This window comes from Macaca fascicularis, chromosome X (assembly GCF_037993035.2).
Source record: "Macaca fascicularis isolate 582-1 chromosome X, T2T-MFA8v1.1".
In the NCBI taxonomy this organism is placed as follows: Eukaryota; Metazoa; Chordata; class Mammalia; order Primates; family Cercopithecidae; genus Macaca; species Macaca fascicularis.
The window spans coordinates 39738386-39810474 of NC_088395.1; the positions used below are offsets into that span (position 1 = coordinate 39738386).

Here is a 72089-nt window from a genome sequence, read left to right on the forward strand (position 1 = left end):
ACGTTCACCAGTTCAGAAGTTCCTTGAGGGCAGGGAGCATATTTTAATCACGGGTAATCATATCATGTCAGGGCTGAAATGGGCCTTAGAGAGCTTCCAGCCCTGGAATGGCAAATCGGTTTCATTTTTGTGCCAGCTACAATCGTTTAGTGGTGGCTGCCTGAAGCACTGGGCTGAGGAGTGTTCTGTGGGTCTCTGGGCTCCTTGAGGAGCAGGCCATGATCAATTAGCGATGTTTACCATGGCCAGGGGGGTGGCAAGGAGGCCGCACTTTGCTCAGATTAGCTAACCCAGATCTAGTCCAACCTGTCCCGCTGACAGATGAGGAAAGAACTGCTAAGGAGCTCTGTGTCCCCACCCACACCCCAGCACATTCTTGTCCCCTAGCAGCCATCCCCTTCCAGGGGTTTGTGCATAGTATTCAAGGGTCTATGAACTTGGATGGAAGAAAACATTTATTTGCATCTTTGTTTCACTAACCTCTGAGATCAAGCACTTCCTTCCATGATGAATGTAGGCAGCAAACTGGGGTAGCAACAGCAGCACCTGTGACTGTCACCAATAGAAACCACAACTATCTTCCTAGCACATCAGAGCTGCTGCTGCTGTCTCTAAAGATCACTTACACTCCTCGCTAGTCATTGTGGTCTTTGTATGAAAGGATCGTAGTTATTAGATCCACCACTAAATCTTGTTACCTAATGCATTAATAAAAGAAAAACACACACATATTACTGCATCCCAAAGTTGCTTCTTAATATTTGCATAACTGCATTTCAGTAGAGAATTGGTTTCCTCTGTCATACTATTTTATGCAATTAAATTCATCATCCTGAGAAGGGGTCCATAGGCTTCACCAGATGCCAGAGGGGTACACAGCCCAGAAATGGTTAAAAACCACTGCCAAGGTTTGCTGATAGCAGTGCAGTGTGCCAGGGCCCCTCTTGGCCTTGGCTTCAGTCAGAGAAGTGGGAGTGGGAAATATGGGTGTTATTTGGTACCTTGTATTCTTTGCTGTGATTTGGCTGCAGCTGGCAGCTGAGGCAGTAAGAATTGGCTGCTCTCCACTCTGGGGAGACAGCTGACCTCGGGGGCTCCCTGGGCTCAGATGCCCAGACGGTGACAGCTCTGGCCCTGCACCAGGCCTCTCCGGTTTGGCCTTCCGCAGCGATGGTCAGTCTAGGTCACAGACACAGCAGCTCCATGTTTGGCTCTCGCCTTCTTCCCTCTCCTATGGCAACCTTTCCCTTCCAGTGTGCTGGGCGTCCCCCAGGAACCTGCAAGACAGACTTAACGGATACTTACTGCTGTGTCTGGGTGGCTGCTTTCAGCTCTGGGGCGGGGGTGGGGGCGGGATGGGGAGGAGAAGAGAGACAACCCAGAGATTTCAGTCTAGGAGCACAGGCCACATGAGCTCTGTTTCCACTTCATTTTAAAAATGCATCTACCCTCCTTCTTTCAGGCATGCAGATACTGAATTATAGGCTATTACCCTGAAAGGCACCTTAAAAATTATCTGTTCCACACATTTCCCCTTGCCCCCCTGCACACACACACACCCACCGCACCACAGTGTTCACTTTATAAACCAAGGAACAGGCTGAGAGAGAGAACAGGACCTGCCCATGTGGCACAGACCTGGAACTAGCATTCAGGGCTCCAAACCACCAAGCCAGTCCTTTCTCCAACATTGCACAGCCTCATAAATAATGTAAGATTTTGGCATCATAACCATCTGTCTCAGGGTAAGGACCAGTGAAAAATAAAATTGCAAATTCTTTTCTATTCCAAACCTGATTAAGTGAAGGGATTGAGGCCACCGCAGCTGCCCACTTCCAGGGGGCTTGGTTCACACTGGATTCCCTGGAACTGGCACAACCCAATGATCTGTGGCAGAATTCTTGTTTGTTTTTGTTTTCAAAGACTCCTTGAGAAATCCTAGAAGTAGTGTGGGGTAAAGAGTGGAAGCCTCCCATTTTCCATCAGCATCACAGACAATGCCTCAAAGATGCTTCCTGGATGGAGGCTGCTGCTTTGCCCAAGGAATCTCTCCCACTGCTTTTCACGTCAACAAACTGTGCTTGAGATCAAGGTCCTTCAGTTACTTGGGACAGGCAAGCAGCTGGAACAAACATCCCCTACATCTCCATGGCTTAATGGAATGTGCAAAAGGCTTATTTCTTGCTCATTTCACATCCCAATCGGGCATTCCAGCAACAACCTTCCATAGGGTGATTCAGGGACCCAGGCTTCAGGCTTCTTCCATCCCGTGGCAAAGAGCGCTACCAACTTCAATATGTGGTTTCCAAAGTCAAAGTAGAACAGAAACGGAAAATGGAGGATCCTGAATGGAAGATTTTTGGTTCAGGCACATCACTTCTACCGACTTTCCATAAGCTCGACCATGCCTGTAATCCCAGCTACTCAGGAGGCTGAGGCAGGAGAATTGCTTGAACCCAGGAGGCAGAGGTTACAGTGAGCCAAGATCACGCCACTGCACTCCAGCCTGGGCGACAGAGCAAGACTCCGTCTCAAAAAAAGTAAATAAATAAAAATAAGTTATTTTGGTTGCATGGGACAAACTAGCTTATTTGGGGCAGGAGAATATTGGATGGAGATGACCAAAAAGATGCTGGATACCTCACAGAATCCAAAGGAAAGCTGACCAAGCAGATTCAGGAGGGCCGGATGAGGTAGTGGAGACCATCAATCGCTTCTCATTCTATGGGATCCCACGGTTTTTGACTGTTTTCCTTTGCTTTCTTCATTCATTCAGCAAATATTATTGAGCACCTACCATATGCCAGGCCTGGCTTCACAGCAGTGAACCAAACAGACCAACTCCCAGTGCTCCTGGAGCTGACATTACGCTCAATTCTCTCTCTGCAAACTGTTTTATTTCTTCTTTGTGCCTGTGGTCACGAGGATCGCTTTGTCCTTGTGCTGGATATAATGGTGCTGGCACTGCCAGTCCTCCTCTTGCAGGGCTGCGGAGGGGCCATGTTGTCCTGTGGCTTCTCCAGTTGCTATTTCTGACCCTCTTCCCAGCAAGTGATCCCATCTTCTATCTACAAGATGCCTGGACAACTGGTTTACGCAGTCACTTGTGAGAGAGGGGATTCCTGTCCATCATTCAAACCAAGTGCCTTACTAAAAGCAGACCCAGAGACAGGATTTGGGTGTCAGTAGTTTATTTGGAAGTGAGCCCAGGAAGCACCAGTAAGGAAATGAGAAAGTGAGATGGGGAGAGGAGAAAGGCCAATAAAGGGTGAGTGTTTGAGCTGGTTACTACTGTGGGCAACTGGAGCACAGTGCTACCGCACACTTCTGAGAGACAGCATGGAACATATTTCTGAACTGGCCCACCAAGGGCAAAGAAGCTCACTATTTCTCCATCAACTCTTTGATGGTCATTGCTTGAGGGAGGTTAACTCCCCTACAGCTCCAGGCCTGCCCCACAGGCAGCCAATCACAGAATGCCCTCGAGCAGAAAGACTTAGGAAGCTAAGAGCGGGGAAACTAACAGTCACTGATACCCAGAGACCAAAGCTCAGTTCTTCCAAGTGTGGTCCAGGACCCTCCACTCAGGAATCACTAGTGCATAATACATGCATAAAGTGCATAATGCAACTCATTATGTACTTCCCCAGCTCCACAGACCTTTGGGTTCAGAGTATCTGAGGAGGGACTGTAACAGACACTTATTACACACTCTCTATGTGAGTGATGCCCATCAAAGATTGTGACTCAAGAAAAACATCCAGGCTGGGTGCGGTGGCTCATGCCTTTAATCACAGCACTTTAGGAAGCTGAGGGGGGTGAATCGCTTGAGCCTAGGAGTTCGAGACCAACCTGGGCAACATGGTGAAACCCAACCTCTACAAAAAATACAAAACTTAGCGGGGCGCAGTGGTGTGTGCCTGTAGTCCCAGCTACTTGGGAGTCAGAGGCAAAAGAATCACTTGAGTCCGGGAAGCGGAGGTTGCAGTGAGCCGAGATCACACCATTGCACTCCAGTCTGGGGGACAGGAGTGAAACCCTGTTTCAAACAAAAACAAAAACATCCAAATTCCCCACCAAGGCCCACAAGACCTTCCTGACCTGGCCCTGCCTATCAATTAGACCCTATATCCACCTCTTCCTCTCTCCATACTTGGCACCCTCTGATCCAGCCACATTGGCCTTTTTGCTGAGCCCTCCAAGCATGGTCCAGCCTCAGGACCCTGGCATTGGCTTTTCCCACCATCCTATGCACCTCTCTCTTCTTCATCTGCCTCACCTTGTCTGGTTCTCTACTCAAAAGCCCTTCCCTGACTACCTTGTCTTAAATGGCCTCCCACACACTCTCCTTATGCAATTTGACATTTCTCTCTGCAAGTTATAGGAGACATTCGTTCACTTATTTGTTTGTTGCCTGGTTTCCCCACTAGAGTGGAAGCATCCTAAGGCCAGGGACCTTTGCTGCTTTGTTTACCACTCAATTCTCTTGCCCAGAACTGAGCTTGGTACATTGTAAGATGCCCAGGAAATATTGGGGGAACAAACAGATTTCTATTAATTCTATGTGGGTGGAATACCTGGGTACCTCCACCAGCTTCACGACTTAACTTTAGGAGTAGTCACCTCCTCGTACATGAGAAGGAAATTGGACACAAGGGGCAGGGGTGGCTTTTCCAAGGCAGCAGTCTCAGACTCTAAAAAGGAAAGTCTTTAAAAGTACTTCCAACTCCACCTCACACACCCCACCAGCCCCCCAAGAAACCACACCTAACTAGCCACTGACCTCTGGGACTCTCCAGTCAGGCCCACGAAGAGAGGCAATGTGAAAACCAGGAACCTAGGATCTTGAGCTGGGAAATTGGGCATGGCGGGGGAGAAGGGGTGGAAGAAGCACACTGATTTAACTCTGTATCCCCAGTCCAAAGCACCCGCAATCAGGAGTCCATAAATTAGAATGAACCCATTCTAACCCCAGCTCGGCCTCTGTTTCCTCATCTGTAAAATGGGTACAGTACTTACCTGTGAACATTGTTGCAAGAAGTAAGGGAGTTCGTTAAATTCACATGGAAATACTTAGCATAGTATTTGGTGCATGGTAAGTGCTCAATAAACGCTATCTTAGGATTCTTTTTCCTCTTGCTAGAGTGTACATGGCACAGAGCCTGGCACAGAGGAGACCCCAGCAATGGAAAGGTGGTTTTGACCTGGTCCCTGGGGTCTCTCAGGTTTGGAAGAACCCAACAGTGAAGAGGTAGTTACCACCTAAGATGAGCACAGCGAGAGAGGTGGGGAGACCCTGCCCCAGAAGCCCAAGGAAAGAATCCTTGGGCTAAGTTTACTGCTCGGGTCTTTGGGAGGATGAATGCGAGTTGGCCGAGCCGCTATTCTGGCATGCTCGCACTGCAGTTCCCAAGGAGAAGGCTTGGAAAGGTTCTTACACAATTACCATCACCCAGCAGGGCGATTTCTTACATGTACTTCACCAAGGCCCCACTTAGAAACTCTATGAAAAAGGAAGACAATTCTTACAGCCTCCATCATTTCCATCTGCAACCTTAGAACCTTATACTCACTCATTTTTATAAACATTGCTCTTTGACCCAGACCCCTCGACGGGAAATTTGGGGCCAACTTTGTCTTTTATTTGCCCCTTTTCTGGGACCTGCCACTTTGTCGTGGTGGTCAAGCTAAAAGTGGGATTTGGCAAGATCTCACAGGGGAAAGATTATGAGATTTCAGTTGCTTCTTGTGTTTCAACGTCCTTTCTGATCTGGGATGGGGAGAAAAAGACAGCCCACGTGGGCGACTCAGAAAACAAGCCGAGATAAGAGCTTATTGACAGGCCAGGCTAGCAGGCCCTTCATTCACACCGCTTCAAAGACAAACACTTTCCGTTTGTCGATTTGTTTTAGGCCTTGCAGAATCTGCAACTCTGTGGCCTTGACTCTAAAAATAAATCTCCTGCAATAATGACGAGGCTGTTGCAAAGAGGAAGGCATGCAGAGAAGGGAAGATGGAGGGAGGCAAAGCTGAGAGCAGGCAGGAGAGAAACCAAATACCCAAACAGGAAGAAGGGACATAGGGAAATGGCCCTGGCTCCTTCCTCCCGACCAACAGGCGGCCCCGTTGCAAAAGCCAGCAGCACCAGGAATATGCAGCCGCCAGGGCCTGGGGTTTATTAGAACCCAGTCCTGCAGGAGGACTGCAGGCCTATCTAGCCATTTTGCCCTCTGTGACCCTGCTACTAACTGTGGTCTATAGACTGGGCTGATCAGCTGCCTCAGTGTCACCTGGGGGCTTGTTAGAAATGCAAATTTTCCAGCCCCACCCTCGACCTGCGGAACCCGAATCTGCATCTTAACAAGATCCCTGGGTGATTCGTATGTGCATTAGTTCGAGAAGCCGAGGCCAGGTCCCTGGTGTTTCACCCGAATGCAGCATAGATGAGTCAAACAGCCTCTTAATACTTCTCTCTGCAAACAAACAAGAAGTGAGCTCCTCCCCCACTGAGGGCCTTACTTGGAGAACTTTGAATAGAGGAAGCTAGAGGCAGGCATCAGGTCTCTTGTGGAGCGCAGTTCATTTTGTGAGAATATTGCATTTCCCACCCACCCCAGGATCATTAGGAATTTCTGACCCATCTTATGATCATCCAACATTCACACGGATGCAGGGTGCAAACTCATTCAAGGACTCGTTACTCCAAGGGGTCTCTCTGGGAATTGTCCTTTGGGTTCTTCCCTCCCACCCTCACTGATTTGTTTCTCCTTTTCGGTCTGGAATGTTTCCCATCTCCTCATCTTTATGAAACTCCATTTCATGGCCCTGAGGCTGAGATTTTGATACATGCTGACACCCCCTCCCTCTTCATTCTCCCCTCCCCTTATGTCTTGCTGACATATTTCAACTCCCTCCTACTGTTCTCATCAGTTCTCTGAAGAGACCATCCTTTCCTCCTCTCTGCCTTGGTGGTCAGAAACTCAGTTATTTCGTGTGGATTCTGGTTCCCCTCGCTCCTGCCGAGGCCAGGCAGGTGAACAATCAGGCCATTGTTTAGATGCTGAGCAGGTGACAAATAGTTATGGTTGCTCTTTGCTGGAATTCTAAATAGTGGCTGTCACTCTTCATTGACTATAAAATGTACAAATGTGAATGATAAGAAAGAACATAACTGTGCCCCATCTTATCAAATTTATTTTAGCTGTGCTTTAAAATCAATTTAATTTGTAAATTATTCATGGCATGTAGCAACTATTACAGACTTGCACTACCAAAACCTGTGCTTTAAAGATTGTCCTAACTTTTTCAAGACATTCTGTAAATGCTTTTTATTATTTTTTATTAAGGAAGTAATATGTATCTATTTTAGAAAATGTGGATACTACAGATAAGCAAAAATAATTATTTTATTATTGTCACCTTTAATCCTATGACTAAGAAAATCGCTGTTAACATTTTAGTATATATCATTTCAGTCTTCTTTCATTCTATACATATACACACTTACATGGACAGCTCTCTCTCTCTTTTAGTGTCGTTGTATGTGCCAGGTTGTCACCCAAAGTGGCCACCATCAATTCCTTCCCCTCTTGTACTGGAGGCCTTCCCACCCACCGCGTTCTGGAGCAGCGTCGGGTCTGCCCTCCAGAGCCAACTGTATGCATTCTTTCCAACTCTGCATTCGGGGACATCCTGTTGATAGCTTGAGATCAACCATGCTAGAAAATGCTACCAATCAGGGTTTTGTTTTTGCTTCATTTTTTTTTTTTTTCCAAGTCATGCTGTTGTTAAACATTTACCAGCATACTGCTTTGTCGATAGATGCCCAAGGCCACCTTCGTGGGCACACAACCCGAGCAGTCACACAGGACCCTGTGATCAGAATGGCCTCGCTTGGGTTTAATGCTCTGCTGTCTTCATCTTAAAATTCTTAATAATATAAAAACGTTTGAGCCCGTGCTTTGTAAGTGAAGTCTGATGGAACAATGGAGCATGCGCGTGAGTAGAGGCGATACAGACGATACGTGTGTCTGAGTTTTTGTGGCTCCATTAGCATATGGTGTTGATGATGCCACCTGAGCACAGAATTCTGGTGAACCCACAATGCATGGGAGTTCAGCGAGATTCAATGTCAGTACAAGGTAAGCATTTTATATCTACGACAGAGGAAGTGGGGAGCTGACAGCCCTGAGAGGCCACACTTTCCATTTGAAACAGTACTTGATTCAGATGCAAAAAAAAAAAAAAAACAGAAGGCGATGATGGCATTTGAAAAAAACACAAATGACCAAGGCACCCTCTCATATTTTTTCTTGTGTTACTTCCATGTCTTAGCCAACCACTTACACTAAAAACAGTGACATGGAAGGAAAGGGAAAGATAAGGCAGCCCATAGTCTCTTTTCCTTCCAGTCCTTTCTGACTCATCGGTAAGCTGAAGGCAGAGTCTTGGTAGAATGCAAGCATAGCAAGAAGTCAAATAAAACAGTTTCCACTGTTCGGGTAAGAACAAAATACATATGCATGTATGAGCTCCGAAACACAAATTGTGTAATTTCAGTGATTCTGCATACTAGTTAAATGCTCTTATATTTGCATTTAAAACTGACATTGCACAATATATAGATAAATGGTACATTCATGTTAATAATTTACAATTTTAATTTTTCTTTACTTAGAAGCACATTAAATAGCAAATAAACACCATAAGTCAAGAGAGAGCACATGGGAGAAAGGAAAAAGCTTTATATTCCAGTGCCTGCTGTGGTTTGAATGTTTTTGTCCCCTCCAAAATTCATGTTGAAACTTAACCCCCAATGCAACAGTATTGGTGGGTGGGGCCTTTGGGAGGTGATTGAGTCATGAGGGCTCTGCCCTCATGAATGGGATCAAGTGCCCTTATAAAAGGGCTTGCGGATCACCTGAGGCCAGGAGTTTGAGACCAGCCTGGCCAACCTGGTGAAACCCTGTCTCTACTAAAAATACAAAAAATAGCCAGGTGTGGTGGTGTGCGCCTGTAATCCCAGCTACTTGGGAGGCTGAGGCATGAGAATCCCCCTGTACCCAGGAGGCAGAGGTTGCAGTGAGCAGAGATCCCGCCGTTGCACTCCAGCCTGGGTGACAGAGCAAGACTCCATCTCAACAAAAAGCGGAGAGGAGGGGCTTGATGGAGAGAGTTTGTCCCTTTTCACCCCTTCTGTCCCTTCTACCATATGAGGACACAGCGTGAGGATGCAGCAATAAAGCATCATCATGGAAGAAGAGACAGGGCTGTCACCAGACATCAGACTTGCTGACACCTTGATCTTTAACTTCTCAGCTTCCAGAACTGTGAGAAATAAATTTCTGTTCTTTTTTTTTGAAGCAGAGTCTTGCCCTGTCACCCAGGCTAGAGGGCAGTGGCGTTATCTTGGCTCGGATCTTGGCTCACTGCAACCTCCATCTCCCAGGTTCAAGTGAGTCTCATGCTTCAGCCTCCTGAGTAGCTGGGACTACAGGCGTGCACCACCATGTCTGGCTAATTTTTGTATTTTTAATAAAGATGGGGTTTCTCCATGTTGGCCAGGCTGGTCTAGAACTCCAGACTTAAGGCGATCCACCCACCTCGGCCTCCTAAAGTACTGGGATTACAGGCATGAGCCACAGCGCCTGGCCAAATTTCTGTTCTTTAAAAATGACCCAGTCTCAGACACTTTGTTATAGCAGGAAAAACCAAGATGGTGCCTTGAATGGCATTTTTCCTATTTGGTTTTGGTTTTGTTTTTATCGTGGGACCATTCATTTTTATTTTGCAGTGGGCCTCTCAAATTGTGAAGCCAGCTATGACCATGCCACTTCCCCCACTGAGAGACAGCATCTATTCCTCTACCTCTTGAATCTAGTCTGGCCTATGACTACTTTGACCAGTAGAATTCCATAGAAAAGGGCTATGTCAGTTGCACACTTCACCTTGAAGAGGACTGAAGGTTTTCACTTCCTGCCTCTTGGAGCCCTGAGCCAGCATGAATAAAGTCTAGGCTACTCTGCTGGAGAGAGGGACATAAGGGTGTCAGACGTGTGAGGGAAGAAGCCACCTCACACAACTCAGCCCTAGCTGCCTTCTAACTGCAACCACCTGAGAGACCCCAGGCAAAAACCACCCAGCCAAGCTCTGTTGACCAACAGAATCATGAGAGATAATAATAAATAGCAATTATGTAATGCCACTAAGCTTTGAGATGACTTGTTCAGCAGTAAGAGATAACTAGAACAGTGTCCCTCCCCTTTTATAACCTGTGTTTTCAGATTTCAAAAAGAAAATTCTAGATTGATTTCTTCCAGGAAATCATAATGCTAGGTAGCAAATATGACATTAAGAGTAGATCTCAAAGTGTAGTGTGCCTGGGATTTATTGGGCAGAGGTAGGGGGATAGGGGGATGCACTAAAAGTGCAGCTCCAGCCGGGCTAAGTGGTCCATGCCTATAATCCCAGCACTTTGGGAGGCCAAGGCAGGCAGATCATTTGAGGTTAGGAGTTCAAGACCAGCCTGGCCAACATGGTGAAACCCCATCTCTACTCATAACACAAAAATTAGCCGGGCGTGGTGGTAGGCACCTGTAGTCCCAGCTACTCAGGAGGCTGAGGTAGGAGAATTGCTTGAACCCAGGAGGCAGAGGTTGCAGTAAGCCAAGATTGCACCACTGCACTCCAGCCTGGATGACAGAGAGAGACCCTGTCTCAAAAAAAAAAAAAAAAAAAAAAAAAAATGCACCTCCTCTGACTTCAGACCCCCAGATTCAGAGTCAGTAAATCTGGGGGTATGGCCAAGGAATCTGTATGTTTACAAGCCCCCACATGATCCTAAGGCAGGCCTTTGGTGAACCACAGTTTTCAGAACTGTTTCAGGGAGTACTAACTAGTCCATGGTGGCAATGGGATATTGTTTTCAGTGTCAGAAGACTCCTATAGCTGCCCCACATCAAATTTTAGAAGTTGATGATGGCCCGGGTAGGTTAACTGGAATAAAGATGGCCTGCCCATCACAGAACTTTCCTCATCAGACATTTGAAAAACAACAGAGAAAGCAAAATACGGATGTTGAAGAGAATCTTATTCAGTCAGAGTAAGTGTACTACTCATAGAAGCACGCATGGGAGTTGAGAGAAAGAGAGACTACCGGTCTTCCGTCTGAGCCAGTCTCTTCCTTTCTGTCATCATTGTCAAAAGAGACATGGGTGGGCCCAAAATATTACTGGGTTTCAGTTCTTCAGAGGGAAATGCTTCTCCTGGCAATGACAGAAGTGCAAAAGGGCAAACCCAACCACATTTCAAACTAGAAGGACAAAAGGAGGAGATGGTAGAAATACAGCCCAGAAACTGAGGCCACCTGGCAAAAGCTGGCACCACAGAGGAGCCCCAGCTGCTGCACGGATGCCACTCGGTGCAGAGAATGGGGAAGAGGTACCCTGGCGTCCTCCTGCATCTGGCCCCTGACTTCCATCAGTGTCTCCCATTGGCCAGGCATACCAGGAAAGCAGAGGACATGGGTGCTGGGGAAATGGAGTTCTCTGTTGAGACAAAGCAGGGTACGAAAGGGCAGGCATGGATCTGGGAGCAAACAGGTGACTGCAGCAGCATTCACTCGCCCACATCTGTCTGCATATCCAGGCAAGGCAGTGCCCAAGCACTTTAGTGGTCACTGTCAGTGCTCCACCCCTATCCCCTTGGCACTGACTGAGCCCAGGAAGAAGCATGTTACTGGAGAGGCTTGTAGCTCTGCCTGAGGGCGTTTTCTCACCACAGGAGCCTGCTCAGTCTACCCGCTGGGTAGGCTGAAGGTCTAGGGAGTTGGCGTTCTGGGAGTAACCCTTCATCAACAGTGAACAGGAGTTGGTGGCTACTTACAGTAGCTTTCTCACCCCTCCAGGTCCTCAGTGGGACTGGGTCCCAGCTGCTCACAGTGCTATCTGCTCATTAGTCAACATTCTGCATTGACTTCCTCTCCTTCCTTTTCACACGCACCCCCATTCCAAATAAACTCCTTGCATGGGTCCGTCCAGGGCCTAACCCTAGGAGAAGCCAGTCTAAGACAAACACCCCAATTCAACTCACAGCCAGCATTCGTGCCTTGTTGCCAGCATGCCCCGCAGCAGCCTAGAACCAGAGTGGCGGCAGTGAATCAGCCCCCAAGGCCAGAGGAGTCAGGCCAGGACTGGGCCTCCCTGTATCCCTCCCTGGGATTCACAACCCTCCGGCCCTATTTGGCTCCTCCCACCCACCACAGAACATCTTTCCTTTCTTCCCTTTCAAGAGAGGAAGAACAGAATGAGAGAGGCTCAGGGACACCCAACAGTAGAAGTCAAGGGCAGACTTGGGCATGGAACATTCTCCCACAATCTCTATCTCATTCCCACTGCCACGCCCCGTGATCTGCCCCCAGCACCCCACGAGAGGCTGCTCCTCCTCAGAGGGGAGTGAGTTAAGTGTCGCGTTACCAAGGAACTGCCACAGTAGCCACCAAAGTGACTGCTCATTATTTGAACACTTACTTCTATTTGACTGAATACAGGAAAAATGTCACAAATAGAATATTCATCATCCCCCTCGCGTGCCTTTTCTTCTCTGCTTATCTCCCTGCTGTCATGTACGAATCCCGGCTTCAGGTTCATTTGGTATGTTGAGTGCGTGCCCAGAGAGAGGATGCGCTCAAAGGCTTGCCCACATGCTCCGTGCCGCACGACAGCCCTCCCTCCCCACTGGTGACACCCCACCAGACAAACGCCACTCACAGTGACCCTCAAGGGTAGGACACCGTCTGCCTAAGCGGAGGGGCCTTCTGCTCCATGCAGAGGGAACATAAAGGACCTGAGGAGCCTTCACAGCCATTTAGTGATTCTCGGCATGTCACTTTTACAGACACCTCAGCTTCCAGAGCTTTTATCCTCAGGTGCTTCTTAGAAGACGCAGGATGGCATCCCCACCTCACTTCAAACACCGTCTGTTTTGAGATCCTCAGAGGGGCTAACGCCGCCTGCCAATTTCTCAGCTAGAGTCATCAGCGCGCAGCCTTTCTCTCTGCCTCCTTTCCATCAGTGCCAGAGACTCCCCCAGCCTGCTCCTCCTCCAGCCAGGCCCCAATCTGCAGATTGCCATGTCAGGCTGCAGGGAACACGTTTCTAGGACTGGAAAATCAAAGTACTTATTGCCCTGACAATTAGATATTATGTTCAACTGCAGTAACACAAACCTGAAAACCAATGGCTTAAACAAGGGAGGGTTTTCTTCTTCTTCTTCTTCTTCTTCTTCTTCTTCTTCTTCTTCTTCTTCTTCTTCTTCTTCTTCTTCTTTTTCTCCAGTAATATCATTCCAGAAGTGGGCCAGCCAGGGCTGGTATGGCCAATCTATGAGGCCACCAAAGACTCAGCCTTTTTCTCCTTCATTCTTAGGATATGACCATCGTCCCATGCTCTTATCAATAAGATGGCCACTGAAACTCCAGCCATCACATCCGAATTCCCCACAGGATAAAAAAGAAGGGCAGAAGGGAGGTCCCAAGCTGAACGAGCATCTCTAATAAAGAGCTTTCCCAGAAATCCCACCCAAGAACTCCAGCCATACCTTGTTGGCAAGTCTGTGTCACATGACCATCCCTAGCTGCAAGGGAGGCTGGGAAATCTAAGCTTTTAACTAGGCACACTGCCATCAGGCATGCAATTTCAGTTCTGTTAGTGTTATGGGCTAAGTTGCATTCCCTCCAAATCCATACGTTAAACTCCTAATCACCCACACCTCAAAATGTGACTGTATGTGGAGATAGGGCCTTTATAGAGGTGATTAAGGTAAAAAGAGGTCATTAGGTTGGGCACAAATTCACTATGAGTGGTGTCGTTATGAAAAGAGGAAATTAGGACACAGACACATGCATACAGGAAAGACCACGTGAAGACACAGCGAGAAGACGGCCATGTGCAAGCCAAGGAGAGAGGCCTCAGAAGGAATCAACCCTGCAGAGACCTTGATCTCAGATTTCCAGCCTCCAGACTGTGAGAAAATCCATCTCTGTTGTTTAAGCCCCCCGGTGTGTGGTCCTTTGTTATGGCAGCCAGAGCAGACTAATCCAGATAGTAAGGAAGGAGAGAAGACCGGCTGTGGGTGGGCAATTAGCAAGACCTGGCGCATTTGGGGAGGCCAGGTCTTTATTACCTGGCCTTTTAAAGATATCTTTAAAGTACCTCAGCATACTTTTTAAGATATTGTTTATCAGGTGGTGTCCCGAGGGCCTGCACCATTCCCACTCTTCCCGGCTCCCCAGCCTGCATTTCTTTCCTCCGTAGAAATGCTTGTGTAAAAATTACGGCCTCTCTGGAATGATTTGAGAAGTACTGAAATAGCCCTCCCTCCCTTCCACTGGCCATAAATAGCCTGAAAGTCTAAAGTTGGTGCTTCGTTCCTTTGGTTAATCCATTATCCCTATGAAAGTGCAAATTAACTGGCAAATGATCTAGGTCTTATGAGCCCAGAGCAGGTTTGGATGGAGGGAGAGAGCACAGGACAGGGTCAGGGGTGGGAAGGAAGAATCAAAAAACCAGATGTCAGAGGGCACAGAAGGCCCAGGTGAGGCTGCTACCAGCAAAGGGGTCTCTCAAACACTGTGGGCCTGTCCTGCTTTGCTAAAAGGGAACATGGGAAGGTGCTGGGGTCAGGATCCAAAAAGAGGTACAGAAGACCCTGTACCTCTGCCTCATCCCAACCTCTAATGAAACTACATTCAGACACCACCTTTCTACACATTCACTCCTTTGTGTTCCCTCACTTGCCCTCCAAGCTTCTCCACAGGAAACCCTTAGAGAGTTGAATTGGGATGTCCTGCCTCCCCTTGGGTGCCCATGACAGTGTTTCCCTCATGTGGGATGTCACAGACTTGAGCCTCTGTCTTTGCTGAGTCTGACAGAATATCTCGAAGAATTCTTTCAGAAAATGTTATACTTCCCAAGTCTTTTTTTTTTTTAATATAGAGACGGGATCTCACTGTGTTGCCCAGGCTGGTGTCTAACTCCTGGGTTAAGCGATCCTCTGGGATTGCAGGCATGAGCCACCACACCCGGCCTCAAGTCTTTTATTTACTCATTTATTTATTTTCTTTTTTGAAACAGGGTTTCACACTCTGTCACCCAGGCTGGAGTGCAGTGGCACTATCACTTCTTACTTGCAGCATCAACCTCCCGTGCCCAGGTGATCCTCCCACCTCAGCTCCCACCTCACCTCCCACCTCCCACGTGAGTAGCTAGGACTACAAACACACACCACCATGCCCGGCTCATTTTTGTGTTTTTCTGTAGAGACAGGGTCTCTCTATGTTGCCCAGGCTGCTCTTGAACTCCTGGCCTCAAGGGATCTGTCTGCCTCGGCCTCCCAAAGATCTGGGATTACAGGAGTGAGCCACTGTGCCTGGTCCCAAGTCTTGTCTTGTCTTTTTTTTTTTTTTTTTTTTTTTTTTTTTGAGACAGAGTCTCACTCTGTCACCCAGGCTGGAGTGCAATGGCATGATCTTGGCTAACCACAACCCCCGCGTCCTGGGTTCAAGCAATTATCCTGCCTCAGCCTCCCATGTAGCTGGGATTACAGGTACGCACCACCAAACCCGGCTAATTTTTTTTTTTTTTTTTTTTGTATTTTTAGTAGAGACGGGGTTTTGCCTTGTTGTTCAGGCTGGTCTCATATTCCCGACATTTTCGGCCCCCCAAAGTGCTGGGATTACAGGCATGTGCCACCATGCCTGGTCCCAAGTCTTTTCATGTCCAAAAATATATTTAATTTGCCCTCCCACTTGAATATTAATTGGCTAGTGTGCTGGTATTTACTCGTTATCACTCCACACTATACCTGCTCTTTTAAACTCAGCTCCATAGCTCTGGGGCTAGGAGCCTGCAAACTACATTTCCCAGCTGCCTTCCTGTTAGGGTCGGCCAAGAGGAGGCACTGGGAGGAGATGGAAAAGCAGGAGGAATGGAAAAGCTTCCAGCTTCTGGTTCCAACAGGGTGTCGTTGCTCAAATCTCAAGATGATTGTACTCAGAAGTTTGAAGACCTCGCTCCATTGTCTTCTAGCATTTCCGCTGAGGTCTTTAACACCCGGTTACTACATTTCATCTTTCTGGAGGATTTAGACTTTTTTTTGTTTCATTACCCTTGGAGTTCAGAAATCTTGATGCCTTTAGGGACAGGCCTTTTATAATTCTTCCTGTTTGGCATTTGGTCTGTTCTTTAAATCTAAAGATGGAAGTTTTTCCCCAGCTCAGGGAAATTGTTTATTCTGTCACTACTTTGATTATCGCCTCTCCTACAGACTCTCTGTTCTTGCCTTCTGAGAATTCCTATTAGATAGAGAGTTAAATTTCAGGTCCTGCCCCATGTCTCTTAATTTTTTCTTACACTTAAAAAAAGTCTTCTTATCTGTTGTGCATTCTTTGAGAGAATCTCTCAGCCCTGTCATCTATTCAGTCTTCAGTCATGGTCACTTGGCTACTCAGTCTTTCCAATGAGCTTATTATGTTAGCAATTGCACTTTTTGTAATTTCAAGAACTCTGACATATTCTTTTGACAGCAGTCAGCTCTCTATTTATGGATAGTACTTTTATTTCATTTAAATATCTCTCTAGATCCTGGGAGAATTCTGTGGGGATTAGTTCTTTTGTTTGTTTAGTTTGGTGCCTCTCTTTCACGATGTTAGTTTTCCTCAAATATGTTTGATAACTCTTTACTCTCTGTTCCTGTTATAGATGAAGGTCCAGGCTTATCTAAGAGTGGAGGCTGCTGTGTATTTTCTATACTCCAGTGAAAAATGCCTGTTCTCATGACAGCAAAAGCAAGAGATGGTTATGAAAGCCCAAACTCATTGCTGTTTTGGTGAAGAAGGGCTTAGATCAAGCCACTTTTCCTTTTAAATGTTTAGGTACTGTCTTAGTTCGAGCTGCTATGACAAAATACTGTAGACTAGGTGGCTTATTAAACAATAACAACTTTCTTAAATAACTGATTAAATAATAAAAAATCAATTATAAATGAAAAATAAGGCCAGGCATGGTGGCTCATGCCTGTAATCCCAGTGCTTTAGGAGGTTAAGAGGGGAGGATCACTTGAGATTAAGAGTTCCAGACCAGCCTGGACAACATAGCGAGACCCTGTCTCTACAAAAAATTTAAAAATTAGCTGGGTATGGGGGTAGACACCTATGGTCTCAGCTACTCAGGAGGCTGAGGTGGGAGGATCGCCTGAGCCCAGGAGGTCGAGGCTGTAGTGAGCCGTGACTATGCCACTGTACTCCAGCCTGGGCAAAAGAGCAAGATCCTGTCTCTAAAAAGAAAAGAAAAGAAAATGGATAAACTGTGGTACATTCACACAACAGAATACTACTCAGCAAATAAAATAAATGAACTACTGGCTATACACACAACCTAAATGGATCTCACCAATACAGTGTTGCACATGAGAAGCCAGACTTGAGAGTCCGTACTGTGTGATTCCATTTAGAGAAAGGTCAAAAACAGGCAAAATTCATCTGTGATGTTAGAAGTCTTTGTAGTGGTCACCCTCGGGGGAGGGGGAAAATAGTAACTGGGAAGGGGCATGAGGTGGGATTCTGGGGACCTGATTATATTCAATTTCTTGTCCTGAGTGCTGGTTACACAGGTGTGCCCAATGTGTAAAAATATACTCAGTGTCTACTTATATGTACACATTTACGTATATATATTTTGCTTTGATTTAAAAATTAAGCTGGGGGCAGTGGCTCACACCTGTAATCCCAGCACTTTGGGAGCCTGGGAGTTTGAGACCAATCTGGGCAATATAGTGAGACCTCGTCTCTACAATTTTCTTTTTTTTAAAGTTAGCCGGGTGTGGTGGTGCGTGCCTGTAGTCACAGCTACTCGAGAGAGTGAAGTGGGACAATCACTTGAGCCCAGAAGGCAGAGGTTGCAGTGAGCCATGATCATGCCACTGCACTCCAGCCTGGGCGACAGAGCGAGACACTGTCATAAAAAAACAAACAAACAAACAAAAAGAACTGAAAATCACAATATATAGAAGGGATATATGAATAGAACAAGTTTGGCTGTGGGTTCATGGTTACTAGGGTTGGATGAAGGGTACATGGGGGCTTATTACAGTGTTTAGTCTACTTTCAGGTGTTTTGAAATTCTCCATAATAAAAGAAATTTTCTTAGGTGAACTTATTTCAAAAATACATATTTTCCCCATGGGGGTGGGGGAGGATTGCGATTATTGTTTTTAGTTGGAAGATGGGGAGATAATATCCAAATGCAATGCCCAGTACTTTTTTCTATACTAGCAAGGGTAGATTCCCCAGCTAAGCTCACTTCTCCATTTAAAGACCCTTCAATCTTTCTGTCACCTCTCTCCTCAGTTGCCCTCCACATCCCCAGGAAACTGGCCTATACATTCAGGAACAATTGTTTTCACAAGAAGAAAGCTGTCCAGAGCTTCCATTAGCTACTATGTGTTTTTATTGATTTATGTCTGCCTTGTTCCAAAGATGTATTTAAGGTTTACAAAGATGCATACAATAAAACAGTATAAAATAAATCAGCAGTAAATAAGAACAAATGACGTAAAGGGAAAACAAGGAGAGGAAAATAAGATAGAGCCAAGAGTGAGGTGATTACACAAAACACCTGCCAGGAAACCTACTGCACTCACTGGAGACAGAACACAAGTTTGAGGCTGAGTTCCCCAGCAGCCCAGGGGAAAAAGGAAGCTGGGTTGCACTGTGACTTATATCACTGAGTCAGTGACATAAAACCAAAGCACAGTTGGGAGAAGCACAGTTATTCCTAACATGGAGATCAGGGAGGCAAGTTTTTGTCATAGATTATCATAAATATAGTATCACAAACAACATCCTCACATTACACAGGGCAAGAGAACACACAAGACTGTCTTAACCTCACACCACCATATTAGTATACTGCAACAAAAGCAATGATGCTGTTCAGGGAAAACTATCCTGCGGGGACTAACAGGGGTCTTACACTAAGGTGGCTTCACAAGGGACAGACTCTGGAATATCTCGTGCAAAATTTCTTAGCCTGGAAACCATGCACCAGGATTCAGGGGTCCAGGAATCCTTGGCACAGTAAGCATCTGTGCACTTTTTCCAGGACTGGGTCCATAGGTTTCATTACATTCTCAAAGGTGTCAGCGAGTCCAAGAAAAGTGAAGAATTACCCACATGGAGGAAAAGCAGCAGCACACGCTTCCAAACTTCTCCATAAACTGCTTCTCCCTGACTTCTGGCACACGACTTCTCGGAGTTACCAGTGAGGCGTGAAAACCAAGGTTTGACATTCAGTGAAGCTGGGGTAGGATTCTCCTCCTGTGAGGATGAGCTGATTCAGAGCCAGGCTCCAACTAGAAGGCTCCCTACTCCTGCTCAGAGAGTTGCTGGGGAGCCCCCAGGGGCTGGGTAACTTTGCAGCAACGGAGTGATGGAGGTGCCCCCGTGGTTCCAGGCCATCAAGCAGGGTTGCAATAATCTCTACTGGGAGAATTTTTCTTCTAATTTGAGACAATGATAACTAAACACCCACCTAAATCATTTTTTAAAAGTCATTAATCTTTGATCGTGTGACTTCCTAATGAATTCTCCAAGCTCGACTAGTATAAAATGTGTTCCAAGGTGACCCAGGAGATTAGCTGCTGGGGTTATAAGCCAAGAACCAGGTACAAACTGGGAAATCTCTACCACCAACAATGGCTTCTGATCCAAAACAACTAAGCTGTAGTTCTCCTTTCTGCCAATAATTAGATGGAAGTTGTTTATTAAAGCCATTGCTGGATGTCATTACTGATAATAACAACAGCTAGTATTTATTAAGCATGTATTACATGCCAGGCACTATATTTTCTTATGTGATCCTCAGAACAGTGCTGTGACTGGGTGGCTGACTAGCCCATCATTCTCATTTTTTTAAAGTCTTTTTTTTCTTTTTAAGAGATGGGGGTCTCACTGTGTTGCCCAGGCTAGAGCACAGTGACTATTCACAGGCGAGATCCCACTACCGATCAGCACGGGAGTTTTGACCTGCTCCATTTCTGATCTGGGCCAGTTCACTCTTTCTTAGGCAACCTCGTGGTACCCCACCCCTGGAAGGTCACCATATTGATGCTGAACTTAGTGTGGACACTTGGTCAGCATAGCGTGCTACAGCCCAGAAGTCCTTGGCTCAAGTGATCCCCCCACCTCAGCCTCTGAAGTAGCTGGGACCACAGGCATGCACCACTGTGTCTGACCCATCATTGCCATTTTACAGATGGGCAATTCCAGGTTTAGAGAGGTAAAGTAATTTGCACAAAGTCAAAATGTAAGCCAAGATTTTTCTGACTTACCTGTCTTTGCCCTTAACCACCACACTGTGACATTTATGAATATGATACTTTCAGCTCACCAGCAGTGCTATCAAAAGGTTAAGAAATGAGTTTAAAAGGTGGGGAGAGGTGGTGGTAGGGGAGAAGAAAGTCTTGCTTTCTGCCCCTGAAAATACTTGTCATATCCATTAGAAGGCCGTTCTCCCTGTTTCAATGGTCGATTGCTGTATAGCAAACCACCCTAAAACGTGGAGGCATATGTAGGGGAGAAAAGATTTCTTTTCTCATTCATCACTGGGTTCATGGATGAGGCATCTAAAACCAGATAGATTAACAAAAGAAAAGCATACAAGTGTATTTCATATACGTTTCACGTGACATGAGAGTACTCAGAAATGAAAACCCAAAGAAATGGGTAAACTTGCTTATTTTTATGCTTAGGTTTGATGACAAAGTGGCTGGTCGTGGAGAAGTATGATTGCACAAAGGATGTGTGATGCAATGGTAGTAAACTGGGGTCGGGAGAGGAACTGTTTATTCAGGTTCCTCTCTGTGTCCCTGTGTCTTCAGAGATAAAGAAGTTCCTTTCTACCGGCTATTGAAAGGGCACCTCTCACATGAGGGTTTTATGACCTGCTTCAGGGAAAAGTCAAAAAATTCTTTTCCAGGTTTTATGGCCTGCTTCAGGGGGAAAGGGTGGGAGAAGATCAGAAAGTCCTACCTGCTTCTGTGGTTTTCTCAAATGTCAAGGTGCCATATTTTGGAGTAGTGGGTCCTGAACCCCATCCCATAAAACAACAATTTATGATAGCCTCTCATAGTTCTGTGGATTGACTGGGCTCAGGTGGGTGGCTCTTGCTTGGGGTCTCTAGTGCAGTTACAGTCGGGAACTGGCCAGGGTTGGATTCCTCTGGAGATTCAACTGGGCTGGACATCCAAGATGGTGCCTGCACAGCACTGGCAGTTGACAACAGCTGTCATCTGGGAGGTCAGCTGTCTACCAGAGTGCCAACACCTGGACTTTCCGTGTGACTTGGGCTGTGAAATTTGAATTTCAGATAAACAATTAATAATTTTTTTAGTATAAGTTTGTCCTGGCCATGCACGGTGGCTCACACCTGCAATCACAGCACTTTAGGAAGCCAAGGTAGGCGGATTACTTGAGCTCAGGAGTTCGAGACCAGCCTGGGCAACCTGAGGAAACCTCATTTCTACAAAAAATACAAAAATGAGCTGAGTGTGGTGACACATGCCTGGAGTCCCAGCCACTGGGGAAGCTGCGGTGGGGGGATTGCTTGAGCCCAGAAGGTCGAAGCTACAGTGAGCCGAGGCCGCATCACTGCACTCCATCCTGGGTGACAAAATGAGACCCTCTCTCAAAAAAAAGAAAAAAGAAAAAGAAAAAGAAGTTTGTCCCAAATATTGCACAGGACATACCCATACTTAAAAAACAAAGAAATCATGGTTTATCTGCAATTCAAACTGGGGAACTGGGTACATATTTATACTTTAAAAATCTATAATTTATCTGAAATTCAAATTTAACTAAGAGTCTTTGTATTTTTCTTTATCTGGTAACCCTACCTAGGAGACCATTTTTCTACCATTCTCAACTATTCGTAGTTTGCATGGAGTCGGCCTTAACCTCTGTATTCGTTTTCTCTTGCTATGTAACGAATTAACAGAAACAGTGGCCAGCTCACAGTTTTATGGGTCAGAAGTGGCTCAGCCGGATTCTCTACTTAGAGCACACTAGGCTAAAATCCAGGTGTCAACAGGGCTGTGTTCCTTTCTGGAAAATCTGGGAAAGAATGCACTTCCAAACTCACTCAGGTTGTTGAGAGAATACGGTTTCTCCTCACATTTTCCACGTGGTCCCCTCCATCTTAAAGTCAACAAGGGCACTTGGGAGTCCTTCTTGTGCTTTTATTTTTGATGATTTCTTCTTCTCTTTTCTCCTCTGCCACCAGCCAGAGAAAGTTCTCTGCTTTTAAGGATTCATGTGATTAGATTAGGCCCACTCAGATAATCTCCCTTTTTTAAGATCAGCTGTGCTATATAGCATAACACAACCATAGGAGTGAGATCTCATCACATTTACAGCTTCCAAGGAGTAAGGAGCATCTTAGTTCTTTTGCATTGCCGTAAAGGGATTCCTGAAGCTGGGTAGTTTATAAAGAAAAGAGGTTTGTTTGGCTCGCAGTTCTGCAGGCTGTACAAGAAGCATGGCTCCAGCAGCTGCCTCTGGTGAGGCCTCAGGCTGCTTCCACTCATGGCTGAAGATGAAGGGGAGCCAAGGTATGCCAAGACCATGTGACAAAAGAGGAAGCAAGGGGGGCGGGGTAGAGGTGCCAGGCTTTATTTAACAACCAGCTCTCATGGTAACTCAGAAAGCAAGAACTCACTCATTACAGTGAGGACAACACCAACACAACCATTCATGAGAGATCCAGCCCCATGACCCAGACACCCCCAACCAGGCCCCACCTCCAACACTTGGGGTCACATTTCCACATGAGATTTAGAGGGGCCAATTAAACTATATCTATATCCAAAATATATCCATATCCAAACTATAACATGGGATCTTGGGGGCCATTCTTAGAAATTCTGCCTGCCATACCCCCAGACCTAGGGGGAGGCCCTGAGAGTCTTAAGCCAGTGGATGCTTCTGATGTCCACCTGAAGCCAGTGGTGACTAGTGTAGGGATTGGCATGTAATCCAATCAGAGTCAATGAGATGGAAGAACATGTTTGCCCAGGATTGAGGGAAAGAACGTTTTCTCTTCCACAGGATTGGGCACTACCTGGATATAGGTCTGGAGGCACCACCATCTGAAGACCATGATGGGTGGGCTGGAAGCTAGCAGGGACAGCCACAGAGAGCTTGACAGGGAGCCTGCCCAAGGGAGCAAAGCCGAAAACTGGGTTGGTAATGTCATCACAGGGCTAACTCAGGCCACTCCAGGACCCTACTCTACTTGTTTACTTGTAATTCACTGGGGACAGGATGAGGGTGGAAAGGGTGTTGTACAATCCCCTCCATGCCTAAGAAGCTTTGGTAGGTTTTTCCCATCATCTGCACATCTGCAACTGAAACATTCATATATATATTTGTTTTATTGTAAGTGTGCAAAGATCTTTATGCATTGGGCAAAATAGCCATTTCTTTATGAGAATAGTTCCTCAAACTCACTCTTGCAACAAAATAAACCACTATCCATCAAGACACAGGAAAAAGGAATGCAGGGATTTAGGAATGCTATACTTGCTTCTCTTCAACTTTAGCAGCAAAAGTAGGAACGTTCTCAAGATGCTCCTGACAATAATTATGTTATCCTAAGCAATAGGATGTTGGAGAGTATGGGGTCCTGATGCACAGGCCTTCAAGTTCTCAAGGTGTTTCATCTTCTCAGTTCAGGCACAATGTTCTCGGTGAAACCATGCCAGGCACAGGAGCATCCTCTTCACCCGATTCTATACACAGGGCCAACCAAAAACGGTGATTTCTGCTAGGTTCCCAGAGTCCACTATGCCTACTGTCAGCAGGGCCTGGATCATCCACTCCATTTCTGGAATTATGGCTCGATCCGGGCCAAAGATCTCATCTGCCAGCCATGCCTCCAGGTAGAACACCAAAGGGTCTCTCAGTTCCTGCGCCGGAAACCACCTGAAACATTCTTAACTGATACAAGAGGTGATATCACTAACCTGTGGGCAGCACATCTGGCTCTTGGTAGATGATGTCAAACTTGGTAGACAATGTCAAACAAGTACCAGATGAGTCTCTCATTTACAAAAATGCAGGTGTGAACCTGTGCTAGGTTACTGGTAATCCAACAGCAGGAAAATTTCTCCCAAATAACTCCCAGAGAGCATCAGGTCTCCAATAGCTTTGTGAAGCCTGACCCCCTAATTTTTCTAACCTCTTCAGGTGAGTAGCCAGGCTGACCCAAAGGTTAACAAGAGAAAAAGCAATGTGCTTAGCCTAACTCATTGTCACCTGCCCTTTCTGGAACTTTCTCATGTCTTTCAATTACCTGCCCATTCACTTTTCCAGGACTTTGTCAGGAAAAAAGTCCTTGTGGAACTTTAGCCTGGTGCTACAGCTCTGCCAGTACCTATGGGCATTGACAGCTCTGCGGGAGAGGGATGTCTTGAAACAACATAAAACAACAGGGACTCTTGGGGTCCTGAAACCTCATCTCTAAATAACTAGGTTCTCTATCTCCCCAAGATAGGAAAGACTTTGGTCAATGGAATTCACTTCCATTGAGCAGCTAGTAGGTGTCAGAGACTACATGATAGTGATGACACAAACACACAAAATACTATATATACATAAGGCCAGGTGTGGTGGCTCTCACCTATAATCCTAGCACTTTGGGAGGCCAAGGCAGGAGGATCACTTGAGTCCAGGAGATCGAGATCAGCCTGGGCAACACAGCAAGACTCCCTCTTTACCAAGAGTAAAAATTTAAAAATACTATATACACATGAACATTTTGAATCCTACAGCATCTGAGTGAGGAAGGGATATGTTTTCACTCCTTTTAAAGATGAGGAAATTGACATTCAGATAGGTAACTTAACTTGCCCCAGGACCCAAAGCAAGTGGGAAAAAGAGGCAGGATTCACACAGGTGGCCACCTAACTTCAGGCAGTACACTCCAGTACCTGGCCCTGAGCTGGGCAAATGAAAAGTGGCTGGGGCAAGAACCTCAAATTGTGTTTTGTTTTGTTTTGTTTTGTGGAGTGGCGGGGGGCAGGGGGAGTCTCGCTCTGTCGTCCTGGCTGGAGTGCAGTGACATAATATTGACTCACTGCAACCTCCGTCTCCTGGGTTCAAGAGATTCTCCTGCCTCAACCTCCTGAGTAGCTGGGATTACAGACATGTGCCACCACACCCAGCTAATTTTTGTACTTTTAGTAGAGACAGGGTTTTACCATGTTGGCCAGGCTAGTCTCGAACCCCTGACCTCAGGTGATCCTCCTGCCTCAGCCTCCCAAAGTGGTGGGATCACAGGTGTGAGCCACCATGCCTGGCCAATTGTGTGGTTTTAATCCTTCCAATAATCCTGAAAAACTAGGTATCATTAACACTGGCCCCATTTTACAGATGAGGAAACTGCTTACAGAGTAGCTTTTTCAATGTCACAAAATGTGTACAGAGTTAGAGTTTGAGCCTAGGGCTGGTAGATGCGAGGAGAGGGGCTCAGAGCAGAACTGGACAGAAACTTGGAGTCAGAGATCTGATAATACTCTGGTATCATTCATGCATCCATTTATCAATTCACTCATTTGTGCATCCAGTTATTTATTGAGCATCCCTTGTGTGTTACACTGAGAAAGGTTCGTACCACTGATCTTTGCCCTCAATAGATTTATAATCTATCAAGAGAGATGATTTTTTTTGTGTGCGTACCCAAAAAGAACCTTCTATCAGAGGGTGTGGCAGGAGCTGAATCCAGAAAGAGAGTAATGGCAGAGTTCATTGCAGGGAACTGAACTGGCCCCACTTTGGGTATTTCAACAGAAAGCAATTTAATACAGAGAATTAAATGTTAACCACATCAATGAAAGAGCTGTGGAGAAGACACTTAGGCTGGCCCTCCAGAAATGACCCCCAGGACTGACCCTCCAGGGGAGCCACTCCCTCAGCCACAGTCAGAAAACTGGGAATCAGAAGTTGCCAATGGGACTAAGGAGTTCAAGAACATAGCCAGAGCCATAATCTAAGGATCGAAAAGCTGCTGGTACCCAGTTTAGGAAACTGGAGTGCAGAGCCTGGCTGCTGCCACCGCATCTCACCACCTACAAAGCTGGACATTGGACTACTACCACAGAAAATTCCACATCTCTACAACGTTGCTTGCATTCAGAAGGCCAGCCAAAGGTACAGAAATATGACCTCCACCTCACTTCCATCTCCCAAATCTCTATCAGTCACAGCACACACCTCTACTTGGTAGAAACTATTCTGCATCCTGAACCCTAGTTGCGAGGGAGTCTGGGGAAAGTGGTGTTTTAGCTTCTGCTCTTCAGGAAGGCACACAGATGGAGGTGGTAGCCAAGCACTGACAGTCGATAGTGAGCTAGTGAACCGCCCCCACCCCTCAAAAAGAAGAAAAACCCTGATGTGTAGCAGTTGCCAATTTCAGTGGTGTAAATACTCTCATGGTGGCTAATTTTAAGCTACCAATGTGATGTCACTGAACTGAGAGTTGGAAAGAGCTATGTAAAATTGGCTTTCATAATTCGGTACAAACCAGCTCCAGCACACCACCACTAACAGATCATATCCAGTTTATGTCCGAGGCAATGGGGAGAGGAGATGGAAGTGAGAGAAGGACTTAGGATGCCTTGTTTGTTCCAATTTAAGTAAAGCAGAATTTCCCACTCTTGTTTCACATTGCCCCGTTGACAGCTGCCTTACCACTTTACTCTGTGGGTTATGCCGGCTTCTTTCTCAGTGCTAAGAAACTGATCTGTGTGAGACCTGGCGCAGTGGCTCATGCCTGTAATCCCAGCACTTTGGGAGGCCCAGGCAGGTGGATCACAAGGTCGGGAGATTGAGACCATCCTGGCTAACACGGTGAAATCCTGTCTTTACTAAAAATATAAAAAATTAGCCTGGGCCTGGTGGCACGCGCCTGTAGTCCCAGCTTCGCAGGAGGCTGAGCCAGGAGAATCACTTGAACCCGGGAGGCAGAGGCTGCAGTGAACCAAGATCGCGCCACTTCACTCCAGCCTGGGCGACAGAGCGAGACTCCGTCTCAAAAAAAAAAAAAAAAAAAAAAAAAAGAGAGAGAGAAACTGATCTGTGTGGGTTGCAGCCCTGACTGATGGAAGGAACACAGCCAGTGAAATTAGAGCTTCCCCACAGATGGGAAACCGACTCCAATGCTGCACTCCCGAGGTGCTGGCAGATTAAGTTTCATCATTCTCCATTTTCCCCCAAATGTTTGCAAGATGGCAACACCAGGGAAATGGAGGACACCAAGTGACAAGGGCCAATAGGAGGCCACTTGCTGATCAGTGTGAAGGAGAGAATCTTTCGAGTCCTTCCTTTTTTTGCAGGGGAGGGGAGCTTTTGTTTATACTTAGTTAGGGAAAAATCCTCAAGCTCAACCACTGTGAATTATTGAACCAAAGATAAACTTCAAAAGGAGCCAGCCCCCTTCAAAAAAGAGCGTGAAAGACACTGGAAAAGAGAAAAAAATTGATAACAAAAAAAAACAAGGATCTCAATTTAAATTGGTTCTGTGCATACAGGGAAAGAAGGAGGTGGTTTTATTTTTTAACTAAAGAAAACAAACACTTGATGGCTGGATCAAGAATTAACTCAGGACCAGATGGGACATGGCTGGGGCCTCCCAGCGGAGCTCGAGCTAAGAGCTATGGCCTGGCCTCCTTAGGAAGTTCTAATTGGCTTAGGCCAACAGTAGTGTGGGAACATGAAGGGGTGGGGGACTGGGGTGCCATATATAAAAAGTTACAGGACAGTTCATCTACCTCAAGTGTCTTACAAGAGCGCACCTCTTGAATTTTAACGACTGGAGTTACGACTGGGCAATTAACCCCATGCACAGCCGCCCTCCACCCAAGACAGCCAGAGACAAAAGGCAGAGATGCTAACAGGCTCTCTGAGGTCAATAGAGTCAGGCTTTCACCCTCCTCCTGGGCAGAAGGAAACAGCTTTTCTTTTCATACCAGGGTCTCCAAAAAAGAAAGCACACACTCAAAAGAACTGCTGTATAACTTATTGTTTATAAAAACCCATTTTCTTTCTTTCAAATGTACTGTAATTTTAAATGTTTAGAGGACAAGTGGTAACAATCCCTTTTAAAATCCAAAAGACCTGAATCAGGCTTTAAGCTGCTAGGAGCGTTGGCTATTTACCCAATAATAATTAGCCATTCAAGGCAAAAATCACTTTTCTACCCAGGCCAGGAAACAGTGGGGGAATGAGTTACTGAATGAAGTTTAGAGCATAGTTTCCGAGGAACTGCTGTCTCGAGTTTATGCAACATCTTGGAAATGAGTAGCATTTCGCTATTTGGCCCCCACTCCAACCCAGCCCAATTCCTTTCTGATTAAGGCAGAAAAAAATACAGTGGGGACAGCCTGCACCTGAGAAAGCCCCTAGGCGCCAGGGGCAGCTATTGCTCTTTGTAAAAAACAAAAGGGTGACAAAGGTGTGAGTGGATCACTAGGATGGAATTGAGGATGCCCTAATTTCAAATAAAGTGGCTTCTGATGTCCAAACTGCCAGGAAAGCAGTTGCAGAGACAGAAGGGATAGGAGTATGTATAATCCCAAAGCGAGAGAGAGAGAGAGAGAGAGAGAGAGAGAGAGAGAGAGAGAACAGATTTATTAAGTTAAGTTGTGACCTTAAAGCTCTCAAGTCATGTGGCACAAGGTATGGGCTCTCTAGTCCCTTTTCAAAGGCTTACTTGAGCTTGTCTCTCTTAGTTATATACAACCATAGACTGCTATGTGGGGTTTAGTTAAATAATTTATGTGATTGTTTTAATAGAAAGTTCACTCTTTATAGGAAAATCAATAATGGCTACATCGTGTCCTACTTTTGTGCAGGCGTGAGTTGAATCTATTCCCTTGGATCCCCGCTGCCCATGATGGGTGTTCAGCTAGGAGGGTTGGCACTCCAAGCTGGAGGACAAATACTGGGGAGAAATAGGCATAGGAGAGAGACTTGCTCCCAGCCAGGAGCAAGTCTTGCAAAACTAAACCTTTTGAGCATTAGCCATAAGACTATGCAGGACCAGCTCTGTGGGCAGGCCAACAGTGCAGTCACACAGCACTCCGACGCTCAGAAAGGTCTGGTACTTGGGGTTTAATGTCCTGTGGTGAATCATTCTCTCTTTTGCAAGTGAAGTCTGATGGGGCAATGGAACATTATCTGGAAGCCTGGAGCCTTGGCTCATACAGGATCCCACCTCTTGCACTTCCCAGCCTCCTTAGGATAGGTTTTTGGCAGCCTGCTCCCCACCCCCTGGTGTCCTGACCCTGCCCAGCCTCTCCCTCCCTGTGTACCCACCCAGCAACCACTGGGGCTCTCTCCCCCTGGGGGAGGGTCAGAGTGGCAGCCCCAGAATTGGCATCCAGCAGGCCACTTGGCCTGGAGCAAGCCCTTCACCTGCTCCTATCCTAGCCATGAGGTTGCCATCTCTTAAGGGTTAACCCATCCCCTATGGGTGGGGGCAGCATTCCTCTGAGAAGGGGAAATTGACTTTCCTGCCCCGACATCAAGGCCTGCAGGTCTGGCTGGAGAAAGGAGGGACCCGGCAAGTGGCAGGGTAAGTGCAGAATCATAAGGCAGGACCCCCAAGCACTTTTGAGGGTCCTCACTTGCACCAGGAATATCCCATACCCAAAGGAATATGACATTAGGTAGCAAGTACTGGTTGAGAGAGAGACCGCAGAAGAAAGGAGAATGTTTTATATTTTAGTACCCTTAATGGCACGTTTTCCCCCTGCATTTTGAGCAGGGATCCCTGAACTTTCATTTTGTACTGGGTCCCCCAAATTATATAGCTAGCCCCGTCACCATATTTTACTCATATTTTGCTCCTGAGAACTAACCTGAACTCACCATTTGCATCATTTACACATCTCTCATTTGTATTAGTCCTCCTGGCCTGGGGAGTAAGTGTTGCCCAGCGTAAGCCCTGACTTAGGCTGAGCAACACAAGGAGGTTACCTGCCCTGTGGTGAGCTGGTGAACAACTGACAAAACGTTCTCCAGGGTCTAATAGCTCTGACTGGTAGCATTTGCCTGTTCCTGTGGTGTAAAGATTCCCACCACAGCTGACTTCAAGCCACTAATATGACATTGCTGAGATGCACACCTTCTGCTGTGGTGTGCAGGTAGGAGCTGGTTCCAACACAAAACATGGGGTCCAAATCTTCGAGGCATCAAACCAGGACCATAGGAACAGAGGGGGAACCTCAGAGGTTAGGAGACTTTGGCAGAAAGATAATAGAGCAAAAACGTCTTCTCCTAGATGGAAGGCTTTCCATCTTGGCAAACTTTGATTCCATACTGGTATCACCTTGGGAGCTTTAAAAACCCACATACCAGCCAGGTGCAGTGGTTCATGCCTATAATTCTAGCACTTTGGGAGACCGAGGCAGGAGGATTGCTTGAACTCACGAGTTCAAGACCAGCCTGGCCAATATGGTGAAACCCCATCTCTGAAAAAAATTCACAAATTAGCTAGGCATGGTTGTGCACGCCTGTAGTCCCAGCTACTTGGGAGGCTGAGGTGGGAGGATCACTTGAGCCCGGGAGGTCAAGGCTGCAGTGAGCTATATGATCATACCACTGCACTCCAGGCTGGATAACAGAGTGAGATTCTATCTCAAGATAGGTAAATAAATAAATAAATAAATAAATAAATAAATAGATAGATAAAATTAAAATCTACATACCCAGACCAATTACATCAGCATCTCTAGGGTAGACCAGGCAGAACTTGTTTTTTCCTTTTTGTAATCCCCAAATGATTCCGATGCGAGGACAGTTTGTAAACCAGGATAGCTCGGTGGTTGTCTAACTTTGATGTGCATCAGAATCCTCGGGGGTTGGGGTAGACTTGTTAAAACACCCATTGCTAGGCCCCACCCCACAACTTCTGATTCTGAGGCCTCGGGTAGGGCCCAGGAATGGGCATTTCTGACCAGTTCCCAGGTGATGCTGATGTTGCTCTTCCAGGCACCGCACTTGGAGAGCCACAACTCCAGAAAAACCTGCCTGGCACCAACTGTCCTGATTAAGAAGGTGCCAGGTATAAAGCTTTTACTTAATTGGAGGCCCTAGGGTTGGGGTTTACATTAAAAGGCAAGTGAGCTGTGAATGCCACCTGCTTAGTTAAAAATGCATACAGGGAGAGGAAGGCCAGGTTGGTCAGCCCTAGGTGGTCACCTTCAAGGACTTGCTGCTGGGTAGGGCAGTCTAAGAAGGGGGCAGAGAAACGGGAGCCAGTCTGTCTCCCTCTCCAGGAACTGCCAGCCGCTTGGGCTTGGTCTAATCCTGTCCTAAAGCATCTCAGCAGCCCATGCCTGGCCTCTGAACCCTCTTAGGAGGGTCTTTCCTGTGTTCATTTTTCTTCTGATTTACCCTCATCCACTTCTGCATTGAAGCCTCTTTCTCTGACCAAAATAGAAGCCGTGATTGGCAAACAAAATCTAGTTAATAATAACAATATTTTTTTAAAAACCCAACCACCCTTGGTGTTTAGTTGGGTGAAGTGGCATGCACCTGTAATACCAGCTACTTGGGAGGTTAAGGCAGGAGAATCTCTTGAGCCCAGGAGTTTGAGGCCAGCCTGCGAAATATAGTGAGACACCCATCTCAAAAAAATTCTGCAGGCCGGGCGTGGTGGCTCACGCCTGTAATCCCAGCACTTTGGGAGGCCGAGGCGGGCGGATCACAAGGTCAGGAGATCGAGACCACGGTGAAACCCCGTCTCTACTAAAAATACAAAAAAATTAGCCGGGCGCGGTGGCGGGCGCCTGTAGTCCCAGCTACTCAGGAGGCTGAGGCAGGAGAATGGCGTAAACCCAGGAGGTGGAGCTTGCAGTGAGCCGAGATCGCGCCACTGCACTCCAGCCTGGGCGACAGAGCGAGACTCCGTCTCAAAAAAAAAAAAAAAAATTCTGCAGTGTTGGGATTCCTGCTGCCTTGGAAGGCAAGTTTGGGGGAACTCTTGTTCACGGAGCAACTGTATCACATACTGCTCTATCTAAGGCCTCATTCTTTACAGAATAAATCTTTTTTTTGTTTTTTTGTACAGAGTCTCCCTCTGCCACCCAGGCTGGAGTACAGTGGCATGACCTTGGCTCATGCAGCCTCCGCCTCCCAGGTTCAAAAGATTCTCATGCCTCAGCCTCCCAAGTAGCTGGGATTACAGGCAAGCATCACCTAACCCAGCTAATTTTTATGTTTTTAGAAAAGATGGGGTTTCACCACTTTGGCCAGGCTGGTCTCAAACTCCTGACCTCAAGTGATCTGCCCGCCTTGGCCTCCCAAACTGCTGGGATTACAGGTGTAAGCCACTGGGCCCAGCCCTGAATAAATCTTTTTAAATGTAATTGAAACTAAAATTAAACATGTACAGATGTTCTAACACAGGAATTCCTCTCCCAGAAATACCCAAGAGAAATGAGTTCATATGGCCACACGGAGTCATGTACATAAACATTTGCAGCAACTTTATTCATAAGAGAGAGAGAAAAAAAAAGGAAACAACACAAATTTCTATCAAAGGTAGAATGGATAAGTAAATTGTTGTGTATTCATACAATGGAATACCACCTAGCAATAAGAAAAAAAAAAAAAAACTACTGATACACGCAACAATGTAGATGGACTTCACAGATATACTGACTGAAAAAAAGGCCAGGCACATATGAGTATGTATGTTCCGATTGAATTTACATGAAGTTCTAGAGCAGACAGAACCAATCAATGACGATAGAACTCAGGATCGTGGTTAAGGAGGCAGAGGGTAGTATTGACTGAGAAGGGGCAAGAGGGAACCTTCTAGATGGCTGGAAATGTTCTATGTTTTGATCTGGTGCTGATTGCATGAATCTAGACGTATGTAAAATTTTACTGAGTTGTACACTTAAGACTAGTGCACTTTATGATATATAAGTTACACTTCAATTTTTAAGAAATGTTTTAATTGAAAACATCATTTTAGGCCATCTGGTCTCAGACAATCATTTTTGATACCTGTGAACTGAGGTTTGAAAACATTTGACAGTTAGCAAAGATTTTTTTTTCTTCTTTTTGAATTGGACAAATAAATGGTTCTTGCCAACCAGTACCCCAAGAAATTGGCATGTGACCACTACCACTGGTATGGATTGAACTTGTACCCTTTACCCTTGGCCAAGCCCTGGAACAAACCTTGTATGTGCATTCTCATCCTCACAACTCTGAAATGTAAGGACTATTATTATCCCTATTTTATGAACAAGGAAGCAGAATTCAGAGAGATTGAGTAACTAAGAAGGGAACTCAGCCCTGGTGTCACCCAGGCTGAGCTCTAATCATCCATCATACTGAGGCTACAGCAGAAGATGTCCTGCACGTTTTAAGGAAACCAGTCCTTATGAAGGGGTTGTAGGGGCAGAACGTGTGATACCTTTTCTCAGTCATCATAAGTGTCACAGCCAACACTCCTATGACAAAAGACAGGTTAGCAAGAGAAAAGCATAACAAATCTACTTAATTAAAGTTTGTTTGTTTGTTTGTTTGAGATGGAGTCTCGCTCTGTCGTCCAGGCTGGAATGCAGTGGCATGATCTCGGCTCACTGCAACCTCCGCCTTCCGGGTACAAGCGATTCTCCTGCCTCAGCCTCCCAAGTAGCTGGAATTACAGATTTGCACGCTTGGCTAATTTTTGTATTTTTAGTAAAGATGGGTTTTCACCATGTTAGCCAAGCTGGTCTCAAACTCCTGACCTCAGATGATCCTCCCACCTCAGCCACCCAAAGTGCTGAGATTACAGGCATGAGACACCCCACCCAGCCAAAACTGTCTATTTTTATGCTTACATTCCATGAAGAATGGGCAGCTTTGTAGAAATGTGACTGGACAAAAGGGTATGATCTCATGGTAATAGACTGAGGAGGAATCCCAGCAGCCCTGCCCAGATTCTTGGCCCGTCTGTATAGCATTCCTTCCTTTCAGGTATGAGGCAGGACCCCTCTGAAATGAGGGTCTTCAAGAGAGAAGGGAAAAGAGAGAGAGTGACCTTTCTAGATTATATAGCTTGCTTTGGGAGAGAAGGGTTCTAGTTTCCATGACTCACCTTTGGGAAGAGGAATTTTGGTTTCTATGACTTCCTTTGGCGGTGGGGGCCGGGGCGGGGGGTGGAGTCAGAGACAGGAGAGTAGGAGAAGTTCAGTGAAACTTTGCTTCTGAGGCCCTCCAATCTCCTTCGGTTTAAAGCACTCAGCATGCCAAAGTGCCATACTTTGGGGTGTTGTGTTCCGAGCCCAATAGGGTTGTAATTGTTTTTGCACTGTGGCCCCTTTGGAGCCTTCTCAGAATAATACTTTAAGTGCATACAATAAAATACCATGGAATTGCAAAGCAAACCAATTATATTGAAATAAGCATGAAAATATTTGGTGATGTAGTCATATACGTGCTTATTTAATGTATTAAATAACTAGGTAAAATAACTGCTGTAATTTCAAAACAATGATGAGTATAATTGGTATTTGAGATACCTGCAGTAACTGTAACATAATATGGAAATATCTGTGATTTCTGTTGGCGACAAAGTCACAGCTCCTGCCAATATCACTGTGGTTTGTTTCCTACGTCTATTAAAGGATTTCAGTGAGAGGTTTAGTGAAAATGAAGATGTAATTTTCCTTCCCATCCAAGTTCACGGACCTCCTGCCGTCTATCAGTTTAGTAATCCTGCCTTCCAGGAAGCAGCCAAAGGTCATGGAAGGAGAGGGGGCAGCTGGGCTGAGTTCGGCTGCGTTTTGGGGCTGGCTCTAGCAGGAGCTCACTGGGTGGCCTTGCAGAGCTCACTTCCTCTCTCTGGCTCTGGTCTCCTCCTCTGTAAAAGGAGGTCCGACTTAAGCACTCTTCACAGTACCCAGTTGTGCACTTGTCCCCAGAAGTTTCTCCACCAGCTCCAGGGCTGTCTTCAGCCAATCAACAAATGTTTCATGTGGCTCACCCTGTGCGGGGAACCTGGAAACCCCTGATGGGAATCCCCGTGCTTCCCAAATGCAGAGGGGCCTCCCCTCCTGAATGTGAAGGCCAGCAAAAACCCCAAGAGAAACTACTAGGAATATCTTCCTCTCCCTCAACTCCCTGCATTCTGGAGCCAGGCCATTTGCACTTTGAAATTCTTTCTCATTGATTCTGTACCCAATGGAACCCAGGTTAAGTAACAGGAGGGAGTATATAATCCAGGTTGAGTCAAGGCAGTAAACACTGGAGAAGATAAATAACAATGCGAGGGGCAGAGAATGGGCCCTGGAAGGAGTGATTAATTACCAAACACCCGGTTCCAAAAACAAGCAGGCTGCGGCAAGAGGGAGAGATCTGAGGAGTCAGACCCCGTGTCCAGAAGGCTTTTTGCAAACGAAAGGGCTGGTGACAAGCCCTGAAAGCTGGCAAGGCATGAACTGGCCAAGGGGAGGGTGCCAGATGGCAAAGGTCAGTAGGTCAGGTTCCAGGGCACGTCTCTCCACCAGCACCACTGCAGGCCTCAGACCTGGCTGCACAACAGAATCACCAAGTTGTTGTTGTTGTTATTTTGTTGTTGTTGTTGTTGTTATTTTGTTGTTGTTGTTGTTGCTGTTTTCAAACGGAGTTTTGCTCTGTTGCCCAGGATGGAGTGCAATGGCGCGATCTGGGCTCACTGCAACCTCCACCTCCCAGGTTCAAGTGAATCTCTCACCTCAGCCTCCTGAGTAGCTGGGATTACAGGTGCCCACCACCGCACCTGGCTAATTTTTGTATTTTTAGTAGAGACGAGTTTCACCATATTGGCCAGACTGCTCTCGAACTCCTGACCTCAAGTCATCCACCTGCCTCAGCCTCCCAAAGTGCTGGGATTACAGTCGTGAGCCACTGTGCCCGGCCTGTTGTTGTGGTTTTTTAAGCTAGCAATGCCTGGGTTCCATCCTCAGAGATTTGGATTCAATTTAAGTGAGTGGGAGCCCAGGTATGAAGGATTTTTTAAAAGCTCCCAGAGGATTCTAAAGCTGAGCTAGGACTACAGACCACTGCAGGCGGTAAAGTCCCCAAAGCAGCCAGCCGGGAAAACAACGTTTTTCTTCCATCCTGCAGGCCGTGGGCAGGGCACTCCCTGGGCAAGGTGGCTCTCAAAGGCAGAAACCTGCAGGGGAGCCCTGGGGTCAAAAGGGGGAGGGCTATGGGAGATGAGAAGCTGGATCTGTGGACTCTCTGAAGTAAGACTGCCCTTCCCCGCCCTCGCTGGCATTGGCCAGTGTAGACACCTGCTGCTGCGTCTTTTTCCCTTTCACTCAACAAAAACATATATAAAACATCTGCGAGGGCCAGAGCATCTGGTCCCAGGGCTGTGGCAGATATAAAAGGGTCTGCATAGTCTAGCCTCACCTGCCAGTATGCAGGAGCAAAATGCCACAAAGGCATTATTCCACCTCTCGGTTGCGCCGCTGGTCAAAGGCTCCCACACCTGAAATTCCAGAGAGGCCTCCCAGGTGCCCAACCTTGAGCCCTCCAACCATACACTGGTGATTGGGGGAGGCCTCCTGAGACCTCTGTTTATGGGGTACCCAGAGCCTTCAGGGTGGCAAGGCCTTGGTCAGAGACAGCGTGAGTTTCAGGACCGGGGTGTGTGGGGAGAATCATTGCTTTTCCTGCTCTGTCTCTACTTTATTATCAAGGTATGATTCCAGCATTCGCCCCAAGCCCCACACATTCATGTTTTCAACAAATATTGAGGTCCCACTGAGAGATGGGCACTGAACTAAAAGCATGGCAAGAAAGAAAACGACTTTTGGCAGGGCACAGAGGCTCACGCCTGTAATCCCAACACTTTGGGAGGCTGAGGCAGCCGGATCACTTGAGGTCAGGAGTTCTAGACCAGCCTAGCCAACATGGTGAAACCCCATCTCGACTAAAAATACAAAAACTAGCCGGGCGTGGTGTCATGCACCTGTAGTCCCAACTACTCAGGAGGCTGAGGCAGGAGAATCGCTTTAACTGGGGAGATGAGAGGTTACAGTGAGCCGAGGTCGCGCCACTGCACTCCAGCCTGGGTGACAGCCTGAGTCTTAAAAAAAAAAAAGAAGAAGAAGAAGAAAGAAACAAACAAAACAGATTTAAAAATCCCTGCCCTCGTGGCAGCTGCCATTCTGGTGGGAGAAAAAAAGCCAGAAGCAAGACAACCAAGTAAACTATATAGCATGTCAGATGGTAATGAGTGCCAAGGTATACAAGTAAACAGGAGGGGAGGATAGGGAGTATATGGTTGGGGAAAGGCAGAGCCAAGGAAATCCTCCCCAGAAGCTGACATCTGCACAAAGACCTGAAGGGAAGGACTGAAGGCATTACCTGGGGGGAGGAGCTTTCTAGGCAGAGGGAGGAGCATTCCAGGCAGGGGAGGAACAAGTGCAAAGGCCCTGAGGCAGAAGCGGGCAGAGGCAGGCTTGCCATGTTCCAGGCAGTGTGGCTGGAGGGGAGGGAGCAAGGAGGAGGGAATAGAGGTTGAGGTCAGACAGGCGATGGGAACTAGGTCATATAGGCCTTACAGGACACTGTGTTTCAGTCAGTGCTGCTTTTACTCTGAATAAGCTGGGAAATTGCAAGGGTTTTGAGCTGAGGAATGATATGACATGACAGGGGCACACTGGCTTCTTCATTGAATCTCAACTTCAGGGGGCAGGAGTGAAGCAGAGAGGCCAGAGAGAAGTCATCAGCAGAGAACGCCAGGCTCACCCAGACTGGTGGCAGGTAACCATGAAAACAGTCTGGGAGTGGGATTTTGGGTTTTGCTTTGTTTTGTTTTGTACAAAAATAATGACAGGGTCTCACTATGTTGCCGAGGCTGGTCTGAAACTCCTGGGCTCAAGGGATCCTCTTGTCTCAGCCTCCCAAAGTGCTGGGATTCCAGGCATGAGCCACAACCCCAGCCTAGGAGTGTTTTGATGGTAAGACCAACAGGCATTACTAACAACAAGATGTCGACTATAAAAGAGGGGAGAGGCCGGGAGCACTGGTTCATGCCTCCAATTCCAGCATTTTGGGAGGCCGAGGTGGGCAGATCACTTGATCTCAGGAGTTCAACACCAGCCTGGGCAACATGGTGAAACCCCAGGATATGGTTTGGCTGTGTCCCCACCTAAATCTCATCTTGAGCTGTAGTTCCTATAATCCCCACGTGTTGTGGGAGGGACCAGGTAGAGATCACTGAATCATGGGGGCAGTTACCTCCATGCTGTTCTCCTGACAGAAAGTTAGTTCTCACGAGATCTGATGGTTTTGTAAAGGGCTTCCCCCTTCGCTGGGCACTCATTCTCTCCCCTGCCACTCTGTGAAGAGGTGCCTTCTGCCATGATTGTAAGTTTCCTGAGGCCTCCCCAGCCACACGTAACTGTGAGTCAATTAAATCTCTTTCCTTTATCAATTACCCAGTCTCGAGTATTTCTTCAGAGCAGTGTGAGAACAGACTAATACACCCTGTCTCTACCAAAAAATACAAAAATTAGCTGGGCGTGGTGGCGCACACCTGTAGTCCCAGCTACTTGAGGGGCCGAGGAGGGAGGATCACTTGAGCCCAGGAGGTCGAGGCTGCAGTGACCTATGAACGTGCCACTGCACTCCAGCCTAGGTGACAGAGCAAGACCCTGTCTCAAAATGAACGAAAGAGAAAGAAAGAAAGAAAGAAAGAAAGAAAGAAAGAAAGAAAGAAAGAAAGAAAGAAAGAAAGAAAGAAAGAAAGAAAGAAAGAAGAGAGAGAGAGAGAGAGAGAGAGAGGGAGGGAGGGAGGGAGGGAGGGAGGGAGGGAGGGAGGGAGGGAGGAGAGTGATAGGGGATTTTGAGGGCAAGGGTTTGCGCCTTCAAATCAGGAGGAAGTCGCTGCATACTGAGATGGAGAGGGGGTTATGGATTGGAGAGGTGCTACAGGGAGGGAGACGGTGGGAGACATTTGAAGAACCTCTCCAGCATTTGGTATGGGAGATGTGAAGGAAGCTGAACAGGTAGTTGGGCAGTTTTACATGTACTGTTTCTGAGCCTCCAACCCTAAATGGTACCCCCCTGTCCTGCGTAGGGCAACTACCGTTCCATGCCACTCCATCCTCTGGAGCCTTTATCCTCTCCCTCCACCAAAGAGAAACAAAGCCACCAAGCTTGCCAGCTCCTGGAAATACTGGAGACCCTTGTCACCTGAGGTCAACCCACATGGGGAAAGCCCACTTATAGTGAACCAACTGAAACAGAGACCAAAGTTTCCAAGTAAATACAGGGGGAAAAAATTGAACTGGGACTTGATCTCAAAAATGACACTTGAATCATAAAAATAAGTTATTTTTGGTCTCATTTATATGTGGAATCTAAAAAAGTCGAACTCATAGAAACAGAATGGGCTGGACACCGTGGCTCACGCCTATAATCCCGGTACTCTGAGTGACCAGGACTGGCAGATCACCTGAGGTCAAAAGTTTGAGACCCACCTGGCCAACATGGTGAAACCCCATCTCTCCCACATCTACTAAAAAAAAAAAAAAAAATTAGCTGGGCCCGGTGGTGGGCACCTGTAATCCTAGTTACTCAGGAGGCTGAGGCAAGAGAATCTCTTGAACCCAGGAGGCAGAGGTTGCAGTGAGCCAAGATTGCACCACTGCACTCCAACCTCGGCGACAGAGCAAGACTTCATCTCAAAAAGAAACAGAGTAGAATGGTGGCTGCCAAGGACTGGGGCATGGGGTAAATGGGATGTTGGTCAAAGGGTACAGTTTCAGTTATGAAGGATGAATAAGTTCTGGAGATCTAATATACAGAATGATGACTATAGTTAATAATAGTGTATTGTATAAATTTGCTAAGAGAATAAATATCAAGTGTTCTCACCACACACAAAATGGTAACTATGTGAGGTGATGGATGTGTCAATTAGCTTGATTGTCCTAATTATTTCGCAATGTATACATACATCAAACATTGTATAGCTCAAATATATACAATTTTTGTGTTGAACCATACTTCACGGAAGCTGGGGAAAAAATAAGTCATTTCATATTTAAGAAACTGGAGTTTCTAAGTGCAACTGTGCACCACTCTTAGCAGTAACAAAGTGCTAACAAGTTTTGTTGGGAGTTCAAAGCTTTTCTTTTCCCCGACCAAATCATCTAGAGACAGAACAGCCTCCAATTCACCCTTGACTTTCACACACCATCATAAAGAGGGTCATTTTGGCAAAAAGGTTCAAGGCCTTCATCAGCTATCCCAAGGGTCTCTCTTGATTCTTTGTTCTTCAAAGGGTCCACTTTTGGAAATTCCCATCATGCCTCCTGCCTATGGATCGTCTCTTTGGCTGAGAACTGAGCTAACTCACTCAGGATCCCAATTAGTGACTCTTCGTGAGATGGAAGTAATTCTCCGGCATCGTCCTCATTTGACTTCAGAAAATCCAGCAGTTCAGGACTTCACAGTTGCACCGCACCGTATTGGGCTGTGGTCTGCTTCCTGGCAACTGAAGGGCAGGACGTAGGTAGCTGATAAGGAAGGAGGGAAGGATGTCTGCGTGGGGGCAAATTTCATGCAAAATTCATTACTGAATATTTCTGTAATATGACAATTTCTGCTTTCCTAGCCAACCACACAACTGCAGAGATCCACAGAGCTACCGTTTGAGAAATAAGGAACCCTGTACATAGCCAAGAGCATTCTAAAATCCCCAAACCTGAATCCTACTTCTGACTCTGCTAGGACACCTCAGGAGTTACCATCTAAGAAGGAAAAAGATGCACAGAAGTTTCCCATTCGACAGCCACGATTCTACAACCCCAAAGTCTTTCTAAACCACAGGCTGCATTTTCCATTTTGTTTTGCTGTGTTTTCCTTCGCGCGCCTAACTCCGGAGGCAGAGTTCTGCCCCTACAAAGCCACATTCATGTCATCATTCCAAAACTCACAACTCCTGAAAACTTTGAGGAATGTTATTAGGCCCTGTAGGCCAGAAGGGCTGTTTCCAGGGTAACAGCAACTCCACACTAAAGAAGAAAGGCATTTCCCTTCTTATGCTCCTCTCGGAGTTCAGGCCACCGCAGAGAAACCCATGCCCCGAGCCTGAGGGACACTTCCTGTGGCCTTTATGCAACCAGCCCAGCACCCACCCCGAGGACACACAGCCAGCCCCTGTGCACTGGAAGGCCACACTTCCTGCCTCTGATATCTCATGTTGATCTCCTGCCATAAATCTACCCATGCCTGTTCGTCAGCACGTCCCAATCTGTGGTCTGGAAAAGTCAGCATAGATATGAGAGGAACTCCTGCACAGGCGTTTGTTTTTCCAGCCGCCTGGCTTTTGTTTTGAGCAAGGTGGAAATGAAAACTGTCTCTAAGGGAGAGAACGCTCCTTCCAGGTGCTTGAGTGATTCCGGGCCCAGAGAGCTTAACCGTGCCCCTTTCACCTGGGCCTGGGTCCTTCTTGACTGAATAAGACACATTTCCGCCATCTAATAAGGAAACTTGGAAATGAGGAAGGAGGCCCGCAGGGGACATCTTGGACGCCCTGTCCATGTAAGGCTTTCTCCCCAGTGTTGGTTGGCTTTCCTGATTGCCTAATCCAGACAGGCTCCGGCAGGGACCCCTGAAGGCGGACCGCATTGAGCTGGGTGAGAGATCCCCCGTGAGACTCAAGACATATCCAGTTCAAGAACAGGGCTCAAAAGCTTATGGGGCTAAGGCAGGTCATGGCCACAGGGTCTCTCTACCAGATCCTCCTCCCCCATCTCTGTGCGCCCCACAACTCCTGCACCCATCCACACACAACTAAGCCTTGCATTTACTTGCAAGTTTCTTGAGACATGGCTGAAAAAAAAAAAAAAAAAAAAAAAGCTGTTTTTGCCAATGACACTGATCTTCCCTGATTCATAATGGAGTCAGATCTTCGAATTCCTCCTGGGGACAGAAGGAGACGTGACTAACAGGAAGCCCTCGGGATTGTGAGATTTACCCTTGAGAATGGAAGAGCACAATGAAGAAAAAAATGAACGCATGTAACAAAATCAGCGGCAAGTGCAAGGCCGGGCAGCACTATTGAAGCTCAGTAGCAATTCAGGGAAGGGAACTACCGGGGTAGGCTGACTTGCGGCAGAGAGGGTGTTCTTGGGGGTGGGGCAAGGTGGGGAAGTGCTGAGGCTAAAGGTAAGCCTTTTTTTTTTTTTTTTTTTTTTTTTTTTTTTTTTCTAAGAGTCCAGGTCTCATCCTATTAATATCACCCAGGCTGGACTGCAGTGGCACGATCATAGCTCACTGCAGCCTCAAACTCCTGGGCTCAAGAGAGCCTTCTGCCTCAGCCTCCCTAGTAGCTGGGACTACAGGCACATGCCACCATGCCCAGATAATTTTTAAAATTTCTTGTAGAGGCTGGGTCTCACCATGTTATCTACCCAGGCTAGTCTCCTGGCCTTAAGCAATCTTCCCGCCTTAGCCTCCCAAGTCCCTGGGATTACAACCATGAGCCACTATGCCTGGCTAAAGCTAAGTCTTACAGATTTCCATAGGAGAGGGCCAGGCAGGGGGTGGCAGGGCCAAAGCACAGAAGTGGGAATGGCCCTGGCATATGCGGGCAGAGAGAACAATCCACAGAAAAACAGGATTTGGTTATATTTCATTTAGAGGATCTTCTAATACAGATTCAAGTCATTCAATATTTACTGGTACCTACTATGAGGTACCTACTATGGGCCAGGCACCGTGTTGGGACCTACAGGGGATCTGGGGCTAGTCCAGCAGGACGAAGGACCAGAACAAACAAAATGACATGTCTGCGTTTGGGTTCCCCAGTAGCCGATCCTGAGACAAGGGTCTAAGTACAAGTGGTATATCTGGAAGGAGGCGGGGAAGGGAAGGTGGCCAATGAGCTGGTTACTGCTCTGGGCAACTGGGGCACAGTCTCACTGGGGATCTGAGAGCTGGCACAGAACAATTACTTGGGAATATTCCATCCATGGAGTGAGGGAGCTGGGGTATTCATCCACCAGCTCCCATCAGTCATTGGTTGAGGGCTGCTCCCAGGGAGCATTAATCCCCTGGCACCTTCTGCTTGACAGAGAAGGCTCAGGTGGTCAGAGACAGGCTCCAGGCACAGGGATACAGGTGCTGGCAGCTGTGTGCACAGAAATAGTAAGCATAAGGTGACATGGGCAAGGCATCAATAGTGTCTACTGCACATGTGACTGAAAGGGCACAAAGAGGATATGGACCTGTGGCCTCCATAAAGACACAAGGAGAGAATTTCCAAAACACTCTTCAGAAGATCCTTGGGGTTCAAAATGCTGAGAGCTGGGGCTGGGGAAGTAGTATATCGTTTCGAATAAAAGGAACATTGTGAACAAAGACAGCTGAGCAAGGGTCATGTCTGGGAGCTGAAAGGTATGATTTGGCTGAAGTATAGTGACAAGGAAGGTCAGAGGTAGGGATCTGAGCCACACTGTGGAGAACTCGAATGCTGGGCAACAGCTTTAATCTTTATTCCACAGGCAATGAGGAGCCATCGAAGGTGTTTGAGCAGGGGTGGCATGGAGTAGTGTTGTAGGAACACTAACCTAGCCAAAAAGCAAGAGGATAACTTGTAGGTAGGGAGACTAGGTTAAAAAAAAAAAAAAAGAAAGAAAGAAAAAGTCCCCAGATGAATGTTATCCACAGTGGAGATTATTTCAGAAGGGAGAGAGATGAAGTGGGCTCCCTGCGGCTCTGGCCCCAAGAGAAAGGCCCCTGAAAAGAATCGCGTGGGAGCTGCTAAAAGGGGGACCAGCCCCTCGGCTGCCTGGCCTGATTGTTCCTTCTGGCAAAGATGTGGGCCCACTCATTTCTCTCCTATTTTCTTTCCTCCAAAAATGCTTTTGGCCTCTGGTTTCCGAAAGCTTTGCTCAGTGAGTTTAAACAGCATCTCACAGCATGGCCGAGCAATAACAAATGGCGCCTGGTGGCTCGCCTGCTGGTGGCTTAAAAAACAATTGATGACTTTTAATCAGCTGAATGAGCATGGGACAAATGACAGCATGGCCTGAATGCAGCCCAGACGTCATCGGCTGACATCAGTGGGGAGGAGGGAGGTGCCCTTCTGGTGAGCTTGGGAACAAACAGGAGCAGGGGTTGGCGCTTGAGGCTCCAGGAGGCAGCTCTGCTCACACCCCAAAGCGGTTGCCTTCTTCTGTCCCTTCTGGGGAAACCGGGTGGGCCAAGGGCTGGGGCACTGGAAGACCGGGGCTCAGGGTCTCCAGATGTCATTTGGTAACCGTAGGCATCAGTTCCCCTCCAGACCTCATTTTCCCCCTCTGACAAATGGAGAAGATGAAGGCAAGTTTGTGTCTTCTGTTAGGCTGTCCCATATGTGGGATAGCTTTAGACTGAATCTCTAAAGGACTCAAGTGAAGGTCTGTTTATATATTCTGCTCCTACCAAAACTATCAAAACCATCAACACTCCCCACTGCGCGGCCACTTTCCCCCACCTCCCCCTACCCACACACCAAATGGATACTCACCAAGCATTCCTTTTCTTTCTTTCTTTTTTTTTTTTTTTTTTGAGACAGACTCTCGCTCTGTTGCCCAGGCTGGAGTGCAGCAGCGTGATCTCAGCTCACTGCAACATCTGCCTCCCAGGTTCAAGCGATTCTCTCCCTCAGCCTCCTGAGTAGCTGGGATTGCAGGTGCATGCCACCACACCCAGCTAATTTTTGTATTTTTCGTAGAGATGGGGTTTTGCCATGTTGGCCAGGTTGGTCTCCAACTCCTAAGCTCAAGTGATTCACCGGCCTCAGCCTCCCAAAGTCCTGGGATTACAGGTGTGAGCCACTGCGCCCAGCCTCACCAAGCATCTCTGATAAAAGAGTGCAAATTTGAGCAAAGGAAGCAAAAATGGCAGGAATGAAAATAAAGGTGTCTGTTGAGTGCTTACTACATGCCTGGCCCCGTGCTAAGTGTTTATAGGCATTATCTCATCATCCCCATCTCACATGAGGTGAGGTGGGGAGGAAATAGGCTCGGAAGGGTAAAGGAATCTGCCCATAGTTCTACCACTAGGAAGTGAGGGACGCAAACACACGCCTACCTGCTTCCAAAGCGCTTGCCCTTCCTCACTTTTCCAGCCCAAACTGGGGCACAGGAGCAACTTAAGAAAGTAGGCTGGGAGAAAACTTGATCTGATGCAGGAACATATAAATTATATTAAGAAATGCCACAGGGCACACCTCAGTCACAATCACAGGAACGCAAGACCTTTATGCCATGAATCTTCCCTGACCACCAAAATTTAGGAATTAAGAATCTCCTTCTCAGGATGATTTTTTTTTTATCCTGTGCTTGGTCCACAGGAATGGACACTCCCTCCTGCTCAGCTTGTCCCCCCTCCAGGCCACAATTTGCAGACTGCTTGTCTCCCCGAGAAGAGCTAGCCCTCCCTCCTTGGCTTATGCCAGGCTTCGTGGGAGATGGACCCTGAGATGGTGACTGGTGTATAGGATCCTGATTGGAGGCTGCTCTCAGGAACAATGCCTGTGAGGGAGGAAGGGCTGCAGTATAGGGCAGAGGGAGAAGCTGAACTTCCCTGTGCAGTTGCAACAGAGGCCTCAGACAACCCTAAGGAAAGTTCTGGGGCTGGGATGGCCCTTCAGAGATGTCCTGAACTGAGGCAAGGGGGTGAACCCTTGCATAGTCTCTCCTGCCTATAAACTAGTCATTGAATGAGTTGCCCTCCCAGAAGGTGGCAGGGTGCTCCCTTGGGCAAGGCAGCTCAGCCAGCTCCTATCAGCTAAGGACAATTCCAAGTGGGCAGCGGTCCCCACCCAAACTTTTGAAGGGGGTAGTTATGTGGTGTGCCCATGCATCCACCATCCTGTCCAACAAAACTCCTGCTCATGCTTCGGTTGGCAGCTCAAGCCTGGCCCATTCTTTCTGAACTCCTAGACACTCCCTGAGCCCCTAGACTCGCCACTATTTCCATCCGCAATGATGGCCCTGCTTCAGAAATGTCAGATAACTCCTTACCCTCCATCTCTAGACAGTGAGAAATGGAGATCACCTTTACCACCTGTTCCCGGCACAAAGAAGCCTCCCTTAGGTGCTGAGTAGATGGATGTTGCATGGGAGGTGCCAGCAGGCCCACGGGAATGTTCCAGCTTCCACAATTTCCTCTCTATCAGTGCCTCAAAGTGTCTACGTTGCTTCTGCCGATGACATACAAGCACAGAGAAAGCTTGCTCCCACAGCCAACCTGGCAACCTCTCTTGGGCTCAGGCCAAGAAAGTCCTGTCCTTGTTCCCTTCCCTGTCCAGTGTTCTGCTGTAAGTCCACTTCCTAGCTAAGAGGGCCAAGCGCATTTAGAAGCCTCTGTGCCAGGGAAAGCCCAATGCCATTGCCAACTGCACTACATCGCCGTTCTTCTGAAGGAAATTACTATTGATCCCACAGCTCTCCTCCCCATGCTGTTTGCCGGGGACAGCCAAGGATTCCCGTGCCAGCTGGGCTCCCACACTGCTCGACTGTTCCTGCACCAGATGGCCAGACCAACACCCTCTGGCTGCCGCACGCTCCCTGGGAGACGAGGCTCTGACGTCTATCAGGCTGGCTTTTTGTGCATGGGGACGACGGGGTCAGGGATTACAGGGCCAATCACATTACACTAAAAATCTCTGCACAGCGTAAAGATTTCCAAATCCCAGTGGTTATCAGTGTAACCAACAAGGCAGGGAAACTGTTTCTGTAGCCTTAACTTTCACTGCTCTTTTCACAAATACTGGTTGAATGCCTCCCTGGTCTGAGGGATGTGATGGTAAACAAGACAGTCCCTACCCTCAAGCTAGTTATAGTCTACTGGGGTATAGGTTAGGTAACCATATCATTTATTGTTCAAACTAGGATACTTTTGAGAAAGTAAAAGGGTGTTTTTATCGTTAAACCAGGGTAGTAGGTATAAACAACGAGGTGTTCCAGGCAAACCAGGATGTTTGGGCACCCCAGGTAGAGACACAGCATGACCAAAATGGGGGGAGCATGACCAAAATGGGTCATGGGGGCATAGTACTGTTAGGTGGCGCCACAAGGTGGCGCAATTGAAATACTCGTAGCTTTTCTTTGTTTTTGTTTTCTCTCTTGAAAACTGATTTTTCTTTCCATTGCCACAGAGCCAGTAGAACCCTTCCATGGTGTGCTGGAGCCAAAGGGGACTGGTGTGTGAGATCAGATCACCAAATTTTCAGGAATTTTTGCCAACTGGTTACTAAACATAGCCATTGATAAAAATTAAAAGAAGTAAAATAAAAAATAGAATTATAATTAAAATAATTAGAATTTAAAATGGAGTCATATTTTTTTTTTTTTTTTTTTTTTTTTTTTTGAGACGGAGTCTCGCTCTGTCACCCAGGCTGGAGTGCAGTGGCCGGATCTCAGCTCACTGCAAGCTCCGCCTCCCGGGTTCACGCCATTCTCCTGCCTCAGCCTCCCGAGTAGCTGGGACTACAGGCGCCCACCACCTCGCCCGGCTAAGTTTTTGTATTTTTAGTAGAGACGGGGTTTCACTGTGTTAGCCAGGATGGTCTCCATCTCCTGACCTCGTGATCCGCCCATCTCGGCCTCCCAAAGTGCTGGGATTACAGGCTTGAGCCACCGTGCCCGGCCTAAAATGGAGTCATATTTAAAACAAAGGTAATAAATACTGAAAACTCACACCTTCCTGACTGCTTTGCTACAGTTTACTATTACGTACTCTCATGAGGTTATCTACCCTTTCATGACTGTGTGGTAGAAATACTACGTAAAAGGCAGGGCGCAGTGGCTCACGCCTGTAATCACAGCACTTTGGAAGGCCGAGGCAGGCGGATCACGAGGTCAGAAGTTCGAGACCAGCCTGGCTAACATAGTGAAACCCCGTCTCTACTAAAAATACAAAAATTAGCCGGGTGTGGTGGCAGGCACCTGTAGTCCCAGCTACTCAAGAGGTTGAGGCAGGAGAATCACTTGAACCCAGGAGGCGGAGGTTGCAGTGAGCCAAGACCACACCATTGCACTCCAGCCTGGGTGAGAGAGTGAGACTCCGTCTCAAAAAAAAAAGAAAGAAAGAAAGAAAGAAAGAAAGAAAGGAAGGAAGGAAGGAAGGAAGGAAGGAAGGAAGGAAGGAAGGAAGGAAGGAAGGAAGGAAGGAAGGAAGGAAGGAAGGAAGGAAGGAAGGAAGGAAGGAAGGAAGGAAAGACAGACTATGTAACGGTGTGCCCGTGTCTTTTCAACTCCATGGTCAGCACCATCACGTGGGCAGCTTGAGACTGGCTGTGGTAGGAGTATTTGCATCATGGAAATCAACAGATACTACCAGAGCTTGGGGGGCAGGGAGCCAGTTGTTAAACATTTACTAGCACATCACTGGAACCATCATTTAAGTTCAATAATTTATGTGGCTGATTTCATGTACTCTGGGCAGTTCTATCACATTCCCCAAAATTATAATGTCCACTCTCACCCAAAACAACACAGAATGTTGGGGGAGGAGGGGGTTATGTTCTTCCCATAACCTAATCTGAACACTGAGGAAGGAGGAGCCCCCACACACAGTTTAGTGCTAAGTGCCACAGTGCAGATGGGTGAATCAGGGAGTCCACCGCCAAGCTCTAGACTGCTGTGGAAAGCTTACCCCGAGGGACAGATGCCTAACATTTGCATATTCAAATTGACCAGTGGGGAACTCAGTATATCTTGTCTGTGATTGGTGGGATGACTTAGGGACTGCCCATGAGTACCACTTGTGCTGTGAGTCAGGGCCCCGGTAGCAATGGATGGAAGACTCAGCAAGAAGGTTAATTGACAAGAGTTTAGTAAAGGGACTGTTTACAGAGTTGTGGGCAGATTACAGAAACCACAAGAGATAGGGAAGCACCCTGGGACTAGCAACAGTGGGAAGCTGCCACCACTCCCTGGACTGAGGGGACCAGGGGTGGGTGCTGTTAGCAGAACCTGGAAAGAGCTGTAGGTGAGGGCTGCTATGGGACAAGGAATGCAGCCACCACCAAAAGGGCAGCCCAGCTGTGGAAATAAATACCCAACCTCTGACTCCTCCTACCTGCCTCCCATTGGCCAAGCCAACCAGAAGCCAGTGATCAGGGCAGCCCAAGGGATCCAGTCCACAAGGATCAAGGATCAGCCTCCTGGGCACAGAAAGTGGATGGGGTTGGGGGAAGGCAAATAGATCTGCCCAGCCAATATGATGCTGCCCCTACCAGTCTGCTGGCTTGAAGAGAATGTGCCAGAGATCACTCACCTGCATGGCTGGCTCAGTAGAACAAACCACAGGCTGACTGTGGGCCTAGAGGCAGGCAGACTAGCCAGAGCCTGGCAGAGCTATACCGGAGTCAAAGGAGAGCCATCCAAGACCGTCCACTTGATCTAAACATGATGTGGACAGGGATGTGTCTTAGCTACACCTATGTCCAGAATTAAGCCTCTTAGCACAGGTGTGGACTTTACCTCAAGGCTAATAAAGCTTAAAGTTCAGGGCCTTGACTCTCACAGTCCCCTTCCAAAGCCCTGGTAGGGTGCTAGCAGTTATCAATTATACCTCTGCACTGTTTTTCTTCAAGAAGGTGCCAAAATTCATGTAAGTTTTAGGCCCCCAAACTTGCATCTGACCCTGCAGCTGCATTAACAAGAGATTGGGCTGCTATTCTGGTTTCTCCTTCCAGGAGGTCAGTTTATCCGCAGGGTCCAGGAGGGCAGAAGGGACTGTACCTCCCCCCAAGAGGGGTTTTGACTCCTCTCTGCTTCTCTTGGAGGAGCATTTCCCAAGCTCCTCCTCCTCACCTCGTTCTGGGAGAGGGTTAATAGATGTGGGGGTAGAAGGCCTCTTGCGGCCAAACACTTCTGGAAAGATTGGCGGCCTCTCCACTGCCCCCCACCCACCAACCTCCGGAAGATTCACAATGTACATTAGCATAGTAAAGGCTCCAGATAAAGAAAACATTTGGCTTTGTTTACTGTGGGGGTTGCCCATACTTCCTGGAGCTTAAGCTGAAAGCGAAAGGATGAGTAGGAGTCAGATAGGAGAGGGTTTTAGGCTTGAGGGTACAGCCCCAGCAAAAGCCTCGCAAAGCCTGGAGAACTGGAAGAAGTTGCTGCTGGAAGGCAGAGTTTGAGGTGGTGGAGCCGGGAGGGATGGACTAGAGGAGCCCCCGAAGCGGGCCTTTCATCCTGAGGACACCGGGTGACAACACACTCAGAGCTCTGAATCAGAGCTGCCCTGAATCAGGCAGAGCTCCCAGCTCTCTGAAGGCTTGGCATGCTGCTGTTTGCATCCTTCCATCTGTAAGCGATGTAAGGCTGGGCAGGCGTTGTCCTCATAGAGTTTCTCCCTCATCGTCTCTGCCTCTGCTCACCCCAAAGCTGGCAGAACCACAGCGCCCAGTGGCCTCCAGCTGCAGAGGGCTTGAGGACTTCAGGCTGGTTTCCCAGAAACAGGAGGGTTTGTAGATAACCCTGACTCCCTGTGACCAAAGGCACCGTTCCCGAAACCCCTGTCCATGAAGCTACAGCCTAGTGCTGCCAAGTAAAGTTTAACAATTCACCTACAGGGGTAGCACTAGCTGTTTCTGAAGTTCTACAGCCCAGGCCACCACTGGATGCTGGCCTCAGTTCCATGAACCTTCAGCCCTGCCAGTGAAAAGTAAGAATTCACAGATTTATTGTCTTCTAGAAAGGTTGGGGGACACATTCCTCCATGCCACTCTCCCCTAGTTGAGGGTCTGTCCTTTCTCCCCAGCGAATAGTATCTCCCTGGCCAGAGAGGGAACGGACCAGACTTTGCTTTCCAGCCTCACATAACCACCCTCCTGATGTCAAATATGACACATTCTTCAAGCTAATGACCTCTGCCCCCGCCTTAAAAAAAAAAAAACAGCCCTCCACTTCATCCATCTTTGGGCTGATGACTGCTTTTTCTCGAGCAGCAGCGAACTCTAGCATTTCCTTTGTTTTCCAGTGATGCTTTTCCTCCTCCATCTGATTTGGTGTCATCTGTGTCTCTGACTGAGCAGGGCTCCCCAGTCTCCTGGCTTGCCCTACCCATGCACCTTTAGAAGTCAGTCTGGAGAGCCTCTGATTCCATGTACAGATTTGCAGGGTTGGCATTTGGCTATCACTTTGGTGCTCAGAGTGGTCGTGTGAAAAGAGGGCGGTCTGGCCGTGGGACTGACTTCCCAGAGCAACAGGGCAAGCTGGTGGGTAAGAACCAACCTTTTTGCTGGCAAGGAACCTGGGCAGAGATGGGCCCTAATATACCCAGGAGCAACTTGAAGAATAAATACAAGTCATGAGCAGCATTACTGTCAAAGTGTGACAACTGGCCACCTAGCCCTAGATGGGTACACGGGAGTGTCTAGAACCTGGAACCTTCTGGAACAGGGTAAAGGAGTAGCTGACGGCTCCTAGCTCCACCCTTGGCTCTTTACAAGCTCCTGCGCACACAAGGGTCCTGCCTAAAATACCGGAGGGCATGGGAGTCTGCTTGTTGGTCCCCGCAGCAATTTGAGTTCTCCAGGTATCGGACACCAAGAGAGAATAAGTGTGAGAGATGTATTGGGGGAGATTTCTAAGAAGGATAAAGGGGGAGGGAGCAGGGGTGAGGGGGCTTCAGACCAGGAGGCAGGTCTGATCCCTGCGGAAGGAGAGGGGAAGGAAGGAGGGGTGGGTAGACAGAGCCTCAGCCGGCAGCGCAGCTCTGAGAAAGTCTCATCCAGGCCGATGGGGAGACCCAGAGCACAGACTGCCCACCAGAAACTTCCCGTGTCAGGCAGTAATGACCCAGCTCTAGTCACCCTGCTATGCTCTGTCATCCTGCGGGAACAGCCTGGGGAGGGTGGCCTCAGCAAGAATGCTGCAGCAGATCCCGAAAGTACCAAAGACAGAGGGTAGCAGACCAAGACACTTCTCCCGGAAACTTTTCCGCTAAAGGCAGGTCTGAGAAGTGCCCTTGCATGGCTGCCATTGTTTTTTTGTGTGGGGGCAAGGGGGTATCAGCGAGGGGAACTCTGAACTCTGGTCTCATGACCTCAGTCAAATTTTTCTCTGTTGTAGCTTCTTAGTGTGTGGATGACACCCTGGATTCTGGTTATTTCAGTCTTTGAGCTCCTAGAAGGTAGACATGGAATCAAAAAAGATACCAAAGGGCCTCCATCACCAGAGACAGACACATTCCAGTTGGAAATGGTCCAGAGTCCTTTTCTACTTGCAAGTACAGAAGGGACGTGGGCCTGGCCTGAGACCACTGAGCTATCCAGTCATGGATTCCGTTATTCCACAAAGATGTGGTGGGCACCGACTCCGTGCAGATGGCTGCTGTGTGCCCAAGGGGGCCATGGGTCTCCTGAGGACCAGAGGGGCTTCAGCAGGAAGATCTTGCTGCCCATCTCCCCCACTCAGCCTTCCTGATTCTAAAAAGGGAGGTGCAACATTCCAGATCAACCCCACTTGGTCCTGAGGAAGAGAGAAATGGTGAGGCGCGGGGGGGAGGGTGGTCTCAGGACAAAGAATATAATCCCAGTGACTCCCCGGACACTTCCCCTGCACTATCACCTCACAAATACGTGCACTCACACGTGCACACACGCACACACACACACAGCCATCTTTGGCATCATTAGCAATTTATCTTTGAAGAAGCCTGTACAGTTTACAAATATTAAAGCATTATCTCACTATTTTAATCACAACGACCGCTTTGGGGTATTCTCATTCTTTCTGATAATGAAGCTGGGCTCCGAGATCAGATTTCAACAAGGTCAAATGGCTGGTAGGTGGTTCTTAACCTTTGGGGCTGTCTCAGATCCCTTTAAGAACTCTCCCCTCGGAAAAATGCATACCTACGCAGAATTTTGCCCTCTCTTTCAGGGATTTGCAGCCCTACTTCAAGCTCTTGCAGGGCTCCGCCTCCCCACCCCAGTCCGCGGTAGGAGGCCAGACGAAAGTCGGCCCGGTGAAGCTGAGTTGGACCGGGCAGCCGCAGGATAAAATCCAGAGAGGAGTTCGTGTGACGGCGCAGCAGGATTAAGAAATCTCCCAGACCAGGATGGGCACAGAAAGGGTTAAGGGGGTGGAGGGTTTTGTTTTTCACCTCTGAGGACTCTTTTATGGGTCATTAAGAACACAAGACCGAGCGAGCATTCCATTTGCTGGGCCTGCCTCTAGCACACAGCTCTGCTTCCCGACAAGATAAGTCCTGTGCAGGAAGGCAATCCTGCGCCCAGGGAGGCAGATGGGAAACCGCCCCAGATAAGGCGGCTGCTCCGAGTGCTGCAGTCACACAGGGCCTTTCTGCTGCAAGAATGACACTGCCGAGAGTCTGCGTTTCTTGCCAGCTAAGGAGGAGGAGGCTCTTCGGAGGCGTCTCCTAACACACTGCTGTTCTAGGCAGCTCTGCAAGGGGAACCCCCTCCCCCAACGGGGGTGCAGCACCGTGCCTCCAAGTGGAGGAGAGGCCCTCGGGTTCCCGGAGCTTGGAGAGGGTGCCTTCAGCGGTGCCCTGGCCACCTCTGGCTAGGCCCGCACACAGTTTATCCCCACCCAGGCCTCCTGGCACCCCCGCCCCGCATCCACCACCCAGGTGGTACCTGTGCCCGCACAGGTGAGGAAAAAGGCCTGTGGAAAACACCATTACTGATAAGTAACAGTTCCTTTCAGGTTTAATGACACGTTGCATCCATCCTAAAGCTCAAAAAAAAAAAAAAAGAAAAAAAAACAAGAAGAAGAAAAGAAAGAAAAAGAAAAAAGCCCTCTCGAGGGACTGCGCCTTGCGCCTGTAAATAGGAACGCAAGGCCAGGGCGCGCGCGGGGGAGGGCGCACGGCGCGGAGCGGGCGTGTAAATTAACCCGGGGCCGCAGAGTAAATACACTGCACTCAGTATTTATTATGCGGCCGGACCTCCGAGGGGTTCTCCGGCTCCCGGACGTGGCAAATCTTGTCCGGGGCGCCGCAGGCCGCGCTGCCGAGGGCTAGGACGAGAGGGCCCGTGGCGGGGGGCGGGGGGCTTCTCCTCCCGCTCCCGGGAGCCCCGGGGCAGCCCCCTTGCCGCGACGGCAGCGGGGAGGGCTTAGGCGAGGAGAGACGCGGCCCCGGGCGCCGCTTGGGCTAGGCCGGGCAGGGAGGGCGGCGGGGTGAGAGCGGGCGGCGCGCCCGGCCCCTTAGCATTCCGCCGGCGCGCCAGCCATCGCCGCGTGCGCCCCCGCGCCCCGCTGTAATTACCCCGATTACCAAATGAATCTCGCGCTTTTGTGCTCACCGGGCGGTGGGTGCGGGGAGGCAGTTCTAATAGTTGTCATTAGGGCCAGGGGAGGCGGGGCGCCGGGGGCTGAGGGTGGGAGCGCGGGGGTGGGGGAGGCCCGCCATTCCCTCGCTGGCTCGCTCGCTCACAGGCGGTCCCAGGCGGCGCGCAGGCCGCTGCTGGCTGCTGAGTAATGATTTTTTTTCTAATTGGAGGCGAACAGCGGCCCTAATGGATGGAGCCGCTCTCGGCGCGTTCGCTGCGCCCGCCCTTCGATCAATACGGCTCGCTGAGACCGCCGGGCCGCGCTCCCCGGCCCTTTGTGGTCAGAGATGCCTCGGGGGCCCGAATCCCCGCCACCACCAAAGGCCCCCCACGCCGCCTCAGCCTCGCCTGGGGAGTTCGCCGCCCCGCCACTCCGTGACACCACCCCTCCTCCGGCCTACCCCCACCCCGGACACTCCAACCCCAAGCTCCTTCCCAGACCCCGGCGCCCGAGCTCCCCTCTCGGAACACTCCTACTCCCCGTCCCCAAACACCTCCCCCGCGTGTCCCGGCTGTCCCGAGCCCTCCATTCCTTCTTGTCCTCACACTATGCCCAGCAGCCTGGTCCCCGTGGCCTTTCAGCCAGGGTGGGTTAGCAGGGAGGTGTCGGGGAGGGCAGACCCCGGATTGCCACCCTCACCCCTTCTCCGTGACTGCGTTTCTGCCAAGCGCCCCAGGCCGGGAGGAGAACCGGGCACAGGCGACAGCCTCCGAGAGTTTACACCGGCTGGTCCGGGAAGGGTTCGCTGAGTCCAATTAAATCCCCACGTTCTTTCCTTCCTGAGCCCGCTCCATCTCGGACTGGCTCCAGCTGGGACCCTTCGGCTTTCTGAAGGTACAGAATCTTGCGAGCACAGACACTCTCCCTGGGGGCACCAGTTTCCAAGAAGCCCTCTGGAATGTTTAGCTCAGAAACTGGACAGGATGCACAAGTCCTCCTACGTCAGGGGTGAAATGTGCCCTCTGTTTTGCAGGCCCTTCGTGCACTGCTTCTAACTAGCTGGTGACCTTGGGCAAGGACTCAGTGCCTGAAGGACCCTTTTTCTTACAGCTTGCAGAAGTTTATCCAGCTCTACAAGCTAGGCTGCTGGGATACAACATTAAAAGGAATGGTCAAATCTTCCCACTCCTTCCTGCAGTTTGCAGACTTTCCTCCTTCCACCCTGCGGAGAGCAGATCCTGGGAAGCCCAAGCTGCTCCACCTACCCTCCTTCCTTCATCTGCTCACTTTCTGTTGTTGGCTGTGATTTCTGCATAACATTTAGCATCACCTAACGTAATAAACACTTGCTTGGTTTTTTTTGTTTGTTTTTTGAGACGGAGTTTTGCTCTTGCTGCCCAGGCTGAAGTGCAATGGCACGATCTCAGCTCACTGCAACCTCCTTCTCCCGGGTTCAAGCGATTCTCCTGCCTCAACCTCCCGAGTAGCTGGGATTACAGGCACCCGCCACCACGCAGGGCTAAATTTTTGTATTTGTAGTAGAGACGGGGTTTCTCCATGTTGTCCAGGCTGGTCTCAAACTCCTGACCTCAGGTGATCCACCCGCCTCGGCCTCCCAAAGTGCTGGGATTACAGGCATGAGCCACCACACCCAGCCAACACTTGCTTGTTTGTTTATTGTGATTCTTCCCCCACTGCTATGTCATCCCCACAAGGACTGGGATTTTTATCCATCTTGTATCCTCAGCACCTAAAACAGAACTTGGAACATAATAGGTGCTCAGTAAATATTAGTTGCATGAACAAATTGAAGCAATTTGAACCTGGTGAAACCTCTTCCTCTCCTCTCCTGAGAGAGGATAAGACTTTGGCTTTTCACTTATTGGGCTCTGTGGCATATTGTGTTTTCCAAATAATGGCCACAGCAATGTTTCTGGTCCCACATACTATTCCAGCACTGTGCCTCTACCCCCTTCAAGAGAAGTCTGTTTCCCCTCCACTTGAACCTGGGTGGGCCTTTGTGACTGCCTCCATGGACAGAATGTGGCCACATACATCCTAGTCTAAGTCATAAATGATTACATGGCTTCCTTCTCTCTTTTTCTCTTGGGACTGGCACCCTTGTAAGGAAGCCCAGACCACATGTAGAGGCCAAGTGTAGGTGTTCCAGTCAATAGCCCTAGCTAATGTCCTAGCCACCACCTAGCACCAGCCACCAGATAGGTGAAAGAGCAAGCCTTCAAATGATTCCAATTCCGGCCTTTGAGCCACCTCAGTTGATGCCAAGTTGCATAACCATTCAAGCTACCCAGCTGACACTCAGTGAAGCACAAATTATCCCTGCTGAGTACAGCCAAGTAGCAGATTCATGAACAAACTAAATGCTGATGTAAGTCACTAAGTTTTGGGGTAGTTTGCTACCCAATAGAGAGCTGAATCCCCCATTCCACTGACTTCTCTTCAGTCTTCTATTACCTGGGCACACCACGAACCTCCTTGTCACAGTACACAAAGTGAACTCTCTTCTGAGGCTCTAAGCTCTGTGCTCCATCCCTGCAGCCACCTTTTTGAGGATCCTCAGCTCCCCCGTCCCAATAGCACAGCCTGGATAAACATCAGCCCACTATAAATCCAACAGGCCCTCCTGCCCTCCTTTGGGCTTGCTCCTGGGAGGCCTAGCCCAGCAGGAGGAAATCACTCAGCCTTGCTAAGCGGTAGCACCACCACCAGCCCTGCGAATCCTGCATCTTCCTGCTCAGCTCTGGACACACAGTTGCTTCCCTCATTCTCCACTCAGCTGACTTCATCCCCACACCCCGCTTCACAGAAATCATGACCTCCCCCACCCCAGCATGTTGCCATCACACGTCTGTCCACAGCATCTTGTCTGCCTACCCTCTGGTTCCAGGTGTCTTTCCACCCATCTTGAGGCCAATCCCACTCTTGGGCTCTGGGTGCTAGCCGCTCAAACTCTAGGGCAGCACTGCACAACAGTTGCAGTGATGGAACTGTTCCATCTCTGTGCTGTCCAATAGAGTAGCCACTAGCCACCTGTGACTACGGAGCGCTTAAAATGTGGCCAGTACCACCAAGGAGATAAATTATTTTATCTTAGTTCGTTTAGGTAGTTGAACGCAGCTAGTGGCTACTGTATTGTACAGTGCAACTCCAGAGATTAGTCCTGCCCTCTCCCAGGTCCTGAGCTTCACCCTCCCCATCAGCCATTCACAAGTCCTTCTCTCTCATCTCCTGCTACCTCCCACTCCACCCCCACCCACCCCACTGCATTTTTCTCTGGTCCTTCACAGCCAAACTTCTTCATGGATTTGTCGCCACTGCTTGTCGCCACTGCCTCTTCTTCCACACCCGCACCTTGTCCATGCCCTAGGTCTTTGTGAATGTCGTTTTCTTCCCCACCTTCCCAGCCCCTCCCCACATAATGAATTCTGATCACCTTGGAAGCGTCAAGGTAAAAAGTTACTTTTTCCAGGAAGCCCTACCGGGCACCCCCATCCCAGAAGAGATTGGTTGTCTTTGCCATGTGTCCCCGTGGTGCTCTAAACAATCTCTGGGACTGTACATGTCAGTTTCTTGCCATTGCCTGTTTAATTACCAGGCTTCTCTGCAGACTGGTTATCCCGTGAGGGTAGAAGCCAAGCTCCCATGCCCATCATCACATTCCTGTGCTTGTGCCAGGCACGTGATGGGTGGTCAGTAAATATTTGTTGAAGAAAAGCCCTAAGGGGGAAACTGTAGTTAACAAGTAAGTGACAGATGCTTCAGTGGAGGACCCAGTGGGTGGGTGGGAGCTGGAGGTTGGTAAAGGCTTCACAAAGAAGGTGACATCTCCAGGGGATCTGAAAAGACAAAATGAGTTTACCAGGTGAGCAAGTCGGGAGATTATTCCGGGGAGAAAGACATCATGAGCAAAAACTCAGACATGCAGTGGCAATGAGCAGGAAGAAATGCAGACTGGGCAGAAGGGGTGAGAGAAGGAGGGCTGCCAGAAACCAGGCTGGGGACAGAGTGAGGCCCAGAGGAAAGGGGCTTGCCTTGGGGGCCATGCATTTTACCTTCAATCTGTTGAAGTTGAACCTGTTCAGCTTTGAGGCCTTTTGTTTACCCATTTGCATGAGAAGGGAACTCTACAAGGAAGCTTGGAAGGGACCACGGTGGTCTCAGAGATCCATTGCTCAGATCTCTCTTGCACACAGAACTTTCTGCAAGAAGTGCAATTAGTTGACAACCTCCAGCCATGGGTGCCTTCAGGCTCTGCCTCAGCTTTTAGGGCAAGGCCATGCACTTCCAGTGACTGAATATGGCCAATCCAGGTTAGATCACTTCTCTGGGTGATCTTTACACTAGAACTCCCCATGGACCTGGCTGAGACTCTCTGAGCTGCACTGAGGGGTGAGGCTTTCCCTACCGGCCCCTCCTTCCTTCTTCTCTCCCTTCATAGGAGTCAGACCTGCTTCCTGGCCTGAAGGCCCTCCTCACCTCCTCCTGCTCCCTCCTCACTTCATCTTCCATAAGCATTTCCCCCAGTAAACTTCTTGCATGTCTAATTCCATCTTAACATTTGCTTCTTGGAGGACCCAACTGGCACAGCGCAGAATTACTGACACACACACTTTCCCCTTACTGAGTCCCCTGTTAAACACTTGCCACACATTGTCTCACTAACCCTCCCAGCAGTCCCATGAGGTAAGCACCGTTATTATCTTCACTTGACAGATGAGAATGGGGGCTCAGAGAGGATAAATTACTTGCACAAGGTCATACCACCAGGGCTTGATGGAATTCAAAATCAGGCCTAGGCATGCCTAACTCCAAAACTCAGCTGCTCAACTCTTGTACTGTAACCCTTTAGGGGCTGGTTGGGGCAAAGTTGTCCTGGAGACAGTGGCCAAGCAAATGAGGGGGACTGGAGCATGTCATCTCAAGAGTCCTCCAGGCCTTAGTTTTTTCATCTCTGTGGCTTTGGGACACGTAGGCACACACCGGTGCCAGGATTTACCTGTGCCAAGGAACCTGCCTGCCACACTGTGACCAGGCAAGCACTGGATTGAGGATAAACAGATTAGGATTCCAGTATGGGGGCTTTGATCAGCACCTGAGTGATCTTAGGCAAATGACGTAGATTCACCAGGAACCTTCATTTCCACAGCTACTGTGATCATCTGATTCCCATGATGATCTGGTGCCCCAATGTTTGATGCCCTTCTTTGCCACAGCCTGACTTCCTGTCCAAGATGCCCAAGGCAAAAAGTAGACTTTTTCTCTGGCTTGCAAAGTGATTTGTGGTCTCAGCTCAAAAGCCTGAAAACTAATGTTTGCAGCCAGGGGGTTGGAATACCTGAGGACTGCTTAGGTAAATAGTCCTACCAGACTGCCTCTGGAGAAGGTTTTTGGTGGTGAGCAGAGGGGCCCACTCCAGGTCTGCTTGACCTGTGCCTGGACCTGCACCTGTTCACAATGAAGGTGCAGTCTCAGCCCCCTTGGGGAGAGGATGTGGTCATTGGCAGTGCCCCCTCAGCTGCGTGTTGTGGGATCTAACCAGTGGTATGCTGGTAAATGTTTAACTGGCTCTCTGGGGGAAAGTCCTGATTTCTAGTGTTTGCCAGTTTCCATAGAGCAAACCCTCCTACTCTAGCCAATTCCAAGCTTCAGACTTGTCGTTACTGAACACAGAGGTAGGAAGAGCTGTGCACAGTTGGCTGGGCTCTTGTGCGCTGGAGCCAGCCCCAAAACACCCCTCATGGGTCTAATCCTGTGGCTGACTGAGGAACAGCTCCTCATGTATGGCCAGAGACTCCTGAGTACAGAGGGCCAGGTCAGGAAGCAGAGGAATCAAAAGGAGGGGGCAGGGGTTAGGGGCTTCCACTGGCTGGGCTGGGAGCCTGGGAAGAACATGTCGCACCAGATGCCACATCACAGCTCAGCGTGTTGCTGCACAGTCTGGCCCAGCGTGTGTTCATGCATTTGCTCTGTCTCTTTCTAGAGACATTCTAGAACTCAGTGCTTACATCCGGCAGATGCTCACTACATTTCTAATTGAGAAGTGTGTGCTTGCTTAGATCCAGGCCTTTCCGCCGGAGACAATAGAGATGGAGATACCCAGAGAGACTGACTGTAAAGACTGGGCCACAGGCTCCGCCACTCTGAGCTGTGGCAGGGATTGCAGTGTGAGAGCCGGAGGAGTAGAATCGCTCGGGGAAGAAAGACAAGGTTCCTACTGAGTTAGGATGAGAGGTTCACAAGCCAAAAGTGGTTATAGGGGCTCCCCTTCTATAGAGACCCTTTGGAGCAGGACTGAAGCCCTTGGAAGCTAAAGGCCATTGCCCCCAGGAGACCTCCCCCACACCCACCCCCCTCCCCATCTCTGCCTGACTGACCCCAGATCCTTTTCCTTTTTTCTTCCTTTCTTTTGTACAAAAAGGGAAGAGCAAGTCCGGCTCAAACCTGCTACTCTCCAGGAATTGCTGAAACTTACACGAATGACACCCAAATCCCTCCATGGGCACCTCCGATAACCACCTTGGTGGCCGTTTTTCATACCCATGGCTCATTACGGTTTCTGGGGCCAGGCCAAGAAATTGCCAAAGACAAGACAAGCGGCGCCTGCCTGGAAATTCCGCAGAGCCCACTCCCCTCAGAGGCCCTTCCTACAGCGTGAGTGAGGGGGTGAGTTGCGCTGAGCTAGAGCCGCGCCTGACAAGTGACACGCCTGATGAGAGACGCGATGACGAGTCCCTGGGGAGGCTGTGGAGTCTGGTTCCTGCAGACACTGTCTCCCCTGAGGCAGTCTCCGCGCTTGAGTGCTGAGTGTGTGGGGGGTGTGTGTGTGTGTGTGTGTGCGCACACACATCTTGCTTCTCCAAGGAAGATTCTCTGAGCTCCACAGCAAGCTTGACAGAGGCCCCCCTGAACACTCCTGGGGCCCACAGACATCAAGAATAGGCACGGCAGGCCAGCTGCGGTGGCTCACGCCTGTAATCCCAGCACTTTGGGAGGCCGAGGCAAGCGGATCACTTGAGGTCAGGAGTTCGAGACCAGCCTGCAAGCATGGTGAAACCCAGTATCTACTAAAAATACAAAAATTAGCTGGGCATGGTGGCAGGTGCCTGTAATCCCAGCTACTTGGGAGGCTGAGGCATGAAAATTGCTTGAACCAGGGAGGCAGAGGTTGCAGTGATCCGAGATTGTGCCACTGTACTCCAGCCTGGGCGACAGAGTGAAACTCCATTGTGAAAGAAAAGAAAAGAAAAGAAAAGAAATAAAAGAAAAGAAAAGACAAACCAGCCACAGCCTGCTGAGTTCAGGAGGTTCCTCTTGGAGTTGCCCTATCCTCACCTCCCTGTTCCAAGCACATACAGGGATGGATCGATCCCCTTGGAAGGTACCGAGCCCTGCCCAGTACAGCAAGGAGGGTAAGATCCAGCCTCCAGGTGTGTGATTCACCTGACTCAGCCCAAACCCAGATCATGCCTGGACCATCAGCCCTGTGCTGGGCACTGGGCTATATAGAAATGAATAAAATAGTCTCTCTTTTCAGAGTGCTTGCAATCTAGGTACTGCAGACTATGTAAGGGTCATATATTCCAAAGAAGCCAAGGTCACAAGAAAATTTTCTTTTCCTAGCCCTCCTCTGATATTCCCACCCCCAAAAGCTTTCTGAAGGATGTGGCATGTGATTTTGAAAAATGCCTAGGCTGACAAAAGCCCACCGAGATGGAACAAGAGGAGGAATGTCTTCCATCAGGAGCTTGTGGTAAAGTGAAGAGTTCCCTTTGGGGGAAGTAGATGTAATGAATGTGGAAGACTACAAAGAACCAAAGAAGCTCAGGGCAGGACTGTGTGTCAAGTATTTGGTCCCCCGGGTTCCCCTCAAGACACCAACAAGCAGCCACCATCTTTTTATTCATGCCCTGCAGGGAGTGTTACAAGGTCATACCTGGTCCCCTTCTTAGATGGATCTGAATGTCTTAGAGTTCCTACCTGTACTGAGCCAAAAGGTGCAGCTCTCTTGCTATTCTCCCTGGGGCCTGCAAAAACAAGGCTCATTTCTCTTCCACCAATGACCCTTCAAATATTTGAAATAACTATGTTTTGCTTTTCTACTGCTGCCTAAGAAGTACCACCAAAACTTAATGGTTTAAAACAATAGTGTGATTATAGCTCACTGCAGCCTCCAACTCCTGTGCTCAAGTGGTCCTCCTGCCTCAGCCTCCCAAGTAGATGGGACTACAGGCATGAGCCACCACACTCAGCTTAACAATTTTTCTCACAATTCTACAGGGTCAGGTTGGCTCAGCTGGGTGGTTCTTCTGTTCCACGTGGCAGCTGGAGCCATGCAACTGCAGTCAGCTAGGAGTTTGACAGGGTATGGGACATCCCAGATGGCTTCATTCACATTTTTGGCAGTTGGTGTTACCTATTGACTGAGTTGCTCCTGTTCTCTTCCCCTCGGCCTCTGACTTCAGTAGCATAGCCCAGGCTTTTAACATGGCAGTTCTATTCAAGAAAGAAAAGACAGATGCTGCCAGTTCTCTTAAGCCCTAGACTCAGAAGTCACATGGCAACACTTCCATTGCATTCTATTGGCCAGACCAAGTCACAAGGCCAGCCTGGGCTCAAGGGGAGGGGAAATAGACTCTTGCTTCTTTTTGATGAGGAGAGTGGCATGCACACACAGGGATGGGAGAAATTGCTGGCAGCCAGTTTTGCAGACAGTCTGCCAGGAGCTTCCAACAGGTCCAAAGTCCTTTCTTCCAAGCCATCCCTTCCCTCTGAACCCACGCTGGTTTGGGTACACCTCTCTTAGGCTTGCTGTAGAGCCCCCTTCAGTGCGGTGAGGGGAATCATTTGAGCAGTACGGAATATTGAGGGCTTTCAGAGGAGACTTGGGGATATGGGCTGAGGCCAGAGCAAGCTGTAACCTCTAATGTAGCCCCCAAATTGACTAGGGCCAGAGGAGCGAGGATGAGGGAGAGAGGCCTCCTGATAGAGGATGTTTAGAGCTCCCCTTGTCCAAAAAGTCCCTAGGAAAGAAAGCTTCCTGGCTGGTAAAGACTCCAGAAAACCTGTCACACAGCAGAACAAAGTGTTCTTTAAAAACCCCAAAGACTCTCCATGTCCCAGCTGGTCACTTGGAGCAAACACTGCTGGTTAGGGAACTTGTAGTGCTTAGTTGGCAATTAATCACTTGGAGCTCTGTGACGTCCCTCATATTGTCCCGGGTTGTTATTTAACTCTAACTGTGTTTACACTGCCAGGCACTGAGTAGAGCCTCTAAGACAGACTGCAGACCAGCCTAGAACACCCTCTTCCTGGTGAGAGAGTCTCTCTCCTCTCTCTCTCTCTCTCTGATCATTTTAATGTTCTTCTTTATATACTTCTGTATTTTTCAATTTTTTTAATAATGACTACATTATACTTTCATAACAAGAGAAAAAGGTTAAGGGAGCCCCTGACAAAGATGTTCATTGCAATATTATTTATATTAACAGAAATTTGAGGACAGAATCAATGTCCAGCAATAAGAACATTGCTAAATAAATTATGATGAATCCATGGAGTGCAAAATTCTGCAGCCATTTAAAGCAAGGCTCTATAAGAGCATTTAATGATACAGGAAAATGCTCATGGTAGAACATTAGTGAGAAAACAAGCCAGCTTCTAAATTTTTAAAGGGTTTGGTCTAAATTGTGATATATGGTAATATGAAAATAAGAGCTAGTATTTCTTTCTTTCTTTTCTTTTTTCTTCTTGGGATGGAGGAGTGTATCTCTGTTGTCCAGGCTGAAGTGCTGTGGCACAATCTCAGCTCACTGCAACCTCCATCCCCCAGGCTCAAGTGATTCTCCTGCCTCAGCCTACTAAGTAGCTGGGACTATAGACACATGCCACCACGCCTGGCTGATTTTTTGTGTTTTTAGTAAAGACAGGGGTTTCACCATGTTGGCCAGGCTGGTCTTGAACAATCCTGACCTCAGGTTATCCACCCACCTCAGCCTCTCCAAAGTGCTACGATTACAGGCGTGAGCTACTGTGCCTGGCCAAGAGCTAGTATTTATTAAGCACTTACTATGTGCTGTCACAGGAGTCATCTCATTCAGTCAGCACAAAATCCCCATAAGCTAAGTACAGTCATCCCTTAGTATCCATGGAAGGATTGGTTCCAGGACACCCCGCCCCCACCCCTTGGATAACAAAATCTGGGATGCTCAAATCTCTAATATAAAATAGTATAGTATTTGCATATAACTTATGCACATTCTCCTGTACACTTTAAATCATCTCTAGATTACTTATAATACCTAATACAGGCTGGGCACGATGGTTCACACCTGTAATCCCAGCACTTTGGGAGGCCGAGGCAGGTGGATCACCTGAGGTCAGGAGTTTGAGACCATCCTGGCCAACATGGTGAAACCCTGTCTCTACTAAAAATACAAAAATTAGCCAGGCGTGGTGGTGTGCTTCTGTAGTTTCAGCTACTCAGGAGGCTGAGGCGGGAGAATCACTTGAGTCTGGGAGGTCGAAGCTGCAGTGAGCCATGATCATGCCACAACGCTCCACCTTCTGGGCGACAGAGCAATATCCTGTCTCAAAAAAAAAAGTAAATAAATAAAAACAAAATCAAAACAAGAATAAAAGCAAATGGGAACCCTGGCCAGCAAAACTTCACCTACTGGATTTAAGGTTCAAAGCCTTCCCTTTGATCCGCAAACTGGCCTTGTTCTCACTCCTGCTGGTCTGCTTCCTGACTCTCCTCCTTGGGAAGCAGAGGGGTAAGTCCCCTGATTCATCCTTGGCAGCTTTCATCAGTATTTGACCAGACTTCCAAGGTCCGAAATGACGGCTGGGAGGCAGCTGTTTCCCCATTAGAGAGCCATCCTTCCCTCCCTCTCAACCATGTACCGCCCTGGTTTCACTGCTCCAGCATCTGGTGTACACGTTATCTTACCCCCAACTAAATCATCCACTGCTCTTGGCACTGACCATGACTTATACACATCTTGCCGTCACCCACGTCACCCACGGCACCAGGCGTCTTGACACAGATAACAGCCTCTGAAAACACACCTACCCATTGGCTGCTCGACACATGGAAGCCCAGAAACAGCGCAGACAGCTCAGGAGCTTACGGGGGAGGGAGCCTTGTGCCAAACCCAGACATCCTACCTGGGTGGGAAGGAATGGAGAGAATACAGTACGCCTCAGATGCTAGCCACCAGATGGGCCTATTAGAGGCTGTTGAAAAAGAAGCAAAAATGAGTGCCAGAAACTCAATTCTAGCAATAGAACCTGGAGATGGGGCCTTTACATTAGTCACAGGCAGGAGGTCATCCACAGACTCACAGACATTCAGTCCAAGCCCCATTGGGATTCACTTTGTCCCTGTGAATGTCAGTCTGTATTTATCAGTTGGTCAACAAATAGTTATTGAGCCCAAGGTGGCAGGTTACATGGTACTTGAGTAGGGATAGAGGCTTGTGGGGGTTGGGGAGGGACAGTGGGCCCCTCATTTTCCCCACTCACCCTGCCCTCCGCCCAACCACCACATACACACACTTTGGAACTTAGGGACTTAGGAGACTGGTTCTTGTAGATTTCAGTTGTTTTTGTGAATGGTTTACAGTCTGTTGGACAGAGTGGAGTGGTATGTGGACTGTTGTTCCCTGATTCCTCTCCTCTCCTGCATTTGAATTATTCACCATACATACTCTTTGGCATTGATCTTGCAGTTTCTTGTACGTTTCTCCACCCCTTAACTTTGGGCCTGGACCTGTAACTTGCTTTGATCAATGAGGTGTTAGTAGATGGGTGGCAAGCAGAGGTTTGCAACGTGCTTGCGAGGTTGGCCTAGCCCTCTTATGCTTCTTCCATGTCATGAGAACAGGGCTCAGCTCAACAGCAGGTCCAAGGAGCTGACTCAGGCTTCTCCTCATGGACTCGCCCCCACCTCTGCCTGGCTCTCTGGCTGCTGCAGCAAAGACACCAGGCTAAATATTCAGACATCCATGGTTTCATTCAATTCACTCAACAGCTCTAGGAGGCAGGGCCCATTTGACAGATGGGAAAACTAGGATACAGTAAAATCACTTGACCAACGTCACACAGCCAGGGAAAGCCAAATGAGGATTTGAACTCAGCAATCAGCTCCAGAACCTTCAAGGTGAGCCTCCTTTGCTCTCTCCTGATCCCTGGGAACCTCATCAACCAGTACGGTCTGGGCTCCCAAGCCAAGTCCAGGTCAAGGGGAACATTTCTCACTTGTGGTGACCTGGTAATCGTGTCTTATCTCAACCCCTAGCTGGCAAAGACTCTGGAACATTCCTGTTCACTACTACAGCTGCCACCAAACTAACCTGCCTCAGAGGCCCCCACGACACCCTCGGCAGGTACCTGGGATTGACCTCCTGGGGAGCCCCACTCTCTCTCACACTGGAATTTGAGCCTTCAGGCAAATAATAAGATGAACATTTTTTTAATCTCCTGCCAGCGCCATGAGCTGCCTCAGTTACAGCCACCGTTGGCAAGCCCTGGGCCCTTATCTGCAAACCCCTAGGTTCATCATAAGAGTCTCAGAGCAAGGCTCTCTCAGCCAAGAGTTGCAAACATGATGTCCTGAGAGTAAATTAGAAGGCAAGGTCCTCTCTGACCAGGTGCAGTGGCTCACACCTGTAATCCCAGTGCTTTGGGAGGCAGAGGCAGGCAGATCACTTTAGCCCAGGAGTTCAAGACCAACCTGGGCAACATGGCGAAACTCCATCTCTACAAAAAAATACAAAAATTGACCAGGTGCGGTGGTACACGCCTGTAGTCCCAGCTACTCAGGAGGCTGAGGTGGAAGGATCGATTCAGCCTAGGAGGTCAAGGTTGCAGTGAGCCATGATCGTGCCAGCCTAGGTGACAGAGCAAGACCCTGTCTCAAAAAAAGAGAAAAAGAAAGTGAGGTCCCTCTTGTCTATCACCTCTGAAATGTCCCTATAGTTTTCTGACACACATACATTGATACAGATAATGTATACACAGGTGTCATCTTAAGTTTGGACTCAAGGTCTCGAAGGGCTGGACAGAGCCGTGGGTGTGGGGACTTATTAGTACTGTCCATTATTATTAGAATAGGAGATTTATTTTAGGCAAACACTAACTCACACTAAGTCCAGGGGCTGGTGAAATAGTCCTTCACCTTTCTCATCGAGTCCCTTACAATCTGTACAAAGCAGATCTCTGTGAGTTAGCACAGGGTTTAGCTCTGAGTAACAAAGACCAGAAATGAAAGTGGCTTAAATGAGTCAAAAGTGTATTTATCACCCAAATCCCCAAGCTAGGTGGTCTGGGGCTGGTGTGGCAACTGTGGCTGTGCTCCATGAACCCTCAGGGACTGTGGCAGGTAGAATTTTCCAGAATTGACTACAACAGTATCTCCTGCCCCTCACGCTCTTCTGTATCATAAGCTTGATAGCCCACAAGTGGAGAAGGGGCATCTGATTCCCCTCCTGGGTTGAATCTAAGCCAGCTTGTGGCTATTTCGGCCAATAGAATTTGGTAGAGTGATATTGCAAAACTTTTGAGTGGATCATAAAAGATCATACGGTCTCCACCTTGTTCACTAGAACATTCTTGCTTGGGGCTCAGAGCCACCAGGTAAGAGATCCAACTATCCTGAGGTAACAATGCTGTGATGACATCAAGCCACATGGAGAGGCCATGTATGGGTGCCCTGGTTGACAGTCCTAATCTTTGAGCCATCCTCATTCCAGGCTCCAGATGTGTAGGTGAAGTTGTATTGGATCTTCCAGACCAGCCCTTCAGTCAGCTGAGTACCACTGAGTGACACCAGTCAACACCACTAGGAACAAAAGTATTGCCCAGCCAAGCCCTGCCCAGAGTCCTTTCTCAACAAAATCTATGCCACAATAAAATGGTTGTTTGGGATTTTTGAGACAGAGGCTCACTCTGTCCCCCAGGCTGGATTGCAGTGGCATGATCTCGGCTCACTGCAACCTCCACCTCCCATGTTGAAGTGATTCTTGCGCCTCAGCCTCCTGAGTAGCTGAGACTACAGGTGTGTGCTACCATGCCTGGCTAATTTTTGTATTTTTGGTAGAGATGGGGTTTCACCATGTTGACCAAGCTGGTCTCAAACTGGCCTTAAGTGATCTGCCCACCTTGGCTTCCCAAAGTGCTGGGATTACAGGCGTGAGCCACCACGTCCAGCCCTAAAATGATTGTTTTAAGCCACCAACTCTGGAGTAGTATGTTACACACCAAAAGTAACTGGGACAGAAGTTCTGGTTCCATCCAGCTCATTGTTCTGCCATAGCTAGGGAGTGACCTTGTCCTCATTATCCAAAATGGTGTCTGGAGCTTCAGCCATTACATCTGCATTCCAGATGGTAGGATATTGGGAAAGATGAAGGAAAAGGGCAAAGGGCATGACACAGCTCTCTTTTAAGGAAGTTCCCAGAGGATGCCTAAAGACATGAAATAAAATTGGCTAGTATTTAGTCATGTAGCCATACCTAGCAATAAGAGAAGCTGGGAAACATTGTCTTTATTCTAGGTGACTGTATGCCCAACTAAAAATCAGGGGTTCTATTACATAAGAAGATGAAGAAAATAAACACAACAATCTGCCACAGCATCCCAAAATTCCCTTGCTCTCTCCCTCCTCTCCTAGAGCTCCCTTATTTATTTATACACTGGCAGCCTAGCCCAGGGCCCTAACATGAATATCAAGAAATGAATATCTAAAAGACAAATCAGTGTTTCTCCAGCAATACTGAAGATCCCTCTCAAAGCATAATTTCTGATGCTAACAAAGTCTCTCTCTTTTCTTTCTTTGCCTCCCAGATTCAAGCAATTCTCCTGCCTCAACCTCCCAAGTAGCTGGGATTATAGGCGAGCACCACCACGCCCAGCTAATTTTTGTATTTTTAGTAGAGACTGGGTTTCACCATGTTGGCCAGGTTGGTCTCCAACTCCTGACCTCAGGTGACCTGCCCGCCTCGGCCTCCCAAAGTGCTGGGATTATAGGCATGAGCCACCGCACCCGACCTTGTCTCTTTTCTTTCTAAAGGCCCCTTCCCAGCAGGGATGAGGAAAGATGGTAGGGGTCAGGGGCAGGGGGTAATGGGGATCCTGGCCAGCCCCATATATTAATTAATGAAGCAACTGTTAGTGTGTCCAGCACTGGCTCATCTAATTCTTGCCCTAAAACGTAGCACACGATTACATTCAGTTAGCAGATGGGGGGGAAAAAAACCAGACTCAGAAAGCTTAAGTGACTCACCCCAAGTCACACAGCTAGAAGTGGCAAGGACAGCAGGGCTGGTGTGGCAGCTGTCACAGCTCACCCCTGAGCACAAGGTCAGGTGCCAAGTTCCTGGCGGTGGCTCTTTAAACAGCAAGTCCCAGCATGTCCCCTACCACCGGGTCTGCCTGTGGTCTGCAACCTTCCCTGTGGAGACGCTGCTTGTCTGTCTTCCCTGCACCCACAGAAACAGGATCGTTAGTGAGCATGCCTGAGGGAAGCAAGGGTTGTGTTGAACTATGGCTGCAGCTGAGACCAGTGGACATTGTTCTTTCAGTTTGGAACTGGGCCTCACTCCAGAGCTCAGTGCCTGAGCCTGGGCTTCCACTCAGAGACAAGCTCATCAGCTGCAAGACGGTCAGGGAGGTGCAGGCAGCCCCCGCAGCTTGTGAATCAGTGAGTGAGCTTAGATATATAAAGAACCCCGGCAAATGATGAAAAACTTCTGCAGATGGCTGGTGGTGATGGTAGCACAATGTGAATGTACTGAATGCCACTCAACTATACGTTTAAAAATGGTTCAAATGGTAAATGCTATGTTATGCATATTTTATCACAATAAAAAAAAAAAAACAAACCCAAAACTTAGTGGCTTAAAAGAGCAATCATTTATCAGCCCATGATTCTGCAGATCTGCAATTTGGGCTGGGCTGGGTCCAGTTCTTCTGCTGGACTCACCTGTGACCAGCTGGCAGGTCACCTGGAAAGCGATTGGTCTAGGACGGCCTCATGCGGTGTGTCTGGTGGTTGGTGCTGGGTGGCAGTGGTGACTGGGCCACATACCTCCACCTGCCTAACCCAGGCACATTCACGTGTTGGCAGTTGTAAGGGTCCCAGAAACAGCGTGAGAGGGCAAATCTCAATGCACAAGCACTTTTCAAATCTCTACTAATCATGGTTGATGGTGTCCCACTGGCCAAAGCAAGTCACCTGGCCAAACCCACAGTCAGCGTGGGAGGGAACTACACTAGGGAGTGAATCCAAGGAGGTGTGAGCAAATGGAGTCACTACTGCCAGTCACACAACTTGTCCATGAGTTACTGTTGCAACTATCCAGCCTGGGTGACTACACAGATGCATTAATTTTCAAAACAGAAAAGAAAGCTGGTTGCCCAAATCAGCATCTACTTTAGCCATTGAAGACACGTGATGGCCCCAGGCAGGAGTGCAGTTTTCGAAAATGAAGACTAGAGGAAGGAAACATTCTAGCATGACGTCATCTCTCGGAGATCCGGAACAGAACCCACATCCCCAGCTCTCAGGGATTTCTGTGAAGTTTGAGAGAGCAAGCAGGGTGCTCCCAGTTCTTCCCCAGCCTGGCTGGTGGAAGCACCAGCCTCTCCAAGTGCATCCACTTCTTATAGGCAAATCGTGATTCCCAGGCCCTGCCCCATCAACACAAATGTGCTAAAAGCAGGGCTTGAATCAGAGATGCATGATAAGAACCAGGCCAAAAAAATGACTCCTTCCACAGTGTACTGGCTTTCCTTTCTGCCCTGTCCCTGGATAGAGCCCCAGAGGACAATGGCTGTTTACTTTCTTTCCAAAATGACCCCAACTTTCCTTTGGGAAGAAGGAGGTGGAGTTGTCCTGCCCCCATTACTGAGCAAATCGAGAATGGAGAGTCAGCCTCTGTACCCCACCAGCTGACATGGAGGGCAACCATACCCACACAAGAGTCAGACAGTCTGGGTGACCCCATCAACAACCTCTGTGTGACCTTGAGCAAGTTACTTAGCCTCACATGGTCAGTTTCCTCATAGAAGTGCAACAACGATAAGACTAACCCCTCTTGAAGGGCCATCGTGAGGATCCTGTGCCCTAGCCCTTGCATGAGACAGCCCAGAGCACATAGAAGATGCTTACTAGCCACAGCTTGTCTTTTACAGTGGCTCTCTCCCAAGCCACAGGAGAAGAAAGCTTCTATGAGCTAGGCCAGGGTAACAGAGCAACAAGGACATTTGCAAACCCACATCTGGGCAGCAAATTTCACAGCCCTCCTTTCATCCAAAGGGCTTGATCATGGCAGCGGTGCTCCCAGTCCCCTGATGCAAGAGAGCCTCCCTCTGCCTTCCCCCGAAGCCATCACTAAGTCTCCACCTAACATTGTGTAAGGATGTCCCAACCATCTCTCCAAACCCTACTTCCACTGGCTGTGACAGGTGGCCAGACAGGAAGGAGGTATTACCTTGGGGTGAGAGTAGAGGGTTACAAGCTACCTTCAAGGTGCCACCTTGCAGGTTTCAGGAAACAGGCCAAGCTGCAACTCCATACACCACCTCTCCAGCATACAGAAGCCGTGCTGCTGAAAGCATTTTGATTTTCCTCTTCCCTAGGCTTACCCTCTCCCCCTCAAATGCCATCTGGGGGGTGGGGAAATAGAAACAAGAGAGCATTT

General features: G+C 48.4%; 1 pseudogene; it reads right to left on the reverse strand.

Annotated features, from left to right (window-relative positions):
* Positions 1–23703: 23703 nt before the first annotated feature.
* On the reverse strand, positions 23704–49396 carry LOC141409400 (oocyte-expressed protein homolog; annotated as a pseudogene).
* Between the last annotated feature and the right edge of the window lie 22693 nt (positions 49397–72089).